The 72089-nt window shown below is 41.8% G+C and overlaps 1 protein-coding gene, 1 non-coding gene and 3 pseudogenes across 2 annotated transcripts; 1 reads left to right on the top strand and 4 right to left on the bottom strand.

Moving 5' to 3' along the window:
- Window positions 1-800: 800 nt before the first annotated feature.
- On the bottom strand, window positions 801-1944 carry LOC122662417 (annotated as a pseudogene).
- Window positions 1945-34284: 32340 nt separating this feature from the next.
- Window positions 34285-35489, top strand: LOC122661198 (annotated as a pseudogene).
- Window positions 35490-36496: 1007 nt separating this feature from the next.
- Window positions 36497-37844, bottom strand: LOC122661027 (annotated as a pseudogene).
- A 1044-nt stretch (window positions 37845-38888) lies between these two features.
- LOC122663275 lies at window positions 38889-53179 on the bottom strand. The gene is made up of 12 exons (XM_043858959.1): window positions 52932-53179; window positions 49403-49547; window positions 45657-45849; window positions 44523-44650; window positions 43990-44182; window positions 43558-43808; window positions 43276-43479; window positions 43060-43152; window positions 42833-42940; window positions 39312-39614; window positions 39138-39209; window positions 38889-39058 (listed from the first exon to the last, which is right to left on the bottom strand). Exons 1-11 carry the CDS (start codon window positions 53177-53179, stop codon window positions 39174-39176), a joined length of 1902 nt encoding a protein of 633 aa, XP_043714894.1. The 3' UTR covers window positions 38889-39058; window positions 39138-39173.
- On the bottom strand, window positions 41773-41877 carry LOC122663456. The gene has a single exon (XR_006333128.1). It is a non-coding gene; the product is annotated as a small nucleolar RNA R64/Z200 family (small nucleolar RNA).
- Window positions 53180-72089: the final 18910 nt, after the last annotated feature.

The following is a 72089-nucleotide window of genomic DNA, read 5'->3' on the forward strand; positions in this document are numbered from 1 at the left end:
CGGTTTTATTGTTGCCGTCAGTGAACAGGGGAAAATTTCTTCCAAATTTAGCTTCACCAAATCAAAGAAAATGGAAATTTTAGTTTTGCAGTCAAGAAGACTATTTGATGAGAATACTGGGGAACTCTGTTTTTAGTGCTTTGGGGTAGAAATTTAGGGTTTTTGAGGCAAAATATCCATTGCCTTGCACACTTTTAGATGGTTATCTTTAACTTAACATCATGCCTTCATAATGAATTGGATACTAAAACTTGAAAGAATCCAATTGCTATTATGTAAATAAGGATAAGTATTTATTGTCTATATTGGCGACTGTAATTGGCTCGAAATACTAAGAATGCTACAATTCGTTCTAATACAAATCAACCCAAGAAATCAGAACTTTAGTGAGAGATAAGAGTCTCAAAACAGTGCAATTAGCTACTGTTACTGCAGAGTTATAGGTATCAGTAGGTACAAATAGATAGGGAAACCAACATCCCACTGAGACATTGAGTTCACTAAGATCTGCTCCAGCTCTAGTCAGTCAGTTTTACAAGCCCCCTCACCCTCCCTTCTTTTTATTCTCGAGAGGGGAAGGGTCGAGTGGGTCATTAGCCACACCTCCTCCCATTGTGAATCAATGTTAGAAGATACTTGTGTGCTTCCTTGCATGTTGTGAACATACTTTGAGGCCTCCACAGGCACATGTGTTTAAATGAAAATGAATCCATAACTGAATCAAACATTGAAGCATCAAACAAGAACCCAGACGCAGAACATGGATAATTACAAAAGCCTCTTTACATTCTATACTTAGAATAAAAAGACAAATAACTACTTTGAACAAAAATTACTAGACAAAGTGTGCATTTCAAATAGATTAGCTTATGACTGTTTCACCTTTCACAGAAAAGGTCATAACTATGTTGGCCTTGGCCGTATACTTAGCTGGCTGGCAACTTTTTGCAGTACACTAGTCTTCTTGAACCCTCTTTGTTTTCGTGAAATCTTCTCTTGGGACATCAGATGCAGAAGTTCAGCTGTGACTTCTTTCATATTGGGTCTGTCTTTCCCAATCAGTTTTAAGCATCTTTCTGCAATCATGGCAGCCATATGGATTTCATCAACATTTCTTTCATCCACTATTCTAGGATCTAAAATCTGGATCAAGTGATTCCCTTTGATTGACCTCACAAAATGACTAGCTAGACTTTCAACTTCTTCAGTTCTAGTGGTGAAGATTGCTTTTTTACTTGTCATGAGCTCTGCAAGAACTACTCCAAAGCTATAGACATCGCTCTTCTCAGTAAGTTGACCTGATTGGTAGTACTCTGGATCCAAGTAACCCAAAGTTCCTCGAACCAGTGTAGTTAAGTGAGTTTGGGCAGATGGGAGTAGCCTTGAAACCCCAAAATCAGACATTTTGGCAGTGAAATTCCCATCCAAGAGTATGTTACTTGATTTTATGTCTCAATGAATGATGGGCCTGTTAGGAAAAGGATGCATATAGGCAAGTACTCCTGCAACTTCAGCAGCAATCTTCAAGCGTTGTTCCCAAGTCAAGAATGAAGCAAATGCAATATCATGGAGATGTTGCGAGAGGGGTCCATTGGGGACAAATTCATAAACCAATAGAGGAACCTGTGTTTCTAGGCAACAACCCAGCAGCACCACCATATTTTTATGATGGGTTTGAGACAAAATGGCAATTTCATCTGTGAATTCATCAATTCTATTTTCATCGAAATCGGTGGCCTTCTTGATAGCTACCACCGTACCATCTGGTAGCATTCCCTTGTAAACAGTGCTTGAGCCTCCTCTGCCAATGATTCGATTATCATTGAATCTGTCAGAGGCCTTTTCCATCTCTTCCTTGGCAAAGATTTTGATATCCACAGCATGAGCAATTTGTTTCTTCAATAGCAAATGCCCATTTAGCTTAAAGAACCTTTCTCTGCGTTTTATGTTCTTGTTTCTCATTAGTGCTTGATACAACCGCATAAAGAGGACTACAAGGCTTAAGATAAAAGTTCCTGCACGATTCATATAACGTATTTATCTTGTCAGAAAAAATTGATTTTGGGAAAGAGATAGATAAGAGTTAATATTTTATTCTTTCATTTCCATTCTTATTATTAGGAAGGGTTTGAGGGGCATACCTTGAAATATAAAGGCAAAACTTTCCAGGTGAAGTTTTTTGTCAGAATCTAGAATACCAGAAGCAGGCAATGCTATTCATGAGAACAAGAAAAAAAAAATGATTCCATTACTTGATTTCTTACTTCCATTGAAGTTAAAAAAAAGAAACAAACCCTTCAATTGTGCTCTGGGATTGACTACATTATTTACATAATAGGCAACAAGTGAAGCTAGCCATGGATTCCTAATAATAAGAAGTGCTAAATTAACCAGATACGTACCCTGGTAATTGTCTTGTTCAACACCATTAATGATGGTGGAATTTCTTCTTCTTCTCTTCTCTCTACACCTTACAAGCTTTAAAAAACTGTAATTCAAATTAAATGGGTCGAACAAGGGATCCTCTACCAAGAAGACAATTCCTGCATAAGGTTAGAAGCAGGGCGTACTCTGAACTTCAGTAACTGGACTGAGAAAGAAGGGAATTTGATAGGCAACAAGTGAAGCCATTAGGATCCTAATAATAAGAAGTGCTAAACCAGATACCTACCTTGGTAATCGCTTATTACTGCAAAACCAAATAAATTTGTGGAATTTCTTCTTCTGACCTTCTCTCTACGCCTTGCACGCTCTAGAGAAGAGTAATTGACATTAATAAATGGGTCGAACAGGGGACTCTCTGGCATGTCGCCATCTTCTGCAAAAGGTTGGAAGATGAGCTTATGGAAGGAGTACTTCTCTGAGAAGGATATGGAAGGAGATGGAAGGTGGCTGTTGCAGGTGTTAGCAAACCATTCGCTGCCGGACAACAGGTACTGAATGGTAATTTCTGGGCATTTCTCAGGCCAAGGAACCGACATTTCAGTTGCAGTTGCAGTGGCAGCAGATGTGTTCCGGCATTGAAAACATAATAAAACCAATACGTAAAGCCAAATTAACATGTGCCCGGAAACCATTCTTCCTTCTTCCATTTCTTTCTCCACCGAGTTGTTTTTGCTCCTTGAAATTTCTTTTTCTTTTATGAACTCAGAGTGTGACTGAGAAAGGCTAAAGCCCTAATCAGGGCAAAGCTTTATAGTCAACATGAAGGTTGCTTAGTGCATTACCATCCATGGCAAGAGAACAAAAAATGTTCATTGACTTTCTTTCCGGCTATATCCAGTGAACCTATACAATAGGGAAAGCTGAACGATGATGGGGGTGTTGGATATATGGAGGTGGAACCCACTGGACATGGACGATGTGAGATTAGGGGACGCTGGGGTGTATCCATCAAACCCAATTTAAAGTTTATAAATTAAATGATTTGCATTATCATTTATGAGTGATTGAATATCTTTACGTGTGCCTTGCCCGAGTGGGGGTAAAGCGATCATATCCCGCTTATTGTGTCTGTACCGTATGGTCCTATCGAGCAGCTCGACAGTAAAGGGTCCTATACCTTGAAAGTGTTTGTAATTAGAGATAGACTCGTGCAGTCGTGCAATATATTCATAGGGTTGCCAGTGCCACTAGGGGAGCAATCAGGCTGGATTGCGTTGGATTTTTAAAACCCTGGGTCCCCTTAATTCAACCCAAGCCCAATCAGCCCGAGGTCGAGTGCTAGGATATTCAAGCCCAAACCTAACCCTATCGAGCTAAATCTAACCTTGCCCGGCCCTGATTGGCCCTAATTTGTCCTGGCAATCCTTACTTTCAATATTCCGTAGCTAAGCAAGGTCAGACTAGCCTTGTTTTTTTGTCACATGTTGTGTACTCTTTCTGAAGTGACGAAGTTGGTTGATGGTGTTTCTTGATTCCTCCAAGTTTGATTTCATCGAGACTTAATTTGAGTTGGTGAAGGGCTGCTTGAATCAAGGATGACATGAAAGATGTCGAGGTAGGGGTTGCCTATGGACAAGAAGGTGGGAGAGCAGTTTTCCATCAATCCCATCAGCTCTAGTTTTGGTTCTGTTTCCGGCGGAAGAAGGGGTGGAGAGCTGGATTTCAAGAGGGCTAAGGAGAAACCATCGACAGTGGGTTTTAGAGCTCGACAACCTTTCTCAGACCAAGGTGCGTTGGCCTAGAGACAATGAAACCAACTAGGATGCTACTTGGAAGCGCGGTTCCTGTGCCCAAACACTAAGGGAGATGAAATGACCACCCCACCCCCATGAATGACAAAAATCCCACCCAAGTTGATGCTCTCATGCATGTTGTGATTGGCCCCCAGACTACGTTACCAGACAAAGAACCCTCTCCTGTAATTTAACTATGTATTTAACAGTAAAAAAATTCAGGGAAATTACCAAGATCTACTGGATAAGAAAATAAATTACAAAACAAGTAAAGTTAAACTTTGTTTTACACCTATTTTTCTTGTAAATCTACTTATTTTGTAATTATTGTTTTAATCTAATAGACCTAAGAAATTATCCTAAAATTTAAACTCCTAATTTAATATCCAGGCAACTTGCCCACCAAGAAAACTACTTGCTCTTATACTAGATAACACCTCCAAGGATGCCCACAGGCCTGCCCGGATAACAATTCCAAATCAACATTAATCAACTAACTTTGACAAAATATTTTACATAAAAAAATATTAAGTTCTAATTAAAAATTGGAACTCCATAAATGCAACTTAAGGGGAAATTGCCTGGAAGCTGTGTGTTTTCCTAAAATTTTACTTACATGATTTATATATGATTGATATCTGCCCTACTAAGATTCATTTTCTACTAGTTTTATTGATGTTTTAAAGAAAATTCAACACAAGCCATTGGTCTAATTCAATCTTTTGGTTGACAATTAAGTATCTTGATGACCATTACGATTGTATCTAGCTTTCAAAACCAGCTCAAACTGCTAATAGATTAATTGATGCTATGATTTTGTCAAATTTGATTGCTAATCTCAAGTATATGGCCTACCTTAATTGCATGTGCTCCTACCGGGATGGGCTTCGGGGAAAGAAAGAGTTCATTCGGATTTTGAGTCCTTTAAACTATCTCGACATGGTGCAAAATCAGGCTGATTTTAAATCAGTGCACACAAGACTTGTATTTTCTGGTTGGTTTTCTGGCTGAATTGGTAGCTTCGAGGGAGGAGAACATACGGGAACAAGAGAGAGACTGGCTTGACTAGTGAGCGAGAAAAGAAAGTGAAAGACTAGCTGACAGACCCACTAGACTAGACTGACAAGGTGTTCGCGGGTGAGTTCCCAACACCAATTGGTCTAACCATATAATTATGTATTTATGTGCGAGATTTGACATGATTTGAGGACCCCTTGGTCTAACCATATAACCAAACCCAAATCTTTATGGTCATCATATTTCTTTGGCCAAGCAGTAAGTTCAGGGTCTTTGTTCCTCTAGTGAACTTCTCAAGAGAAGTTTTAAGGTCATCTATTTTGGGGATCAAGTCTTATTCTCGTACTTGAGCTTCTCATTCTCATTAGAGAGTTTGAGGTTTTCTATTTCAAAATTATTTTTTGAAAATCTCATGTAACTCTTCTAATTGATTTAGTAGTTTTTTATATGTTCATTACATTCTTCAAAGAATTACTTGATACCCATATAAAATATAGGGAAATGTTCTTTGCACTGGGGGCACAGGATGCGTCCTGCGCCCATACATATGAAGGTGGCCGAAATGATCTCTCTACCCCCCTTGAATGGCTGAAATGACCGTCATACTCTGAGCATAGTATCGCAAATGAAGAGATCTTCCATGGAGGCGTATTCGAGGCTTCCTGAGGTTGATAGAGCAGAAAAAGTGATGAGCTTGGCAATCACGGAAGGGTGGCCTCTGAGGCCTGCTTTGGTAATCAGAGCTTGAGTTTTTCTTAGATCTCTCATGATGAAGATTTGTTGAAGTATGGAAACGGCGGATGCAACAGTACCTCTCCACATCTTCCATGTCTGATATATATTTCAAGCGATTTCAAAGAGTTGAGAGCAGAGAAGACTATGACGATTACCCAGAGATTTCAGATTTCCATGTTTAAAGTGAATTAGAAACGAGCACATGAAATTTTGCTAAACCCAATCATGGCATCCATAGCCTGGACCTTAATCAAGAAAATCCTTTTGCTTTTTCAGCCTTTCCCCAATTGCCACCCGTTTGTTTTAAGTTTTCAAAACCAGAAGGGCCCTTCTCTGTAACTAGCACGACTATAAGGGCTCTGCTGTAATAAACTAATAATTTCTTATTTGTATTGGGATGGCTCATGGTTGGTTGAACTGTTCAGTTGGACTGGTTTGATGGGGTAAAATTTGTTATGTGTGTCTCGAATTTTTGTATCTGTTTCGAAGATTGACTCACTTTGACATTTTATGGTGGCAAACCGAATGGATTTTTTTTTCTTGTTTATTTTTTGAGGCTTGTGATGGTATGTCTTGACCTATTTATATGTTTTTCGTGGCTTGTTATGTGAGCAAGTGAAAACAAGTGAGATTTGGGGATTTAGAGTTAGGGTTTCTATGTGAGAGTTATTGTGCCATTTTGATGTTCTTGAGAGATTTCCACTGTAATCTTCTTCCATTACATAGTGAATCATCTTCAGCTTTGTCGATGGATATAGTTTGGGATGTAAACGGATATTCGAATTCGATTCGCATTCGTATTTGTTTAGGGGTTTTAGTATCTATTTAGATGGATCCGAGTTTGATTTCGAATAATCAAAAAAAAATTTATCTAATCCGAACAGATTTCCAACTAATAATAAAAAAATTAAGTAACTAATGATCTTGAGGGTTTTTGAAGAATCAACATGTTCTCGAGAAGGAGAAAATGAGAATCATGTAAGACAACTGATAGACATGGATTGAGAGTGAATCGTATCCATTTGGGGGGGGGGGGAGGAAGGTTCAGATTCACAAGTCAGAGATGTAAACGGATAGTCGAAAATCGGAATTCAATTCGCATCCGTAACTGTATCTGGCCAAGTTGATCACATCCGATTTGCATCCGATCCATTTACATCTCTAAACATTGCACATCATATTGGTGTGTACCATGTTAAAACTGTGTCATCTTTCCTTGGTTTTGTTTTTGTTCGTGTTTCTTTGGTTCTGGTTTTAACAATATTAGAGCTCAATTAGACTGAGAGTGGGAATGCCAATTTGGTTGGTTCGGTTCTAAATGTTCCAATTCCATGAGATTGCAAACCAGAATCAACCTATTTTCTAATTGGTCTCATGTCTTATTATCAACACCAATTATCAATCAATCGATTGATCGGTCCGATTCGTAAAAAATCCCGACTAAATGGTCCTTAATCAACCCCAATGCCCAAGGCACAAATGTTCATATGGAGATGCGCATCATTAAAATTCGAGATTGGATCGGCCGGTTGGTCGACTCGAATCCAAATCAATCGAGGCCGATCCCAATTCTAGCTGATGTGGTTTGGCCAATCTCTGTATGGAAACTAAGGTAAAATGGCAGCTTTATCCCGATTCTGGCTGATCCGGCTTGGCCAATCTTGTCCTTTGAAGTCGGAGAATCCTACTTAGAAACACAAATACAACATCTTTAATGCATGTAGATAATACCTAAACACACTGAACCCTAGACCTAGCGCATGTTTCAAGTAAGAGGAATCAGCAGAATCGGCCTCTACCCATTTGATTCGACGGGATTTGGTAAAAAATCAACCTAAACCCTAGATATCCAGTACAAACCGGCTTGAATCTTCCAATCCAAACAGAATCAACCTACCAAGTGGTTAAACTAGGTCCTCCCTAGATAAACTCTCTAGTTGAGCCCGTGAAGGAATTCCATTGCCCAATGATCCCTACCAAGTGCCACGAGCCCACAGATCCAGCTCCTCTCTTGGGAGCCTAGCGCCCAACGAGGGCCAAGGGGGTATCCAATGGCTGGGCTATGCCGCACACATATTGGCACGCGCTAGTCAGTCGTCAGGATGTGTGCGGCACAGCCTAGCCGTTGAATGCCCCTTGGCATTCCTTGGGCGCTAGGCTCCCTGGAGAGGAGTTCAGATTGGGGTCGGTATTGATCTTGGTCGATACCTATTTGATACCGATCCATATTGGCCTGTATCAGTTTCATGGTTCTAAGTATCGGTATCGGATCGCCCGATACAAATGATCCGTACCGGTTTTGCACCTTATCGATCCCAATATCGTATCGATGACATGGTACGAACAAGAGGTAAAATGGTAAAAAAAAACTTCTTTTTAAAAGGAAGATCAGGGGCAAATTCGTCCAATACCATACCGATTTCCAAGTTGATTGATACTATGCACTAAAACCATGATCAGTTTGGATAAGACAGATTTATCCCTGTTTTCTGCAAAAAAACTGAATTTTTTTTTTTTCACATTTTTACCTTTGGTCCATACCGATTCCTAAAACCATGCCCACAACATCTAACATTGGTTTTATGTTTACCAAAAAATAAGAAAAAAACATTGGTTTTATAAAAATATCCATGAGGATATAGAAGTAAAGAACCAGGGAAATCGATCGCCCATGAATGAAGGGGTTTTGGATCCTTCCCTGTGTTTCTTAGGTTTTAATATTTCGAGTTTGAAACACACCAAGAAACTCTTTTGATTAAGCCAACGGTAATTTCTCAGGTAAAGATATTGGGGTTTCACTTGAAAGTCTTTGGTAAGTGTTGCGGCGGAATCCGAGCTGTTGTTCACCTGGTCGAGTTGACCAGCACAGGTGGACAACACCAGACAAGAGAGTGTTGGCCTGAACCGATTAATACAAGAGAGTCCCCTTTACCTGGGTTGGGCATGTCAATTTATAACCTTGATTTACTGGATCGGTATGTGTACTACTTGTTTACAGACGGTAATTTTGACTTCATGTAGCCGTAGGTGTAGTTTTCTCAGTTTGACGCGTGTCAAGTTGATAGTCACGAAGAAAGCGTGACCTTCACCTGACCGGGGTCCATGGTTAAGTTAGTTAACCGTTCTAGGCTCTTAGAGCACGAGGCCGACCAGAGTCGATAATCCTTACCTAAGTTGTCAAGGCTGTTGGTTCGCATTTTTCTGCATAGCCTTGTTTGACTTAGTCAGTTCGATCATGGTCCGATTTTCTATTTGTGGCCCAGGATTGGTTGAGTCGAACTATGACTCATCAATAAGCATCGATTTTGTTATTGCTGATAATTGATTTTATTGATGAAATAGATTGTTCAACAGAACCTCCTAAGGAAAAATTTCTTGCAAGTTTTGCTCAAGGTTCTCAGAATCAAAGGAAATAATAAATTTTGATATTGCAGCCAGTCGAAACTATGTGATAAGAGATTAGAGAACCTCTGCTTTTATTGCTTTTGGAGTAAAGTTTAGGGCTTTTGGGGCAAAATTTCCATTGCCTTACACACTTTAAAAAGAATATCTTTCACTAATTAACACCTTCCATTCATAAATCATAAATCATAAATGGATTGGATATTAAGTAAATAAGAATGGGATTAATGTATTCTATTGTCTATATTGGTGTCTGAATCATCTGTTCCTAAATATATAAATCAAATCAAAGAACCCAACCCACCAATTAAATCAGAAATTTACTAAGAGATAAGGGTATGAAAACGGTGCAATCCATCCAACTCGGGAGCGAACCTCGACTGTGGCTTTCCGATGGGCACTGACGGCTTTGATGAAGTCTTCTTCTTCTTCTTCTTTTTCATCTCCTCCATTGTTGTATTTTGAGTTGATCCTTCCACTTTAGGATCTTCTGCTTTAAGTAGAAGCAGTGAATAACCCACTGGAACACCAAAATTATCAACGTAGAAGCCATCGAATGAACTGAAAATCGACATCACGGAGCTCTGGGCGAAGCAAAGAAGATTTTCGAATTCTCTTTCTCAAAGGGCAAAAAGAAACTGAAAGAAAGAAAGAAAGAAAGAAAGAGAAATCTGGATTTTGGTTTAGAGATTGAATTGAGAGCAGTTTATAATGGATTTTATAGGGATTGAGAATTCCGATTGAGAAGGGGTGGTTGAATCCAAGTATCGCTTCAGTTAGGCAGAAGGGTTGAAGGAGTCGTCAGTCAAATCATTTTCTGTCTGCGGATTCAAACTCCAATTCGATTTCGTCTTAATCCCTCATTAACAACGTTGGCCATAGCATAAACGTGATTAAAATGGCGTTGTCGGTTTTTTTTTCAAATCAATTTTGTTGCGTGTGAAAATCTCCAACGTTTGGTTCGTCCACGGATGAGTCTGCAAAGATCAAGTGATGAGCACAAGAGAGCCAGTGTGGCTTCGACTTAGGATTCTTTAATGCTCAAGTTAGATCACCAGTACAACAACGTAACAGCTAGTAAAAAGCGAGATGAGCAATAGAGCTCCATACCTTAATATTTATAGAGGGAGATGAGGCGGTTGGAGGAGTCCTAGCATGGTAAGAGTCCTTGTTTGATAAGGCTCTTCCCTGCAGATCAGAGTGGAGTGGAGAATTTCCTTCGAGGTCGGACTCTTGTTAAGGTAAGAGTCCTAATGGGAGTGTGATTCGGTATCGCGATGAGATCGTGATTCGATTCTTATCTCGTGATTCTCGGGTGGTGCTTACGTGGCGCCATGATCTCCGGTGGGGCGCTATAGTAGCCTTCGTAGAGAGCTCGGCGTCGGAGCTCTGCCACAAAGGTCGGTCTAAGAGCTCGGCCTCGGCCCGTATGACCTGAGGGTCATCATTAGTTGTGTGGGCTTTGCCGCGCTGTGGTGCTCCAATCGAGGCCGACCTGTGTAGGTCCGGACCATGGGGTCGGCGGGCGTGCAGCTCAGCCGTGATGGGGATTTTTGGGTGAGTACTGATCTGTCGTGCCGTGTGGCCAGAGATCGGCAGAAGAGCTTGGCCTGCTAGGTCGGCCTCGTCAGACTCGTACAAGTTCAGCTCAACGTCCAATTGACTGGGAAGTGTCTGACGAGCTCGGCCAAGCAGTAGGGTTTACCCAGATCGGGTCAGCCTAGTCTTCCGCTTAGCTCGGTTCGGTTCTTGGTATGACCTCAGCTCGGCCATGTGGCCGCTTCTGATTGGTGGGGTGTTTTATGCCTCATCACAGGCCCCCCACTCATCAGGGGTCGGCTCGGCACTGATGAGTGAAGTTTCCTGGTTTGCTTGTCTGATAGATTTTTGCGGCCGAGCCGAGCTCATTTTGTCGTGGATTTAACATTGTACGGTCTGACGATTGGGCGTCAGTGCCACGTCAGTAGAGTCATTATGACAGGCTCGAGAATTCGAAACGTCTTTTGATCTGGACCGTTGAATTATGCTGAACTCTCATTGGTCGTTGGATCAGTTCAGCCCAAGAGTTATAAATAGGCGACTCCCAACTGTTCATTCTTCACTGCTCCAAGTTATTGACTTCTCGGCAAGCTCGGATTTCTCAGCTCTGCAGGGCTCGGTGCTTTCCGGTTTGTGATCAGCTCGGCTTTTGCTTCGTTCGTGTTCAGCTCGTCTTTAGCTCTTCTTCAACCAGTAAGTCCTCTCCGCCCCGTATGTCAGTTGGTAGTAGTCACATGGGCGAGCTGCTCATCGGGGCGGCAGAGGACGTGAGTTCGAGCTGAGAGCTCCCCACTCGTTCTCCCACCATAGACTTGTTGGGCTCGACTTCTGACGAGCCCGATGTAGTGGAGCATTGTCAGGCCGAAGTGGCCGAGCCTCCGTTGCCCCTGGAGTCCAGCCTCATGGCCCAACCAATTGCCGGGGACGGAGCCGAGAACTCTGGATCGTCCTCGTCCGATGATGAGGAGTCAAGTGAGGGCGATTCTTCAGAAGTGGGGGTTGGTTCGGTCAGCTCGTCCGTTGACGCCCTTGAGCTCGAAGAAGGGAGTGTTGACACCATCCTGAGCACGATCACGGATGCCTACCTCGACTATCTCAGGACGACCTATGCCATCCCCGAGAACATCCAGATCCGAGCTCCCAACCCCGGGGAGATGGCCTGCTTCATCAGGCCCGGCGAGGTGGCTTTGTACGAGCTGCCTTTCAAGTACGCATTTTGACTCCCCGTCCTCGGCCTGGTGGACCAGATCTTGGACCACTTCCACTTGAACTACGTCAACAGGGTACTGCCCCTGACCGAGAATGAGCTGACCTCGCTCGACTTGATCCCCCAGTATCCGCCCCTCGATGTCCTCCAGCTTCAGGACGAGGGGTTCCTTCAAAGGTGGCATATGACCCCTGGTAGGAGCCCGAGTCGGGCCTGTTTCTATCGCCTGAGCTGACCCCTTTACTTAGTCTTCTTTTCTTTTTTGGTTAGTTTCTGACGTTTTGTTTTGTTTTTTTTTTTTTTTGGTCGGCCATATTCCCCCAATGGATACAGCTCGGCTAAGGGCTGAGACCATTGCGGACCGGAGGAAGAAAAACGTCAAGAAGAAGTCCCGGGGCAAGTCCTCCAAGGCCTCCAAGGGAAAGGCCATGTTATCGAGCCCGCCAGACGCCGTGGTCGGCCTTGAGGCCGAGAAGAGTACGGACCCAATGGGGTCTCCGAGGAAAGGGAAGGGTCGGAAAGGCGAGAGGAGCCCGCCGAGAGATACCAAGCGTCAGAAGCTCTCGGTCAATCTGACGAGTGGTGGCCTTTGGCCCGTGGCCTCACCCCCCAACATCTCCCGATATGTCTTTGGGAGGGCCTCGGCTAGCAACGTTCTGGTGAGGCCGACCTGGCGCCTCTTCCCAGGGGACTCGGCATTGACGTCGGCCGCGCATGCCAAGGAATGGCTGAATGCAGGTCGGCTCCTGGCTGACAGGGAGAAGCTCGAGGCGCTGTCCGACCCCGAGCTCCTCTCCACCTTGTTTTAGGACTTCAATACGGTAAGTTTCCTGTTTGGCTCTTGTGATTAGGTCTGACCTGTGTAACCTGACCTGACTTTTGTTCTAATGCTTTCTTGCAGGGCTTCGCCAAGGCAGTGGAGACCATGTTTCGTTTTGAGCGGCTCTTGACCGAGAACCACTCCTTGGGCGTCCAGTGCAAAAAAGCCTACCAGGATGCTCAGGATGCCGTTCAAAGGCGTCGGGAGACTCAAGAGAAGCTTACTGCCACCGAGGCCGAGGTGACCAGGCAGAAGGAGAAGGTCCAGGCTCTGCAAGCTCAGCTCGACGAAGTGAGGGAGGAGGCCAAGGAGGACCTGGCCCTGGCTCGGGACGAGGCGATCAGCGACTACCTCCAATCGAAGGAGTACATTGACGTGCGCCATGAGATCAGGAAGCCTCCTTATGCTGAGGGTTTTGAGGCAGGCTGGGTTGATCTCTTGGCCGAGATCAAGGCGGCCTATCCCAATCTCAATCTCTCACGTTTTGATGAAGATGCGACTAATTTTGCCGACGAGTTGGGAGATGAGGAGGGAGCCGAGGTCACATAGGCTCTGCCAATTGAGGACCCTACGCAGGCCGACCCCCTCGCCCTTGACGCTGAGCCCCAAGACCTCCTTGCCGAGCATACCACCATGGATGTCGCCGAGGTCACCTCCAAGTCCACTGCCGAGGAGATTGAGATGTAATTATTGTTATTTTTTTTTTTTAATCGGACCGAACTGCCCACCTTGTAACAATGCTGAGCAGTCGGCTTATACTGAATGAAAATCTCTTTTTCTCAGAATTTGTCCAAGTGTTTTAGCTCGGCAATCTTAGCTTTCTTTTCCTTGTGTATGTTGTTCCATTTGATGTTGTGGCCGATCCCATGACCCGTTCCGTTAGCCGAGCTTAAGGACTTGGTTGTTTTTTATCCATGCTTTACTAGGTCGTCGGTTCGGCCATGCCATGTCCGAGGTCAGGATGACTTTCGCCTTGGTTAATCAATTCGTTGTTCCCAGCGGTCAGATCAGACCGGCTACCACATAAGCTGCTGCGTGGTCGAGCAGCCTCCCTGGCTGAGCGTAATGCCTTAGCTTAGTTTTAGACTTTGTTCAGCTCGGCCAAGGGGAGAGTTTGCTCTTGTTGGTTTAGACGTCGGCCAATCTTTGTGGGCTGGTCTTATGACTTGATTGTCGACCTATGAGGATCGGTCTTTGAGGTCTGCCAGGTCTATGAGGACCGATCTTATGACTTGGTTGTCGACCTATGAGGGTCAATCTTTGAGGTTGGCCAGGTCTATGAGGACCGGTCTTAGGACTTGGTTGTCGACCTATGAGGGTCGGTCTTAGAGGTCGGCCAGGTCTATGAGGACCGGTCTTACTACTTGGTTGTCGACCTATGAGGGTCAGTCTTCGAGGTCGGCCAGGTCTATGAGGACCGATCTTACAACTTGGTTGCCGACTTATGAGGGTCGGTATTCGAGGTCGGCCAGGTTTATGAGGACCGGTCTTATAACTTTGATTTTGGAGCTTGCAAATACGTTAAGTGATGGAGAAAGACTTTATTTTATTGAATCAAACGTCGGGGCTGAAGCCGAATACAAATATGCTCGTCATAAACCTTGCCGAGCAAGATACTTAAGGAAATTATTGAAAAAATTTCTTCAAATTTTCCGAGTTCCAAGGTCTCGATACCTTCTTGCCCCCCGGAGTCTGCAAACGATACGTCCCTGGGCGAATTTGCTTGGAAACTATGTACGGGCCTTCCCAATTTGGTGCTAACTTTCCTTGCTGCCTTGGCTGGGATGCCCTGAGCTTTCTGAGGACGAGGTCCCCTTGACGAAAGTGCCGCTTTTTTACTCTTGAGTCATAGTACTTTGCAATCCTCTGTTGGTATGTTGTGTTCTGGAGTAGAGCATTTTCTCGAACTTCGTCGAGAAAGTCAAGGTTGGCTCTCAGCCCATCTTCATAGGTCTTCTCATCGAAGTTGAGCACTCGATATGACGATTCCATAACTTCGATCGGGGCGAGGGCTTCGGTCCCATAAGCGAGGCGAAAAAGGCTCTCCCCGGTTGGTGTTTTTACCGTCGTCCTTGGACGATAGCTTATATCGTACTCACTCAGCTCAACCGCCCAGGTGATCAGTCGTCCCAAAACGTCGGGCTTGTGCAATATCTTCTTGAGTAGCTGATCGGTCAGTACTGCGATCGGATGAGCTTGGAAGTACGGCCTTAACTTTCTTGCTGCCGTGACAAGAGCGAATGCTACTTTCTCGAACCCGGAGTATCTCGTCTCGGTGTCAACAAGAACGTGGTTGATGTAGTATATGGGTTTTTGAGTTCGACTTTCTTCCCTAACCAACACCGCGCTGACCGCCACCGAAGTAGCAGCTAAGTAAACTTGAAGCTCCTCTTTTGGCTCTGGTCAGCTGAGAAGAGGCGGGTTCTCCAAGTATTTCTTCAGCTCTTCAAAAGCTTGCTGGCATTCGTTCAACCAGACAAAGTCCTTCGGGTTCCGGATGTTCTTGAGAGCCTTAAAGAACGGCAGACACTTGTCGCCCAACCTCGACATGAATCGTGCCAACGTCGTCACTCGCCCGTTCAGCCTTTGTACTTTTCGGATCGTCCTTGGAGGGCTCATCTCTTGGATGGCCCTGATTTTTGTCGGATTGGCTTCGATGCCTTTGATAGAGACCATGAAGCCGAGGAACTTTTCCGAGGTCACACCGAATGCACACGTGGCGGGGTTCAGCTTCATTTGGTTCTTTCTCAATACACCAAAGGCTTCTTCCAGGTCGGCCAAGTGGTGTTTGGCCTTCAACCTCTTCACTAACATGTCGTCCACGTAGACTTCCATGTTTCTTCCGATCTGCTCATGGAATATATAGTTCACGAGTCGCTGGTATGTCGCTCTGGCATTTTTCAATCCGAACGGCATGACCTTGTAGCAAAAATTTTCTTGGTCAGTTCGGAATGCCGTGTATGGCTCATCCTCCTCATGCATCATGATTTGGTTGTAGCCGAAATATGCGTCCATGAAGCTCAGCATCTCGTGGCCTGCCGTGGCGTCGATCAAGAGGTCGATCCGAGGTAGCGGGTACTCATCTTTTGGATAAGCCTTATTGAGGTCGGTGTACTCGACACACATTCTCCACTTCCCGTTCGGCTTGGGGACCATGATGATGTTAGCTAACAGGTCGGGAATTTTTCTTCCCGGATGAACCCTGATCGGCGGAGCTTCTCCACCTCTTCTTTGATCGCAGTTTACCGATCAAGGGCGTAGTTCCTTCTCTTCTTCTGGATTGGTTTTCGGCTCAGATCTACGTGGAATCGGTGCTCAGCTATATGCCTTGGTATGCCCGACATGTCGGCAGCTGACCAGGCGAAGACATCGACGTTCGCCTTTAAGAAAATTCTGAGCTGATTCCTTTTATCTTCATTCAGTAATGATCCGAGCTGGACCACCTTTGCTGGGTCTTCCTCGTTGAGGGGGAATGAGGTCAGGTCTTCCACGGGTCGTCCTCTCCTTTCGATGAGCTCATCCCGCTGATCCTCGGGGAGGTGTTCGACGCACATTGCCATTCCTCGGACATTGCCTTTGTTTTGCTTGACAAAAGTAGCATAGCACTCCCGTGCCTTCTTTTGGTCACCTCGGACTTCGCTGATACCGTTCTCGGTGGGGAACTTCATCTTTAAGTGCGTCGGTGAGATGATGGCTTGGAGAGTGGTCAATGATGGGCGGTCTAGTATGGCGTTGAAAGCCACTACCGACCGTACTACCATGAATTTGACCTGGATCGCTCATGACGATGCTTTAGTGGTGCAGGTAGAAATTGCGAAGAGACCCGTCCATCGAGTATTGGTCGATATCGGCGCATCCGTGGACCTTATGTCGCTAGACGCGTACTGACAATTTGGCTTCGGCGACGAAGCGCTCAAGCCGGAGGGCACCTCACTTCACGGGTTCTCTGGAGCTGCCGTGACCATCAAGGGCTCAATCGACCTGCTGGTCACGATCAGACAAGCTCCATGCCAGGCCTCCTTGCTATCGAGCCTACTAGTTCGATTTCTTGCCCTGTTCCCGAGCTTCGATGATGCTCCTGTTCATCCTATCGAGCACCTCTGCTAAGGCGCGGAGGAGGAGTCTTCTGACGAGACGGGTGTGAGGACGCGGCCCAGCTAGGCTCGGCCCTACGTCGGCCACCATTCTGCTGCAAGTTTCTCTCTACGAGGACCGGGGCTGGAGGGGGCGCGACCAGTAGTTGGCCCATCAGCCGGCCCCGGGCCATCTGGTTCATGAAGGTAAGCAGCATCTCGTTGGTGTGGAGCATTTGCAGCTGCAAGTCCATAACTTGCTGATTATTTATCGGGGCTTCGGGGTCCAAATTCTCCGATAAAGGCAGCGAAGCTGGTAGGCCCAGCCCGCTCAAGTTTGGCTCGACCTATACCCGGTCAGCCGCTGCTGTGTCTAGCACACTTTCGCCATTCCCACCCTCTGGTGGGGGAATGGAATTGATCGCGGCGCCTGTGATGAGCTGCGCACCCTCTGCCCGAGGGGGTCTCCCGGTTGCACCCTGCCGCGAGGCCTCAGGGGGCGGTGATCGCCTCGCCTGCACAACGGGCTGTAGCTCATCCCCCTGGGAAGTCGAGCCATGCTGCCCTGATCTCGTGTGCACCATTATTGTTGTTCTTGAAGTTGGTAGAAACGACGATGACTTGTTGATGTCGTTCCCACAGACGGCGCCAAATCTGTTGCGTGTGGAAATCTTCGACGCTTGGTTCGCCCACGGATGAGCCTGCAAGGACCAAGTGATGAGCACAAGAGAGCCGGTGTGGCTCCGACCTAGGACTCTCCGATGCTCAAGTTAGATCACCAGTACAACAGCGTAACAGCTAGTAAAAAGCGAGATGAGCAATAGAGCTCCATACCTTAGTATTTATAGAGGGAGATGAGGCAGTTAGAGGAGTGCTAGTATGGTAAGAGTCCTTGTTTGGTAAGGCTCTTCCCCGCGGAGCAGAGTGGAGTGGAAAATTTCCTTCGGGGTCGGACTCTTGTTAAGGTAAGAGTCCTTATGGGAGTGTGATTCCGTATCGCGATGAGATCGTGACTCGATTCTTATCCCGTGATTCCCGGGTGGTGCTTACGTGGCTCCATGATCTCCGGTGGGGCGCTATGGTAGCCTTCGTGGAGAGCTCGGCCTAAGAGCTCAGCCTCGGCCCGTATGACCTGAGGGTCATCATTAGTTGTATGGGCTTTGCCGCGCTATGGTGCTCCAATCGAGGCCGACATGTGTAGGCCCGGACCATGGGGTCGGCGGGCGTGCAGCTCAGTCGTGATGGGGATTTTTGGGTGAGTACTGATCTGTCATGCCGTGCGGCCAAAGATCAGCCTGCTAGGTCGGCCTCGTTGGACCCGTACAAGTTCGGCTCAGCGTTCTGTTGATTGGGAAGTGTCTGACGAGCTCGGCCAAGCAGTAAGGTTTACCCAGATCGGGTCAGCCTGGTCTTCCGCTTAGTTTGGTTCGATTCTTGGTATGACCTCGGCTCGGCCATGTGGCCGCTTCTGATTGGTGGGGTGTTTTATGCCTCATCAAATTTAAACGTGTATTACTGTTTGTTTCTCAAACATACAATAAAAATGAAGGGCAAAGGTTCTCTGTGCTAGGGTCGAAGCAAAATGGATGCGGATAGACTATAGTTATCTAAAAAATATATCTGATCCGTATCCGTGTTCGTATCCGTTTAATAGTATCTGACGTTGTCCGAAAACTTATCGAATGCGGATGCGGATATAGCACTATTCGAGTCGAATCTGATCCATTTACATCCCTTGGCATAGGTTGCGCCTAGACACATGGGGGTGGGCAAAATGACCACCCTGCCCTCTAAATGGCAGACCCATGTGTCTGGGTGCAAGCTGCTCTGCGGCAAAGAGAACATCAGTCCATATCAATTTTCTTGTTCGTTTTGATGTAGTTCTATTTTTTTTATTTTTTTATTTAAAATTGTTTGTCGTTTTGACTCGCTTATCTGACCATATCTCTTTCTCCTGAACTTCGATCGACCTAGTTTTTCTACTAACGTAAAGATGACTTAAGGGCTATATTTCTCATGATATCACCTTCAACTCAAAGTTAATGCACGAACCTTGAAATTAAGCTATAAACTGATATATCTATTGAAAGAGATTTTAAAACGATGACTCCCAACTCCAATTGAACATGTATCATTCCATGAGTGTGTTGGTTGCGTTGACAACAATGAACACCATAGCCAAGCCACATTGCTCAACAAGACTTTAGACATTATGGTGTATGAATTGAGAATTGATATTGAATAATATATTTTGGATGATTAGATGACATGTCTTGGAACTTATAATGGGTTGTAAAAATATACTTGGATTAATTTTGGATGTTGTAGTTGGTTTGAACGAACATTAGAAGAAGATATTCAAGTAAAAATTTCTCAATTTATATGAGAATAATATTATGTTTTATTTTATTTTTTTAAATATATACATTCAACCCATAAGGTTCGTTTTTCGTTTTTTTACCATTCTTTGTTTTTTGACCATTTTATTTAATCATATATTTATAATTTTTTACTATTTAAAACCTTTACCGTCCATTTTCGTTTTTCTTTTGCCATTCCTATTTTACTAACTTTGACCTAGACCAAATAGTTTATTTTTATGGGTCCAACGAAATTCTCGGCAAGACAATCAACTCCTTAGTAAAATAATTTATTAATTGATTCAGTTCGGTTCTTGAACCGATTAACCTGTTGGTTTTGAATCGATTAGAAATGGATTAAAACACCAATTAATCATGGCATTCTATATATGGTTTATAATGTTTTATAGTATAATTATATTGTAATGTATTTTTTTTTTCTTAGGTCAAAGTTTCAGTCTAGATATCGTGGTTCAAGCCGAACGAAAATAGGTTCATTCCCTATTATTTAACTCAGATTGGCAACAAAACCGAAATTGATAAAACATTGTAATCGGAATCGTCCACTAATTAGTTTTGATTTGAAATATTGAAATCACTTAATCAAATTCAAACCGATATACATCCGTAGAACTACCAAAAACAAAATCCATCTATAAATGAAACACAAGGTCACAAGCTGAGTGGTTGTAGGTTGGATAGGAAACATCTCATTAACGTTCCCAAATTCCAACTCTATTTTGGTTGTTGGGGACAAGAATGGGATGTAATTGACGGATTTGGATCCTCTGTGGCCGGGGTTGAGTGGTCATTGTGCTGCATTCAACTCATAGGCCGTCATGTGGATTTGATGTTAATCCAATGGTTGATAGATGACAATCATGCATTTTTTAATCTTGAACGATAATTTTAGAATTTTAAATTAAATTCATCTACCAACCATCGGATTTGCAACAAATCTAGGTGGTGGCCTGTGAGTTGAAGGCAACACGATGGCCGCTCAACCCCAGGCCACAGAGGATCAAATCCGAAAACCTAACTTTGCTTATAGTCAAACAGGCTGATCTTTATCCTCTCAGGTTCCCTGCCTGGTACAGTTCCCTAGTGCCTCTAATAAAGGGGGGTGAACCCTCCCCGGACGATGTATAAGGTGATCATTTTCGCCCACCTATGAGAGGAACTGTACTGGGCAACGAACCTAAGAGAATAATTTTCCCCGACAGAGTCATTAGAGAACACAAAATCGAGTTGGACTTGTCAAAAAAAAAACTATTTTTCATTGTCAAAGTCGAACCGTCTGTGGAACGAAAACAAGTTGACTCACTCCTTCGGCCATTCCTTCTGTCTGCCTACCTGGAAGCCATATATACTTCTTCCGGTTGGATTCATGTTCATAATAGGACACAAATACTTTAACTACCTCTCATCTCAATTCTCATCCCCTATAAAACCCATAAACTGCTCCCCATTCTGATCATGGAAGAAAAACTCGATCGAAATCTGTCAAAACCACCGAGTTAACTCGATTTCGTAGGTTTTCGAGATGAGTTGAAGGGGGATTTTATAAAATCCTTGGATTCGACTGGGTTTCGATGGTTTCAACACATATGCCCATCAAAACTAGGGAAAACTTGGCTCGAAACTAGGACAGACAGGTATTTATGCCAGAAACCAAGACAAACACTTATTTATGTCTAATATCATTTAAGTAAATATTTTTGTATTTGTATTTCATTTGCTTAAGATTTTATTCATCAATAAGCAAATACCTCCTATTTGAATCCAATAAAAATGGTTAAAAAATCAAATTCCAAAAGAAAATAAAGTCAACCCCCAATTCAGAGAAGGTAATGCTCCGGCAGACGCCCTAGCTAAATGGGCAGCAACCAATAAAACCTCTGAGAAGTGGGATGATTTACCAATCTTCATTGCTCGCTCGGTTAGTTGGGAAGCTTCAAGCAGACCATACTACCGATTCTGTTAATGCTTTGCGTTTTATGTTTCTGGTTGAGTTTTTAATTCTCAACAGCTGATCTGTATCTTGTACATTCATTCCATTTTTAATATATACTTGCTGACTTTGTAGCAAAAAAAAAACCCCTCCAGTTCAAGAACAAAAGCTGGATTATCCACGGTAGGTGCAATTTTCAACTTTCTAATACTGGATTTTTTCTTACATCTAAAAATTTCATAAATCTTAATATGATAAACATTGTTAAAAACCAAAAGTGGGTAAAATATTCATTTGTTTTGATGTCCAAAAAAATATTTTCATTCAGAGCGATTTTGACAGCATTTACGCACACCAAATTGAATTTGACCAATACATAACTCCTTCAATATATATAAATCAGATTTAAGCAATCTTGGACTTGTTGGAAAGCTATCAAAACAAAGCTTTCGAACAAATCCAAGATTGCTTAAATCTCACTTATATTGAAAGAGTTATGTTCCGATCAAACCTTATTCGATACCATGTCCAAGAATAATATACAATATCAAACTTGGATCAAAACCACAAGTAATATTTTTAGTGTTCACTATATGAAACTAATGCATGGATTGAATTTAAAATGTCAAAAATAGGCAACACAATAAGAATCAGTGCAAAAAAACAACTTTTGGGTCTCGAAACCAAGGTTTGAGTTAGTCTGGAGAAAGTCCCTGGTTTCGATCGAGATATGGTCGAAACCGAGACAAACTCGTGTTCTGGCTGATCGAAACCCGAGTTTTAGAACCTCGATTCTGATCAATCTCGAAACCAAAACCCAAAAGTTTCTTCTGCCCTTTGAGAAATATAATTCGAAGATATTCTTTGCTTAACCTAGAGCTCTGTGTTATCGATTTTCAATTCATGTTCATTCGATGCCTTACTATGCCGAATACATTGGTGTCTCAGTGGGTTATTCACTGCTTCAACTTAAAGAAGATGCTAAGGTAGTAGGATCACCTCAAAATATTGTTTTCAGAACGGTGGAGGAGATGAAGAAGAAGAAGACTCCATCAAAGCCACCAGTGTCCGTCGGAAGGCCACAACAGCTGTTAGATAGATTGTAATAAGAGGTTTCAATTTTCAAACCCATTAAGAAGAGAGATTGAACGGCCATGGCTATTGGAATAGTCAACCAGTATTGGTCAAAACTCGACCTGAACCCTAGATATCCAGTACGAACCAGATTGAATCTTCTGATCCAACCAGAATCAATCTACCACGTGGTTACACCGGGTCCTCCCTGGTTTTGTTGAAGCGTAAAACAAAACTAGGAAGGCGTCCATGAAGGGGTTTCGGATCCTTCCCTGTGTTCCTTAGGTTTCACCATGAAACACCGCAAGAAACTCTCTTGATTAAAGGCAACGGTAATTTATCTGGTAAAGATATTGATGAAATAGATTGTTCCGCAAATCCTCGTGAACAGGGGAAAATTTTCTTGTAAGTGTAGGCGCAGGGTTGTCAGAATCGAAAGAAAGAGGAAATTTTGGATTTTGGTGCAAAATTTTCATTGCCTTGCGCTTAACACACACCTTCATCAATCGTAATGGATTGGATATTGAAACTTGAAAGAGCAATTCATAATAAAAGTAAATAAGAATTCTATTGTCTTTATTGGTGTCTGTATACAATAACTGTAATTATAAGCTGAACTACAAAGAATGGTATGATCCGTTCCGAAAACAAATCAAAGAATTCAATCCAAGAAAAATCAGAATTTATTAGTGAGAAATAAGAGTCTCGAAACCATGCAATCCATCCAACTCAAGAGCAAACCTCAGCAACCACTGTTGCTGCTTCGGACTTCCGACGGGCACTGCCGGTGTTGATGAAGTCTTCTTCTTCTTCTTCATCTCCTCTGCTGTTCTGAAAACCGTATTTTGAGTAGGTGATCCTACCTTAGCATCCTCTTTAAGTTGAAACAGTGAAGAACCCACTACTGGAATACCAAAGTATTCAGCGTAGAAGGCATCGAACGACCTTGAACTGAAAATCGACATCACGATTTTGAAAGCTGAAACGAAGAAAGTGGTAGAGATCGATGGAGCTCTGGGCGAAGCAAAGAAGATCTTTGAATTAGCAGTAGATAGATATAAAAAAAGAAACTTCTGGTGTTTTGGTTTTGAGATTGATCAGAACAAGAGTAGTTTATGGGTTTTATAGAGATGAGAATTGGGATGGGACGTGCAAGGCAAGTATTTGTGAAGGAAGGAAGGAAGGAAGGAAAGGCCGAAGGAGTGAGTCAACTCGTTTTCCTTACGCGGACGGTTTGTCTTTCACAATGAAAGACAGTTTCTTGGGGACGTTAATTTTGGGGGAGCGCAGGCGCCACGCACGTGGTCGACCTGGCATCTTAGGGAATGATTATCTCCTCCAATTCGTGGGCACCTCTAATTCCTCTAATTCCTCTAATAGGGGGGAATGGATCCCACCTTAGGTAGTGATTTTAGGTAGTGGTAGGGTGATAATTTCTGCCCCCATGTGAGGAATTGGAGGAATTGGACGGGGCAGTGAATTGGAGGGGATAACGATTTCATCTCAGTTGTGGGATTTCTGGAAAATTATCACCTCAATTTGTCTGCCCGACAATTTACTCAATTTCCTCTAATAGAGGGAAATGGACTCCACCCGAGCAGTGCGTTCAGGTAGGGGTAAGATGGTCATTTCAACCTATTTTTTCTTGGTCAAAATCAAACAATCCACTGAAAACGACCAATTTGGATCCTCTATTGCCAAGCTGCCCCGGCAGGACTGTGCTGCCAAGAAACGATGAGGAGTGCAATATCTGCCTTACTCCAATTCGGACAAGGCGTTGGGGCAGGGGTAAGACGGACATTACATGCCTCATCGTGTCTTGACAGCACTGTCCTGCCGGGGACCTCGGTGACGGACGACTCCTTCTCTCCTTCCGCCCCACCTCAGCACAGCGGCGATACTTCTAGTTCCAGTTGGATTCAATGTTCCAACTCTGTTAATAAATCATAATAGAACACTAATACTTTGCCACCCACCATCCAATCTCAATTCTCAAACCCTATAAAAATCCATTATAAACTAACTGCTCAAATCAATCTCAAAACCAAAACTTAGAATTCGAAGATCTTCTTAATTTGTTTCGCCCAGAGCTCCATCCATCGATCTCTACCACTTTCTTCGTTTCAAATTTCAATCATGATATCGTTTTTTTTATTCGATGCCTTCTACGTTGATAACTTTGGTGTCCCAGTGGGTTATTCACTGCTTCAACTTAAAGAAGATGCTAAGGCGGTAGGATCAACTCAAAATACAACAATGGAGGAGATGATGATGAAGAAGAAGAAGAAGAAGACTTCATCAAAGCCACAGCCGAGGTTTGCCCCCGAGTTGGATGGATTGCACTGTCTTGAGACTCTTATCTCTCACTAAAATTCTGATTTCTTGGGTTGGGTTCTTTGATTTGATTTAGATTTAGGAATTAGATGATACCATTCTTCGTAGTTCGGCAAACAACAGTTTTGGTTGTATAGAGACACCAATATAGACAATAGAATATATTCCCATTCTTATTTCCTTAATATGAATTGTTCTTCCCATTATGATTTAGGAAGGAAGATGTTAAGTGAAAGATATTCATTTTAAATCGCACAAGACAGTGGAAATTTTGCCCAAAAATCCCTAAATTTCAACCCCAAAGCACTAAAACCAGAGTTTCCCGGACTCTCATTATATAATCTTGTTGACTGTAAAATCAAAATTTCCTCTCTCAATTCCTTCGATTCTGAAAACACTGAAGCAAAATTTGTAAGAAAAGTTTCCCCTGTTCACTTGTAGAATCTGCGCGACCATCTATTTCATCGATAAAATCAATTATCTGCAACAACAAAACCAATGGGTATTAAAGGCTTTCAAGTGAAAATCCATGATCACAATATCTTTAGTCCAAGAATGATAAACCTGATTATGAACCGACTGAATAGAAATGTGTCTATGCCCTCGCCTCCGAGGCCCAATTACCTAAATGGGTGGTGATTAAGTCCAACCGAAAATGATCAAAAGTTACCGATTGACTAATTTTGCTCCTCTTAGGTTTTCTGTACGGTCAGGTTTGTAGGTTCCTCTCATAGGGAGGGCGAAAATGACGACCTCACCTCACCTGGGCAATGTGTTCGAGTAGGGGATGAGGTCGTCATTTCAGGCCGCCTATGAGAGGAACCTATGAATTTGACCGGCCAGGGAGAGGAGTTAGGCACCCCCTAGTTAGTCTTACATGGGCTCGTCTGAAGAAGTTATCCAGGAGATCAGATTGATTTTGAACTTTTGTGGACCATTATACCGTCTAATCATCTGGCTCATATGTCAAGTTTCAAGGCGGATTTAGTTGATTAACTAGCAATACAAATCAATGAAAAATTCAGATTGGTTTCGTTCATATTTGTGGGCAGACTGCCGCTAGGGTTGTCAATTGGTCCTGTCCTAACGGTTCTGGTCCTAAGGGGTCAAGATCAAAATCAAACCAATAAGCTAATCAATTACATAAATTTAATAATATTATAGTAGGATACTAAATTCAATCACATGAGATGTGCTTCATTTTTTTCCTCTTAAATCACATAACTAGTCTATATTACTTCTTCTTGTGTATTGATTAATAAGTAGGAATACCATCACTCTCATTAGTTAGGATTATTTTAAGGTATGTTTTTAAATTAGCATTCTCGAATGAATCTTTAAATTAATAATCAAATCTTTGGTAAAATAGTATATGAGACAAGTGGTACCAGCCAAAATTGAAAGACTAAAAAAATAAGGGTTTGGCTCTCATGATCTTGAGTCTTAAGAATTATATAATATATACGAATAAGATGTGAATTTGTCCGGTTCCACCGATTCCTAATTGGTAGGTCTACAACTGGACCAATAACTTATCGATAGATCCATATTGGTCTGTTGCTGTTCCTAACAGGCCAGTTTCAATTCGGTTCCCAATTTTGATCCAAAATTGACACCCTTAGTTGCTGCTGAAACTTAAATGACGGTTCCTTGGGTAGAGACATACCTAGAAATTACCATTAGGAGGGCTAATTTTGGAAGTCATTTACTAGAAATGGAAAGTTATTAACAAAAGTGGGAGCTAATTTGTTGATCAAACAGTATGTTTGTAACTCTTATAATCCTGATCTTTTTGTGTGTGGAAATGATAGGTCTCTCAAGATTTCACCCAAAGTTTGTGTCGTTTCCTTGGAAGGTATTTGTGTCTTTTGTGAGAGGTGTCTTACCTAGAAGTAAGTTATCTCGTCATGCTTAGGTGGATGATCTTTGTAATTTTTTTCAGTAAAATAAGAGGTAGAGATTGATTGGCATGTTTCTTTCATATTATTTTACCAAGCAACCTTGGGTTGCAGGACCTTTAAGCGAACGAAATGCCTGTAAACCCCTTCTATGATTCAATTAGTTAAATCACTCGCTCACTCTTCTCTTTCAAAAGCTAATGTTGTGTTTGGTATGTATTTTAGATCGGTTTTACATTCTCGGATAATAAAAATAGTTACTTTTATCATCTGAGAATACAAAATTGATCTAGAATATATTCCAAGAATGCATACCAAACACTGCCTAAGTGTAAGATGATTTTGTTTATAATTATAAATTATTACCACATCTTATTTTTTTTGATTGACTCAAAATAGGTCGGCGTTTTCTACTTCCAAGCATAATCCTTCTTCTTTGATCCGAGTTATTCATCTTTAGATAAATGACTTTAATTGATCTCTATAATTGATAACCCTTTCCCATTGTTTGAGGAGTCTTGTATGACTTTAATTAAATATCAAGGACTTCATGTTAGGTATTGACTAATTATTATATGATGATGAGATGAATCCACCAACAGGGAATTCTGGTTGGTCATCTAATTGTTCTGTAACTCCAACTTCCCTGTAGCTTTTATGAATTATGGTACTAGAGGGAGCTCATAGGAGTCGGAAGTGGATCCGACTCCTCTACTTCTGCTTGTCTGGTACTATCGTGCGTCTCCATACACAAGTACGGTGAAAAATATCATTTTACCCTCGCTCAGGCAAAGCGCCCGGGCAAGGGTAAGGCGGTTCATTCCCCCTTGCTTGTGTGTGAGGCGTACACGGCAGTAGAGACAGGCGAAAGTAAAGGAGTAGAATTGATTGAAAGTTGGGGTGTCTATATCAAGGATTATAAGACGCCAAAGAAGATGGAAGGAAGAGTAAGTTTGGTCTTAACTGCGATATTTTAATTTCTTGGTTTAGAGATGGGTGGCGGACAAACTTAATGGGAGGGCCCAATTGACTAAATGCAATAGGATTTTGAGAATTGATGAAAATAATATTTCCGATAAATTTTTTTTTGTTTAATTAATGATATTTTCCTTTCATTATTAAAAAAAAAAAAAAAAAAAAAAGAAGGAAAAATGGATGTTATGACCATGGTTTGACGTACTGAGATCATATCGTTCATATTGACCATACGTAATGGTTTTGTTAGTTGTTGATCTCGATATCCTGTTGATACTGTATCAATGACATGGTATGGATAATGGGTAAAACAGTCAAAATTTCATGTTTTTAAAAGGAAAATCAACAGAAATTAGTTTGATATGAGGATCCATGCCAATACTATATCAAAATTGTATTGGTTTTGTAGGTGGCTGATACCCGATCCAATATTGTGCACTAAAACCATGGTTATGACTTCTCTTCTCATCATTTTGGTGACAACAAGAAGGATTCATTGATGAGGAAACGAAATAGGGTGAACATTTTGAACCCAAATCATATATCTATGTACGTATAAGGGTGTTAATTGGTTTGGTTTTGATGTAACCGGTTTGATTCGATCGATGCAAGGATTTTTAGGTGAAACCAAAACCGATTCAGTTATTGCAACAAAAATCATTTAATAAACGGTTTCAATTTATCGGCTCTAAGTAGTTTCGATCACGATCTTAGATACTTGGTTCCTAAACGGTTTACCGCTTCTGTTTTACATTGAATTTAATGCTTGATCGATGTACTCTTGTTTTTTTTTGGGGTAATTGCTTGTGAGATGTGCTCAACAAACTAGATTGAATAAGATATGATTCATTTACCAATAAATAAATAAAAAAAAGATTTGATTCTAATTCATAGAGAAGACAAAATATTCATAGAAACATTGAATACTATTATACTAAAATATTTAAATGAATCCAACCCAATTATTTTATTATAAATCCCACATATATACTCTACCAATCCATGTTTGATTTTAATTGTTTTCAAATTAAGCAGCAACCTATTGTCTAAAACACAAACGGTTAATTACTGTCATTACTTATTACTAATATTTATTTTGATTTAAATGATCCCAATTTTAAAATCAAAACCAAACCATTTATTAAACGGTTTCATGATTTTGGTATAAATGACTCGATTATGTTTTAATTTAATTTTAACACCCTTGCCTATTTGTATACATCATGACATATGTCCTCTTATTTTCACAAAAAATATTCCTCTATAGCAATACATGTCATCATCTAACCATACATGAAGTATAAGAATTAGTGGTCTCTCCTTTACCAAAAAAAGGGCAAAAAAAGAGACTTAGTGGTCTCTCCAGTTTGGAAGGTTCTCATCCCACTACTGACTATTAAGGATCACATACCAAACGTGCCTTATACGCTGGCAGACGGTGATCGATGTTGGTGCCATCCACAAGTTTACACTTAACAGATAAGCATTAGAAGCGGCACTCGATTAAATAAACAAAAAAAAAAAAAAAAACATTTACGGATAGGAATCGGATAGGAAAGGAAACAGCTCATGAACGTTCCCGAAATCCCAATAAGAGAGAGAGAGAGAGAGAGAGGTCAAATTCTCTGTCAAAGTAAAACCTTCCGCAGAGTGAAAACGAATTGACTCAATTTTTTCGGCTCTTCCGCTGACCTGAAGGACACAAAGGCTTTAAGAACTACCCTCATCTCAATTCTCAATCTCTATAAAATCCATTATAAACTGCTCTCAAATCAATCTCCAAACCAAAACCCAGAATTCTCTTTCTTTATTTCTTTCAGCTTCTTTTGCCCTTTTGAGAAAGTTAATTCAAAGATCTTCAATCATGATGTCGATTTTTAGTTCATTCGATGCCGTTTGTGCTGAATTCTTTGGTGTCCAAGTGGGTTCTTCAGTACTACTTCAATATAAAGAGGATGGTAAGGTAGTAGAATCAGCTCAAAATACGATTTTGAGAACAACAGAGGAGATGATGAAGAAGAAGAAGGATCTATCAAAGCCGGTAGCGCCCGTTGTAAAGTCACAGCAGCAACAGTGGCAGCCGAGATTCGCTCCCGAATTGGATGGATTGCACTGTTTTGAGACTGTTATCTCTCACTAAATTTCTGATTTCTTGGGTTGGATTCTTCGATTTGATTTGATTTATTTTAGGAACAGATGATACAATTCTTTGTAGTTCGGCTAATTACAGTTATTGTATAAAGACACCAATATAGACAGAATAGAATAAATTGATCCCATTCTTATTTACATCATATGAATTGCTCTTTCAAATTTCAATTTCCAATCCATTATGATTTATGAAGGGAGGTGTTAATAAGTGAAAGCTATGCAGAAGGCAATGGAAAATTTGCCCCAAAATCACTAAAAGCAGAGTTTCCCAGATCTTTCATCATAGACTCTCGTTGACTGCAATACCAAAATTTCCAATTTCCTTTGATTTTGAGAACTCTTTAGCTAGACTTTGCAAGAAAATTTTCCCTTTTCACTTGACACTTAAAAAAGGTGTTTTCAAAATAATTTGAATCTAATTTATTAGAATGTTAATATCAATTAAAATGAGATTTTTTAAAAAATAATTTGAAAAGGATTTATCTTTATGTTATTATCAAAGCTGTGATTATTTTACATATTTTTCAAATACACATGAAATGATAGAATTATCCTCACTAAAAAATCACCGTTGCATTCTTGGGATTTTTGGCCTTTCCATGGGGGTGCGAGTGTGTGACAATCATTCTTCACACCCTTGTGTTTGGGTGCAGGGCAGCGCACCACATGCGATCAGGTAGAGTTCTCTTTCCCTTTAATTTTATACCACAAGTTACACTTTGTTGTAACCAAGATTGGTGTGGTGTCTGGCTCTTAGGTGCCAAGTGCCAATGGTCGACCACCCACTCGACGAATTGGAAGACATGGAAACAAAGACCATTGTAGAAGGTGACCTCATAGAGATCCACCTTGGGTGTCCAAGTAAAGCATGCCCTCTCCTGCCTACTAGGCGCCCTAAAGCCATTCTCATCCGGGATCTCGTACTTCATTCTTTTCTGGACCAAGATCAATTCATCAAGGACACTCAAAAAAGCATCTACAACTATGGACACCCCTGCACTTGCGATCGATCCCTCTACACTATCATCTCCATCATAAGTGGTTTCTTTGTCTTGGTTTGGTATTTTTTTACTTAGGTATATGAGTGGTTTAGGTTTTTGTATGAATCATGTTTACAATAAATCAAGCCCTTAAACCTATCTGATACTAGGCTGACCTAATCTAGCCCTCATACACTAGATTTGAACCCCATTAGGCATGTAACAGATCACCACGCTTCCTCAGTTGTTGTCCTCGATGGCTCTCACTCTAGGCTAGGTAACCCTTTCCAAGGGGACTTCAGGGTTTTTTGTCTGACAGCATGTAGTCCTTTCTTGATGGCTTTCACTCTACTTCAGGTAACCCTCTTCTAGGTATCCATTTTCGTGATTCAAACCCATGACGTGTTCAGTTTTGATAACAAATATTAGGTACTTGACTAACACACCAAAAGCTCCATAGCTGATGAAACATGTTAAGTCAAACTCTTTAACCTATCCCATACTAAGTTGGTCCAATCTAACGCTCATACACTATAGGCAAGAATAAAGGTAATGCTCATATACTAGATGGAACCCAATTAAGTACATAACAATAGACCCTACTGCCAAGACACGGCAAGGCGGTTAATGACTGCCTTAGCCCTACTCGAGCAAGGTGCTCGGGCAAGGGTAAGGTGGTAATTTATCACCTTGCTATGTCTTAGCAGTAGGGTCTTGTCGGGTAGCTCGGCAATAGAGGATTAAGGTCCCACTAGACTACCAACTCACCAAGTTCCTCGGCCTGCGACCCTTTGTGAAGTGACACGTGTACTGAGAAATGATGACTAGGCGATGGAGGCAGAGCGAGCATCATGTGCAGGGCTACAGGGTGGCGGCCAGATGTGCAGGGAAGAAGAAGGAGCGAGGGTGATAGGCTGTGGGGACGTAGGGTTGCAGTAAGGGCAAGACTAGGAGGGTGGGACGTAGAGCTGGGCTGGCAGTGGGCGATGCCAGGTGCGGGTTGCAAGGGAAGAAGAAGGGATATTAAAAAATTAAAAAAAAAAATTGAAGTTTGAATAAAGAATCAAAATCAGGGAGAGAGAGTTTGCACTTAACAGATTAACAGATAAACATTTGAGGCGGTGCTAGATTAAATATTTTTTACAAGTTTAGTGGTTGTAATCGGATAGGAAACAGCACATAAACCTTCCCAAAATCCCAATGGTTTGGTTGTGCTGCCTTGGCAAAGGCAGAGAGAGAGAGAGAGAGAGAGAGAGAGAGAGAGAGAGAGAGAGAGTTGGATTCGTCAATGAGACTTTTCAGTCATGGTCAAAGTCTCACCTTCCGCAGGCTGAACATGAATTGACTCACTCTTTCGACGAAAGGATATGAAAATACTCTTTCGACGAAAGGATATTCCATTGTTCATAGAGGACACGAATTCCTCCATCTCATTTCTCATCCTCTATAAAACCCATAAACTACTCGATTCAATCTCAAAACCAAAACCCAGAATTCTTTTTCTTTTAATAGCTTCTTTGAGAAAGTTAATTCGAAGATCTTCTTCGCTCGATCTCTCTCGAGTTTCCACCAGTTTTTTTCTTCTTCTTTTGTTTCCACTTTCAATCATGATGTCGATTTTCAGTTCATTCGATGCTGTCTGCGCTGAATTCTTTGGTGTCTCAGTGGGTTCTTCAGTATTGCCTCAACTTAAAGATGAGGCCAAGGTAGTAGTATCAGCTCAAAATACTGTTTTGAGAACAGCGGAGGAGGAGATGAAGAAGAAGAATTCATCAAAGCCAGAACTGCCCATTGGAAGGTCACAGAAGCAACAGTGGCTGCCGAGGTTCGCTCCCGAGTTAGATGGATTGCACTGTTTTGAGACTGTTATCTAAATTTCTGCTTTCTTGGGCTGGGTTCTTTGATTTGATTTGTTTTAGAACGGATGATACCATTCTTTGTAGTTCGTTTTTGTATACAGACACCAATTTAGACAATGGAATTCTTATTTACATAATACGAATTGTTCTTTCAAATTTCAATATCTAATCCATTATGATTTATGAAGGAAGGTGTTAAGTGAAAGATGTTCATTTTAAAGTGCGGAAAGCAATGGAAATTTTGCCCCCCAAAGTACTATAAGAAGAGGTCCCCAGATCTCTCATCGTATAGTTTCGTTAATTGCAAAACAAATTTCGTCTTCCCTTTGGTTCTGGAACACTAACGTTATATCTGCAAGAAATTTTCTCCTCTGTTAACTGATAGGATCTGAGGACCCATCTATTTCATCAATAAAATCAAGGAATAATTTCCTAGAAGGATCCGATGTAGGCTTTTAATTTCCAGTAAAAGTAAAGTGGAATTTAAACTGGGAAGATGGACTTACCTCCTTGAGGGCCAAGCATGCCTGTGAGGGATCAACACAATCAGGCATCTTCTGGTTTCCTGTTTTTCTTTATACTTCCACTGTAACCACCACCCATCAAGGTGGCAACGAGAGGTTTTCTTAACGATGTGGCTGTAAAACCTAACATGATGCAGAGAAGAATGGAAATCGCAAACACAATCATACAATATGCACAAAGATTTCGACAAGGTTGCCTACGTCCACGGTGAGATGAGATCTGTTTCACTATCAATGGAGCATAGGGTTACAGTGATTCCTCGCACCTCTCTCAGATTTGCAATACAGAGAAAGACACCAAAACCTCAACAGTGGCAATGTAGACCACGTCAGCACTTACATCCGAAACCCCTTCATGGGCGGCTTCCCTGGTTTCTTCTTCTATATCCCAATGAGATTTTGGTAAATCCAATCTCTAAGTTGTCTGTGCTTGGTAGGATCATTGGACAGCAAAATTCTTACACGGTCTCGTATGGATCGGTTATTTAGGCAAGCTTTGATCGGGAAAACTCAGACGGAGTTAAAATTTTGTGGACATATAGACTCTATAGTTCCTGCTCAAATGCCAAGTTTCAGAGCGTCGTTAGTTGATCAAAATGAAAAACAAATTATTGAAAAATTCAGATCGGCTTTATCTTGTTCAGTACCTGTTGTCCAGCACAGAATGGTTTGCTAACACCTGCAACAGCCACCTTCCATACCCTCTCTGAGGATTCCTTCAATGTTCTCCCAGCATCCAACTAGACTGGAGTTCGGAGTACGCCCTGCTTCCAACCTTAAGCAGGAGATGGCTCCATGAGAATCCCCTGTTCAACCTATTTAATGACAAATAATTTTAGTTAAGAGTCTCTAAGGTGGTGTAGAGAGAAGGGCAGAAGTAGTTCCACCAGCTTATTTATAAGTGATAAACAAGCTATCTATCTGGTTTAGTACTTCTTATTGTGAAGAATTCATGGCTTCACTTGTCGTAAGCCCAGAGCACAAGTAGAGGGTCATTTATTTATTTAAATGTTGTTTCTTTTGTCTACTTCAATGAAAATATGAAATCAATTATTGGAATCATGGTTTTTATTTTGATTTCATATTCCTTCGTATTCTCATGAATAAGAATAACAATGCTGCTGCTGCTGTTTTGCTACAATATTACCAAGAACTTTCAGCTTAACCTGGAAAGTTGCTTTTCATCAAATTTTCCTCTTTCAGACAATAGCCCGACCGGAATTTCTGTTGTACTTCTAGGTTAATTACGCATTAAAACTCAGTACTAATAATCAGAAGCAGAGAACGGAAATGAAAATAAAGAATATTAACTGTTATCTATCTCTTTGCCCCAATAGTTTTTCTGACAACTAAGTTGTATGAATCATGAGGACCTTTTATCTTAAGCCTTATTGTCCTGTCTGTCTGGTTGTATCAAACACTAATGAGAAACAAGAACATAAAACGCAGAGAAACATTCTTTAAGCTAAATGGACATTTGCTACTGAAGAAACAAATTGCTCATGCTGTTGATATCAAAATCTTTGCCATGGAAGAGATGGAAAGAGCAACTGACAGATTCAATGACGGTCGTATCATTGGCAGGGGAGGCTCAAGCACTGTTTACAAGGGAATGCTATCAGATGGTACACTGGTACAGTGGTAGCTATTAAAAAGGCCACCAATTTTGATGAAAATAAAATCGATGAATTCATGGATGAATTTCCATTTTATCTCAAATCAATCTTACAAACATGGTGGAGCTACTGGGCTGTTGCCTAGAAACACAGGTTCCTCTATTGGTTTATGAATTTGTCCCCAGTGGAACTCTCTCCAACATCTCCATGATATTGCTCCTGTTTCATTCTTGACTTGGGAACACCGCTTGAAGATTGCTGCTGAAGTTGCAGGAGCACTTGCCTTTATGCATTCTTTTCCTAACAGGCCAATCATTCATAGAGATATAAAATCAAGCAACATACCATTGGAAGGGAATTTCACTGCCAAAGTGTCTGATTTTGGGGTTTCAAGGCTACTCCCATTTGCCCAAACTCACTTAACTACACTGGTTCAAGGAACCTGTGGTTACTTGGATCCAGAGTATTACCAATCAGGTCAACTCACTGAGAAGAGCGATGTCTATGAGAAGAGCAATGTCTATAGCTTTGGAGTAGTTCTTGCAGAGCTCATGACAAGTGAGAAAGCAATCTTCACCACTAGAACGGAAGAAGTTGAAGGTCTAGCTAATCATTTTGTCGGGTCAATGAAAGGGAATAACTTGATCCAGATTTTAGATCCTAGATTAGTGTAAAAAATAAATGTTGATGAAGTCCATATGGTTGCCATGATTGCAGAAAGATGCTTAGGATTGATTGGGAAAGACAGACCCAATATGAAAGAAGTGGCAGCAGAGCTTCTGCATCTGATGTTCAAAAAAAAAAAAAAAAAAGATTCCAAGAAACAGAGAGGATTCATGAAGATCCATCTATTGCCAAAAAAACTGGCAATTGGCCAAGTGCATGGCGTTGACCTTCTATGAATAGGTGAAATAGTCACAAGCTATTCCATCTGAAATGCTTAATTCACCATCAATTCTTGTTCTGAATTTGTGCCTATTCTATTTGTTTATAACTTAATCCTATAATTCTACACAAGTTACTCCCATGCATTTCAGCATGCTCCAAGTGTAGAATGTAAGAAGGCCTTTGTAATTATCCTTGTTCTGTACACAGGTTCTTGTTTGATGCATCAGTATTTAATTCTTAATGATCAGCTATGGATTCATCTTCATTTAGAGATACATCTACCTGGAGAGGCCTCGAAAAGCACTCTTTCCACTTGTGCATCCTTTCTGCTAGTAGGGATCTTCTTTAGAAAGGGGGAAAAAGCAGTAGAAGGAAGAAAGGGAAAAGGAAAGAGAACATGAGCATATTAAAAAAAATCTGTAATATTGAGAAAAAGATTAAAGAAGACCACTATTTATCGTTTCAAATCTATAAATCAAATGCTTCGAAGTTAAGGACACTTACCATTTTTCTCATCATTTTACACGTTTTTATTTTTGTTGGAGGAGAGAAAAGGTGGGGGGGGGGGGGGGTGTTCAAGATTTTGTCCCAAATTTGGGGTCTCTACAACTTTCTGCTGTCTGGAATACTCTTTTTCAGTGTTGCTTCTTCCACTAACTCAAAAGCTTAAGTTATTAGGTGAAGATGGCCCAACAAACCCTTAAACTTAATTAATGTGGGTCTATATACTTCCATAACTCCCAACATCTTAACACTCCCCCTCATACTCACATGTAGCTTTGAGGTATGCGTATATATCTAACAGAGTATAACAACAAACTTGGTTCTAATACCATGTTGAAGTGTCTTAAGGGTATATTAAGATCTCAAAGTTAATCAATGTAAAGCTATTATACCTCTGTAACTTCAAAAATCTCAACAAAGTGCACACATAAAACTATACATTTACCCACCACTGGAAGTCTAGAAGTATACATTCAACCTTGATCTTGTGTGTTCATTTTCCTAACATAATGCACCTACTATTTATCCAGAAAGAAGAGAACATAAACAATGATGCAACATATTGAAAAGATTACGGCAATGACATCAACGGTGAGGGCTGTTAAGGCTTGATCACTCAGCTCCATATTCCTCCCACCGAGGCGGTCAACCATATCGGGTATCAATTCCCAATTCCGGAGTTCTTGCTCACGAGGATCCTCCAACTTCATCTTCATCTTCTCTGCTTGTCGACTTGCAGCTTCCTGAGATAATGTCCAGTCATAGAACTTTCGGCTCTCTTCATTACTCAGTGTATCATACACCTCTCTTAGTTTCATGAACTTGTCGGATGCTGCTTTTAATGGCAGTGATGTTGTGTCTTGATGGTACTCTTTTGAAAGCCTCCGATAAGCTGCTTTGATCTCTTCCAAGTCAGCCTCAACAGATACTCCAAGGAACCTGAACATTCATTCTCCAATCTAGGTAAGGTTGTAAGCTTATGGAAATATAGGATCCCTCATGCACTTCTTTATAAAATTTTGTGAAAGTGAAATTGAATGAACCAGTATAAAGTGGTCTCAAGCCATCAACGGTTGGATGTATGTGGCTATGATCTGAACCAATGACTCTTGCATTCTGTGGTGCAAATTGGCACAACAGCTGATTGAACAGGAAGAGTTCAAGCTCAACCACACACTATAAGATCCATTCATCTAGTCTTTTAGAATGGAAAACTGTACTTTGAGTCTATGACCCACAGAAGGATGGAATTTCTGTCAAAAGATATCAAATTATGATTTGAACTTAAGACCCATCACAACAATATACTAATTTAGAGGTCCAGATTATAGGGTCAATGGATTAAGAAGGAATAATCTAGCATGGCATCAGGTAACAGCTTTAGGATAGAGTTTGAAGCTAAAACACAAGAACAGAGAGACTCACTGGTAATGAGAATCAGAGGAGTCTTCAAGCAAATCAGAGTAGTTTTTGCCTAAGAGGTTTTGTTGTTCTTCCTCAATTGTTCTCTGTGATGAATTAGTAGTCCCTCCAATCCAACCCTCGTCCGGATTGTCCCGGTGAATTCTGGTGTCGACTCCCGGTGGAGCCCTTCTCCGCTGGCCAGAGGAGGTTTCTGATGCTAAAACACGAAAGCTTCTTCTTCTTCTTCTGCCACTTCTTATCTGGGCTTCCTCCGAACTCTGCCTCCTTTTATGCCTCCGAGTAGGAGCGACAAGGTCGGAGGAGCCACGGTAGAAGCCATGGGAGGTGAGATCTAATTTCTTAAGGTTGATGAGTGAAAAATTATGTAATGGGGATCTTGTGCTTTGTAGAGCTTTATGAAAGAAACAAATTGATTCCCACCTCTAGTTTCGGTGGCACAGAGAGACGGTGGAGCCAAGGTGGTGGTCCTTCATGGGCTCTAGGATTCTGCCATCATAATCCACGGGTGACCTCCGAATCTGGTTCGGATCGGCCAGATTGGCCAACTCAAGTTAATACCAGACAAGGTTTAGTTCCTTCAAAACTAGGCAGAATATCCATAGCTGCCATGGTTTCTAAAATCAGAATCGGATTTTTTCCTAATTCCGGTTGTACCGAATCAGTTGATTTGATTTTTGGGATCAGATCGCTGGATTTCAGATCTAAGGGGCCAATTCAATGGTTTTTTGGAACTGGTTCCAATCAGAATAACAAGACCATTGTATATAGAGCAGTGTAAGCAACCAAAATAACATAAGAAACATCCCAACCAGTAAATATTAGATTTTCACTAATCCAAGGCTTGTTATTGTCACTGGTGCCTGTCCCATCTCCAGCTCAACCCACTTCACGCTGCAAAAAATGAAACAGAACTTGTGGAATTAGGGATTTACATATTGAAATCCAAGATCCCCCTTGAATAATTATCTTAATATAATAAAGAAACCAACCAAATTTTGGGATTATCAGAGTGGAAGGTCCAAGGGAAATGGATAAGTTACCCTTTATATGGAGCACAACCTTGAAAAAGAAACAACTATAAACAATGATGACATGGAGAAAAAACGAAAAGATCCATACTATTACAGAGCACAAATATACCATTACAATATAGGATATTCATCACTCTGGGAGTAACTATTCCATTCAATTGAAATGGTAATCACTGTCCCTAAACCCAAAACATATTCCTTCAGGTACAAAATTTTCCATCCAAACAATTTGACTAGAATTTTGATATTTAGAGACGGATATTCCATCTCAAAAAGTGGATCTGGACAGATCTTCAAGAACAGTTTTTTTTTTTTTTGTCCAAATATAAAATGATTTTTATAGACAAAAAAGTTGTACACTATTGTTTACATATTGTTATAATTCTATGTGCTACATCTTTAAGATGTCTCAAAGTCAGTTATAAAACTATCTAAAATTGCATCATCTAAAATTTTCCACAAATCCCCAACTATCTTCATTCATCAACATGCAGCAGCAACCAACAGCAACCTGAACCTGTTCAAAATAAATACCATAAACATTAGCACAATATGCTTAATGCTTGAAAGATAAAGAAATAACTAAATGAATTCACCTCAAGCATCAAATCCACATGATCACAAGACGAATACTACATATGCGATGAACGATCTTCATGATTTGAAACCTAAAGGAAAAAAATTAGAGTCAAATTGTCTCTATAAAAATATTGTATTAACATACAATAAATTATACGATGATTAAAGAAATTAATGTGTACGGCTGATACCTCTTTGTTCTGCGTGCCTACTTCTTTGCTCATCACAAGTTGCATTAGCGTATTAAATTGGGACTGCATTGAAGAGATTTTCGCATTCAAGGCTTCCACCTCACTCCGCAACTCAGCATTCTCCCAGTAATAGGCAGCATACTTTCTCGATGTCTTATAATCCCTTAGGCATATTCCAGCTCCTGACAAGTGCCCCCAGCCATGAGTATCATCTCCCATTACTTCCGTGAAGATCTCCTCGTGCACTGCCTTGTCTCCCCGTGTTTCCTCGGGCCTCTCATTAAGACGGCTTAACATCTGTGCCTGCAAGTCATTTAAGGATAGTGAGTGAGAGAAATGGCATATGTATGTTTGATGTCAATCACATCAGATCATAATTGATAAAATTGAGAATGTAGGTCAAAGTTTTGTTCATACATACAAAATTGAATTTATCAGACCTGTGAGGCAGTACCATACTGTACTAGTAGGTTTCTAGACTACAATTACATAATGTCTTGGCATCATAGAAAATGAAATGGAAAAAGAAAGAATAATCCTTCCAAGTGCTTGCCCCTTCCTAATGAAGGGCACACGGATGGTGGTGGTAGATCACAAAGAAGAGGCCCAACTATTCACACTTTCAAAAAAGAGAGTGTGAGAAAGAATAAAAGCTTGCGGTGAAAAAATCAGCAAGAATGTTGGTAGATTTCTCTAAAAATTCTAATGTTGCAAATTCAGATAGAGAGATTCCGCCGCATTTCATGCTTTACTCTTTAATAACTTGTGTGGATTAATGACTTGATTTTGTGAGAGACATCACTCTACTCACATTTCCATCTTCTTCAGATCCCATCCTGTGACCAAGTGGACCGGCACTAAAGTTTTCCCTTGTTGATTCTAGTTCACCGCATTTCATGCCACACCAGTCCCTCTTTTTTTTCCAACTCCAAATGGAAAAGGTTTAAGGGAGAGATCCCCTACCAGGGCAGGTATTAAACAGAATTCCAACAGAGGGGCAGGTAATTACTTAACCAGCTGGTCTTTAGCAGGGTCAGTTTTCAAGCATCTTGCCTGCAGGTCAGGGGGAGAACACTACCATCCCAGATCACTCTTCATTTAACTAATACATCCTAAATAAGTCATTTTGACAAACCATGAGGTGTGGAACCTAATGCCATGAGACTCTATGGTCGCAGAAGCTTATAGTATGATGAAATAAGTATTCAGTTTCACTAGTTTGTCAAGAAAGTAAAAGGCGTGTTACATGCATTGGATGATTGGAAGAAAGATCAGTCCCAGGTGCTAGTCTGATGGTGTTAGAACCACATGTCTGCAAGAGAACATACTATAATAAAATGAAAAAATTTAGAAGTATCCAGTAAAAGGACTCTATGAATTGGGATGTCAAAGCTGGCTCCTTTCTGTCTGTTCCTCCAGTTTACTCAATACATATTAGACAAGGAAGGACATAGAATTCAATTGAAGAACCAAAAACCAAGAGGTGCACTGTAGTTATTTTCACAACTATATATGTGAAGAGCAGAACACGAGCTACCCAAATATTTCAGGTTTCCCTCTGAAGAACAGGTGGATATCAACCATTATAATTTGCAAAAGAAATTTAAACTAGTCTTTTTTTGGGGGGGAAGGGGAGGGGTGAAGGGTCAATAACTAGTCAGTCTTTTCATAACCATTAATTGGACAGATGTCTCAGTTTACCACTCTCTAAGAGATCATTCTACTTGAGATCCCCTCATAAACTAACTTATTTTTTTATTCTGTAAGGATCTGTATGGCAACCATTCTGTTTAAAAAAATTGGTTCCGAGTCCGAATCGATTTTTTCTGTTTCTGGATTTTTGGAATAATTCTGTACAAACAAATGCTGTATGGTAAAAAATTGTTTCTGCAATTACAGAGCTACAGAAACATGTATGGATTCATGTTTTCCTCCTCCATGAAGATGCTCCACTGGATTCATGGCAAGAAAAAAAATGCTGGAAGGATTTGCGAGAAACTAAAACAAAACCGAGTCTAATAGAATGATACGTGATGATAATAGAAAGCAATACAACGCCATCGAAGATTTCATCTCTCAAAAATACTAAATCCTAACCAGAGGCAGACAATTGCAGCCTCTACAATGGAAGAGCTCTTAATCTTGCAGTCGTCATGTCTCTCAAGCAGGTAAGACACAGATTTCTCCTTCCGTTGACTTGCAGAGTAGTTCTTCAGCCATGGGGTTATGCAAGTGTTTCCCAAAGAAGATAAAAAGAAGAAATCCCTAGAAATTAAAGAAACTCAAAGAATTAAAAGAACACAGTTACACAGAGAAAATCAGAGAAGAAAGGATTATTGAGAGTCGGACAGATACAAATCAGAGTTTTATTATTAAGAAAATAAAAAAACAAAACTAAGATCAATCCCATAGCATGAGATTCTTATTTCGAGATTGGATATGAAATTCAAGGATAAATAATCTCTGCTCAGAAGAATGAATTGTCTTCTCATAGATTTTTTAGAAAAAACTAAAAGAATCTCTGAAGTCTGACGTGTGAAGAATTCATAATTCATCACTGCAAGAGAATTAAAAGTAGAATGAAAATATTTGAATGAATCTAATAAAAACCAAAAATTAAAAACCCAAATTAGTAGCTCTCATTCTCGGAAGCGTTTCAGCCTATTGAACTTAAAATCAGAATTGCGTATATTGCCCAAACAGGGAGAAAAGGCGATTTCCATCGCAGAAAGAGAACATTGGAGAGAGCAGAGCGACTAGAGAGAGAGAGAGAGAGAATGCAGGAAGACATGCTGCATGTGAGACAGAGCACAGGGGACAGAACGAGCGGTAGGGGCCTTACCTGAGTCGTCGGTCTTTGCTCAACAGCTGGAGTTCTGGAAGAAGAACGCAATTAGAACTAGGGTATCAAAAGATAGAGAGCGAAAAAGAAGAAGAAAGATAGGGAAGGAGGAGCGACCTTGGGGGCGATGTTGATCTGATAGACGAAGCCGATCTTCTTGCTGAGCTCTTTACCAACGTCGGTGGCGAGTTGGAGCTTCAACTTGAGAGTTGCAGAGGTCAAGTTGAGAAGATGGGCTCGGTTTTAGATTTCGTTACGTTTTGATGGTAAATTCCATCAATGCCCCTGATTCGCTTAAGTCCACATTTTTTCACCGGAAAATTGGTAGAATCAATTCTAAAATGTGAAAAACACCATTTTAGTGTTTCTCAAAAGCTTGTCAGAATCTATTATATCACCCGGTCCGTTTCAAAAAATCACAGAAACAGACCGGACAACCCATACATAATCTGTTTCAATTCTGCCCCCAGAATCCATTTTTTGGAAGGGTACCATAAGATCCTAAGAGCCCATTCTACAATTTTGTTTTGGCCCACTTTACAATGATCAAATATTCAAGAGCACAGTTTATACTGTTTTGACAAGTTTCCCCAGTAAAGAAAACCCTAAACTGATTAACCATACACCGAATTAATGGCGATATTGACCAAAGATTGAACTGATGGTTTAAAAACCATACCATTTTTTCCCCTGAAGCGATGTCTATAGGAGATCCATCCATCCTAGTATGTGTATCAATGAAAAGCTCCAACCGAGAGGGAGGCACTCCATCTGGGTGCTCCTTACGCTGAATAGAAAATATACATATTAAACATTAGAAATTGAATATTTGAGTGGTCGCAAAAATACAGGAACAAGATTTATAAAAAAGATGATATGTTTGTGAATAAACATCCCCTATATTACCTTCCTCTCTCGTAATTGTGCGAAACTTCTCTTCCCCGCTGTGTGGCACGTATGCTGCTTAGACCTATTAGTCTTATTACGCTCACACATGGCCTTGCATATTGGAAACAAACACATGCAAGTCTCAGTCATAGTTTAATTTTCTTAAATCACATACTAAAAATAAGCCCAAGTAAAAACTTCAAACATAAAATTATGGCCCAGTATAGGCCCTACCTTAAAATGCTCACTGTCCCACATGCGGAGAAGATCTAACCACTGCTCCACCGGAACACGTTCATCACGATGCTGGACCCGGTCTTCATATGTGGAGTACCGATCATATATATTGTCCTTCAAGTGACACTTAAAGTCCCTCCATCGATCATTTATCTTACGAATTGCCCACATCTTAAATTCATCATTGAGGTTAAATTTCTCCTGCAAAAAAAAAAAAGGGTTACTAGACATTCTAATCTGGCTGCATAAGATACACATGTTACTTGGACGTCATATTACTTTAAGTTTGTTCCATGCGGCCTCTTTGTACTGCTTAGGAACTTTCCTCCAATCTGTATAGTTGCATGGCAGCAATAATGTATTCCGTGCAATTGTCCCAATCCAAGTCATCAACTGGGATGTTTCCTCACCGCATGGTTGGCCATACTCATCCATCAAGATTTCCACTTTCTGGCCAGGGGGCATTGAAGCAATTTTGTGGCCCTTTGCTGGTCCTCGCCCTCGCCTCCTAATCGTACTTGGAGCAAAATCTACATACCAAAAATGATCACTCAGCAGTCTCAAAGCATGGTTGAAAACCTAAGCTTAACTAATATTTAAAAAATTAGTTTCTCTTTAAGTTGCATCTTAAGCATAACTTCTAAATACATGAGAGTTACCTAGCACAACTCCTAAATAAAACTTATGCTCAATAATGAAAAAATGTCTAACCTGAATCCATTCCATTAATACTAGCATTGGAGTCAGGGTTGTCTTGTGTCAACTGTGGACCAGAGGATGTAGTTAGGACAGGACCAGATTGTTGGACACATGATGGCTGCTCAACAGCCACTGACCGGCTTTGCATCTCCCCTCTTGGGTGTACCTGGTTACGTCCAGTACGTATGCTAGTCCTTGCTGGCACCTGTGTGTCGGGGAACAATCAACAATGTATAACAACATTTCTCTTAATACAACAATATCCATCTCCATATCACTAAAACCAGGCAATTGATAGATTAGATGGATAGAATCTAACAAACAAGTATACATTCTTCACTAAGAAGACAATCTTGGCAGTATGATCCATTTAACAGTATATCATTGCACACCACAACTACAACCCTCCGTTAATTGATGACCCGTAATATATAGAACAGGTTTCGGGTGCACATGAGTTAAAATCACAAATACACAGATAAAAAAGCAAAAATAAGGAGCAGTAAGGAGGGGCTGTTGGGGGAGGGGGGATGGAGCATCTCTACCGTAGCTTGATTTACCGAGATTTGCACTTCTTGGCCTGGGGGCATTGATGCAATTTTGAGGCCCCTTGTTGTTCCTCGTCCTCGTCCTCGTCCTCGCCCCCGCCTCCTGATCGTACTTGGAGCAAAATCTACATGCCAAAAATGATCATTCAGCAGAATACCTAAGCTTAACTAATATTTACAAAATCAGTTTCTCTATACGTTGCATTTCAAGCATAACTTCTAAATACACATGACTTTACTAGCACAACCCCTAAATAAAACCTATGTTCAATAATGAAAAATTGTCTAACCTGAATCCATTGCATCCATACTAGCATTGGAGTCGGGGTTGTCTTGTGTCAACTGTGGACCAGAGGATGTAGTTCGGACTGGATCAGATTGTTGGACGCATGATGGCAGCTCAACAGCCACTGACTGGCTTTGCATCTCCCCTCTAGGGTGTAACCGGTTACGTCCAACACGTATGCTAGTCCTTGCTGGCACCTGTGTGTCGGGGAACAATCAACAATGTGTAACAACAATTCTATTAATACAACGGTATCCATCTCCATATCACTAAAACCAGGCAATTGATAGATTAGATTGATAAAATCACACAAACAAGTATACATTCTTCACTACGAAGACAATCTTAGCAGTATGATCCATTTAACAGTATATCATTGCACATCACAACTACAACCCTTCGTTAATTGATAATCCATAATATATAGAACAGGTTGCGGGTTGCATGCACACAAGTCAAAATACAAATACACTGATAAAAAAGCAACATTAAGGGGCAGTAAGGAGGGGCTTTTGGGGGAGGGGGATGGAGCATCTCTACCATAGCTTGACTTACCGAGATTTGCACTTCCTGGCCTGAGGGCATTGATGCAATTTTGTGGCCCCTTGCAGGTCCTCGCCCCCGCCCTCGACCTCGCCCCCGCCCTCGGCTCCTAATCGTACTTGGAGCAAAATCTACATGCCAAAAATGACCACTCAAAAGTCTCAAATTCTAAGCTTAACTAATATTTGAAAAATTAGTTTCTCTATACGTTGCATTTTAAGCATAACTTCTAAATATACACGTGACTTTATTAGCACAACTCCTAAATACAACCTATGCTCAATAACAAAAAACTGTCTAACCTGAACCCATTCCATCCATACTAGCATTGGAGTCGGGGTTGTCTTGTCTCAACTGTGGACCAGAGGATGTAGTTGGGGCTGGATCAGATTGTTGGACGCATGATGGGTGCTCAACAGCCACTGACTGGCTTTGCATCTCCCCTCTTGGGTGTACCCGGTTACGTCCAGCACGTATGCTAGTTCTTGATGGCACCTGTGTGTCGGGGAATAATGTGTTACAACAATTCTTTTAATATCAGTTTTCTTGTCCATATCACAAAAACCAGGCAATTGATATATTAGATGGATAAAATCACACAAACGAGTATGCATTCTCCACTAAGAAGACAACCTTGGCAGTATGATTTATTTAATAGTATATCATTTCTCTTAATGAGCACAACAACTACTACCCTTCATTAATTGATAAACCCATAATAAAATAATAAATAGAAGGCTATGCTTGGCGTGTTGGTCAAGTGCTCACTTGCTGAACGCTTGATCATGGGTTCTAGTCCTGGAAACAGCCTCTTTGGAAACAGGGGTAAGGCTGCGTACATTTGACCCTCCCTAGACCCTGCTAAACGCGGAAGCCTTGTGCTCTGGGTATGGCCTTTTTTTTACTAAGGAGGGCACCTAATTTGTAACTTGATTCTATTGTTTAATCCCTTCAAGATGCAACATCATCAGTTACACAGAATAAATATGGATCACTGAAATTGCACGACAGGAATGGTATTTAAGACGACAGAAAGAAAAAGGTGTGTCAATCAAACTAAGGATCAGATCCAAAAGTTAACAACAAAAAGAAAGAAGACTTTCCTGTTAAAATACTAACATGTGGGTGGTGAAGTAAACAAATCAAGTCTAGGACCATGACTACATGAAGGTTACATAAGCCCTGCTACTAACAGAAAATGAAGAATCTATAATTAAAGAAATAGGAATTCATAACCAAGAACACATGAAATTAACAATTCAAAATTAAACCCCCCCTTTTTTTTTGTGCCCACATAATGGGATACAATGTCAGTGGTAAATCCCTCAAAATTATGCTAGATATCCAAAATTGAAATAAAACGAAAAAAGACAAAGAACAATTATCTAATCACACACCCGTGCATTAGATAAAAACAAATGGAGAATATAATTGTTCAAGCAGGAAGAGGGAAGGAACATTAATCAAAAGAAAGGGTGACGATCTGTGTTGGCATTGAGAATATTTGAGGGTTCAAGGCTGAAAGTTTGGTACCTTTTCTTTTTAAATTTTGACCAGCATGAGAAAGTAACAAATTATCGATTTGGTAAACTTGAGTGGGTGTAATAGGGTATCGTTGAGGGGCTTAGAGTGGTTTAGGCTAAACCATGGTAGAGAGTATGGATATGGTGGTGGATAATGATATTTCAGGAAATACAATGAAGTGAGCTACCAATTTACAAAAGAATGTAAAAGAGATTTATCGGAATTAGCACCAAGAGAATCCACAGAATTGACACACCTTCAAGAGAAAGAGGAACTGGAATATAGTCCATACCAAGCTCAAAGATTAAATTCTTATTCGTCAACAATGAAAGGTGAAAAAAGAGGGGAATTGATTACAATTTGTTTGTAGGAAGGCACAATTTACAACGTACAAACCACTGGTTTAATCTTGCTATGAAATAGAATTAAACTTCTTGATAGAGACTTCAAGCATACCCAAAACTAAAAAAACAGTGACTCATAGTCAATGATGGGCTGATGGCCCCACTTTAAGTTGGGATAAGGCTTGGATGTTGTTGTTGTATAGTCAATGATGGTGTATCTAACTTTTTCCCCACATTTTAGAAGTGTATCAAAGATGCAACTGCATTGCAGTTCTTCATCTTTTTCTTATGCCACTAGAATTTTCTTAATTAAATTGACGCATCTGATGACTTCATGTTCCTCAAAAAATGTTTGGATAGTTTGGGTCATCCGAGTCGACAGGATTCAGCTCTTATCTCTAATCCTCTTTAGGCTCTTCAGCTCCTTGTCTACCACAGCTGGTATGTGTTACAATGTTGATCATCACTATCACATGCTCTAATTGGTCTTCAAAGTTGTCAGGGTGAACCCCTCCAACTGTCGGCTGCTGTATAGAAACAAGAGAAACAAGTCTTCCTTCAAAACACAACTTTCTAATAGTCCAATGAGAAGTTTATCTCTTTGCCCATCAGTAAGTGTCTAAGTCAATAGTTACTTCCATTTGTAGTTGAAATCCTCTAAAACCAAGGTTCAAACACAATTTGGAGCCCGTTAGGGATGGAAAAATCAAACGGCCGGCAAATGCTTAACTCGAAACGAGCATTAGAGATGAAAACTGGAAATCCATCCCAAATGCTAAACTCAAAATTAGCTCTAGGGACAATACCAATAAACCGTTCCTAATGCTTAATATGAAACGCACATTAAGGACATAAATAGGACACCAGCACAATTAGACATCTATAGAGATAGTAATTGTTTCCATTGCTAAAAAGTGTTCCAATTACCCTTTTTTATTGTAGTGCATGAAAATTTGTGATTATCAGTAAATCAGGTAAATGAGGGATTAATGAAGGGAATGTCAAGGAAACAGGCGAAACGTGTCATGCAAAGGCACATGGAAAACCTAGAAACACTTAATAAATGAGTAAGAAACACAATTTACAATTTATAGGCACCCTCAAACTATTCTGGCATTCCATCATTTCTCACCTGTATCTATTGGCCCTTCCAACCCATTTCTATATGTTTACCATTTCCATATATTGTGAAGAAGGTTATGAACCATTCCCAGTTCCACGACAACAACTCACAGAATATAAGAACCTGACCAGGTTATAGACCAAATGATGATATCAAACTCAGCAATAATAGTAGTGAGAAACTCATGAATGTCTGCACATAGTCACGCATATGGTCCATGTTAGAGAAACAGGTAAGCGGACCAAAAACAAGCAAAAGGAGCTGCACCATTGCCCCAAGAAGACAATTAAGACAGCCACATAAGCTCAAGTGGATTATGTGCTGTGGACCGACGATCAAAAGGGTATAATCAATGTAAAGAGCAAGCAGTTTCTTTTCTTCTCAACATGGATTGAGGACTTCAAACTGAAATATAACATCTAGATTCAAAACATATAACAAAAGCATGGTAGATCTAAGCTAGTATCAAACTCTATCCATTCTATCTGGGGGGTCCATAGTAAATAATATAATCCAATGTTTCTTTGGTTGATACACATTTGTTGTGCCAATGTTTGGGATTCATTTGAATCCTTTTTAACATATCACGGATCCCTATGCTATTCTAAAACCTGAAGGTATATTACAAGTATCATTTGCATCTTGATAACAAATAGCAGAGGATGATGAGTTATGGTAATCAAGCAACTGCATATCTTTTTTTTCTTTCTTTTTGGCAATAGTTTTCATGCACGGCCTGCATTGAGTACAGTTGGATGGGCATAAATGCCCATCTGAAAGGACCAAAACAACCCCCTGTACGACAGGCTCAATGGGGGGAATCTCCTGTGCACAAGTCCTGTCCCCTCTCTTTTTTTGTTTTTGATAAGTCAGAGCATTTCTTGTATTTTTAAAAGTCAAATAAATGCATCAGCCATCTTCAATGAGGGGATATAGCAGAGATTCATCACATACTACATTATTCTTAAAAAAATATGAATAGCCAAAACCGTGATGAAATAAAATAAAATCAATAGCTAAGATAATATATTTCAACATACAAGATTCGACAACCGACCTTGACTTGGTCACTACGGCATCTGCTTTTCTGCTTTTTAACCTCTTTGCCTTTAATGTCAACAGCTTCATCTTCACAGCTTTCAGAATCATCAACCTTCTCGGGGGCATCCATGGGGTCACCAATGACATCATCTTCCACAGTACTGGAAAATAAGTGTTAGGAAACTGCAAGTTTAAAGATATTTATCCAAACTCAATATATTCAAACCCCATGCAGAATTGGGAAGACAGTTCACACGCATCTGCAAGGTCAAAGTATCTTTTTATGCAAAGGTCACGCTTGTTGTTGTTGTTGTTGTTGTTTTTGTAAGATCTCATAAAATAGCTTTTTAATTATAGAACACCTTTTTTTTGGGTAGGAGTATGAAACACTTGAGAGTATTTTACTGTAGTATCTTGCCACTGGCTTACAAGCATAATTTCAGACTGCTGTGACGAGGACAAAGAAGTATGATACTAAACCTTACTAATGATCTGATCTATCGATATGTTTGGATGGGTTTTTTAAAATCAGATTTCAAAAAAAAATTCAGGTGCAATTCATACTTTAATTTTGACATATACAAAAACAAAAACTGTTTCACACAATACAGTTAGCCAGAATTTAACTCCCAGAAATAATAAAACTCCTAAGTACGGCATCAATCTCTAGTTCAATTTATGTCGTTAAGGAAGGGAGGGAGTATACTAAAAGAGTTGAGTAATAAATGATGTCAAATATTTTTCAGAATTGAAATCCAAACCAGACCAGAACTAAATTTGAAAAAAATGTTCTTCTAAGAAACTCATATGCACGGTGACTTGGTGGCCTGATAAAATGGTTACTTTTAGTTATAAAAGAACAAAACGGATCAAAAGACATGCTTTGCAGACAGCGATTTTCAAATAGGGGAGCAATCTCATGTCTCAACCAACTCCCACTATGAAAGCAATTAAGGAAACTATAGCGGTTCAGGATAAAGTGACAGGCAATAATACTTTTCCAGTGTCTTCAATTCAGGGGAACACAGATAACAGCATCATTACAGTATCTTCAATTCAAGGGAACACAGACAAACACTAATGAAATGAAGCTATATCAGTCATTAAACTCTTTTAGATCCTATCTCAAATGGTGAGAATGGGAGATCACCCTGAAGCTATAAATCCCATCTTGGTAGACAAGAATGGAGATTATGATGAAATACATCTCTTGTGTCACATAGGGGATTTAGAGCTTGGTATATGCACCATTATAAATCCATGGTAGGTGAGCAGACAGTCTGGAAAGTCATAAAACTGAACTTCTTTGCTGGACGGAGGAGCACATCGCGCCTCTATTCAGCCATTGGTGATCCAGATGTTGCCAGACTGAGACAATGGATGATACGTTGGCACAGTCACTTACAAAGTTATGTAGGTGCTGGACCTTTGATCCCACGGGTTTCTTTGTAATAGGCCTAAAATATGAGTAGAAAGTAAGAAAACAGGATTTACATCATTAGTTTAGTTAGAGTCCTGTCTTGAGCCAGTTCCTTTCATTATTTTAGTTTCCCAGTCAGTTTATGTTACCTTATTAGTTAAGGATTGGGTTCGGCCTTTCCTTTTTAATGTTTGAGTTAGTTTTTGAGTCTTCTATATAACTTTGTAAGGGGCTACAGCCTTATACACGAATTTGATTATGAGATTGAGCTAATAAACATAGTCTTGTGCTTGCTTTGGGAGAGAGTATAGTGAAATGCCATTGATAGAGGCCATGGGTGAGAGACCCGAATCTGAGAGAGACTACTATATCTTCTTCCCTTCTTCGATTTCTTGTTTTTTACTTTTTGTTCTGAAATTTCCTGCAAATCTGAGAACCGATCGAAGTATTTACTATTGTTGGCCTGAAGTATGTGATCCTCTTGTGGACTGTTTATCAGTTGTGAGTTGTGACTGGTCTACATTATTAAGCCTTGAGAGGTTAAAAAACTAATGCATCTTGTTGTCTTGGTAAGTTGGATTATAGAATAATAGAGTAATAGACAACACAACAAAAGAAACTCAGTCACGGAGAAGGTGGCTGATGCCCCTTCCTTACCCTTATTAGAATGTACGTAGTCTCGCCAACTCCCTTTGCCAAAAGGAAATGAGACGGACTACGAGGGAGTCTAACATATATCTTACAGGAATTCAAACTAGGTGAATGTAATCACAGAATTTTTGGGGGGAATGAGGCTGAGTTGTTGTTGACAGCATTAAGTTCAGTTACCATGGGGTTTCTACAAAACAATGACTGCACCAAAGAGTTCATTCCAGGGTGGTGCCATGCCATTACCCTTTTGTTTTGTTCGGCTGATAAAGGATTTGGGAAGCGTGTAAAATAACATATGTCTACAGAGTACAGCATAGTAAGAAGTGTAATAAAGCTGCTTTTTTGTAAGACATGGAAGACATCAGATGTTGGCATGAAGCTTGCTGGATTATAGGTAGAGACTTTGTGATGCAGGAGCAAGGACCAGCCCAAACCCGTTGGGGGCCCAGATGGAGATGAACCGGGTCCAAATTTAGTTTTGGTCCAGTAGGATTTTATAGTTTTTTTTTATTTAGATTTACTGTTTGGATTTATCTTTATCTTGCAATCTTTTACATTGTACTTAGGCTAAAGTTCCTTTCCATTTTAGTTTGATTTAGAGTTTTGTTTCAGTTTTAGAGTCTAGTTTGGAAACTTTATTTGAATAAATGAATCCTCCTCCTCCTCCTCCTTTTGTGTCCTGGCAGTAACAACAGCCCACAAGGCTGGTGTCGATCCTTCTCACCGCTTCTTCCTTGAACCTAGGTTTTTGGGTCAAGGAAAACCTCTTCTAGGCGACCAAGTCTCTGGAGTCTCAGTCCCTTATCCCATCCCTACCGTGAGACATTCATCTGAAATTCACTCCCAAACCTGCAACTTCCGCCATGGTTATTTTCAGTGATTAAACCTCCTTTAACAAGTCTGGTTGCATTATCATAACGATGACTATAACAGTCAGATTTCAAATTGCTTTTGATGGGCTATTAACATGAGTTTCTTAGGCCTCAACTCAGCTTATAATCCATTATCTATAGATCTAAGCACTCAATAGAACGTATTCACGCAATTTGTACATAATATTATGTTGATTCATTCTGTATTTTACTCTGAACCAGTCTCAATACCTAAAAGTCGAAAGAAGCACCTAAACCATGCAGCGGTAAAGATCAATCTTTTTTCCCCAATTGAACCCAATAAACCTAGAACAATGGTCAAGAGAAGATTAAGAAAGCAAACAACAGGAAAGACTAATAATAATTGATGGGTTGATTAAGAAGCTTGGCTTGCACATACAATCATGTTCATTCTGTACATTACTCTGCATCAGTCTTGATAACTAAAAATCGAGATAAGAACCTAAACCATTCAGTGTAAAATAATTTTTATCCACATGCAATAGAACCCAATAAACCTGGATCAGTGCAATGATCAAATGAAAAGCAATAAAGCAATATTACTTGATGGGCGGGTTAAGAAGCTTAGATTAGTATATTACCCGATCATGGTCATCTTAAGGGAAGATTTGAGAGGAAGTTTGGAGAGTAGAAGGGAATCATCGGAGAGCTTTGAACCAACTTTTGGATAGCGGAGCTTCTGGTTCTTGGGGAGTACGCTTGTGGCCTGGCAGATGCGCCGCTTCAACTCTCCGACGGTGTCATTAGTACACACTCGTAATGTATACTCCTTTCCGCACCAACGCACAGTTAGCGTCAGCTCATCCTTCGACACCGACGACGAAGTCATCGACGACTGAGAACCGCGGCGACGCAACCTCATTCTGTTCACTTGTTCAGTCGCATTCTGAAATACTGTGTTATACTTGTTGAACCGGCTAGGGTTATATGCGTAAATCGTATGAAGCACAACAATGAAATCGTTTCATACATGCGGGTAAAAAGGTAATTTCACTTGCAGAAGAGGAGGAGATAAAGAGAAAGGTAAGAGAACGCCACCCAGTAGTGCAGCGCACGTCGCCCCTGCGCCCTATGTCACACATGGGCACGTGAACTGACCACCTCATCCCTCTAACCCCATAAATGATCAGGGGTGCAATGGTCAATTCGTGTGCCCCTGTGTCAGGGTGCAAGGGTGGTGTGTCTTGCACAATTGAGGTGACGTTCTAGTGTTTACCAAGTGTCAAAATCAAACTATTTGGGTGCGGGTATGGTTTTAGTTCAAAATCCGTCGGTTTGAATCGAAATTGAACCGAATAATCCACTTAAATCCAAAACTCCATATCACTATATGACATTTTGTATTTCACTATATCCCTTTTACTATTTTTATGGTTTTACTTTTACTTCCAGTCTACTCTGTACTGCAACTCAGTCTCTCAATTCTCAACTCCCACTGGGATCTGTGACAGATCCCACACTAATATCACAATTCAAAGCTAAATATCAAGACCAAGGGGCATAGATAAACAACCAACAACATCAAACATAATAAAATATCAATAGCAACAATCACAGTGCATCTAATATCAATAATCACAGGTTGAGAGAGGAAATAGTGTCTCTTATCTTAGTACCATCAGCTTCAGACATCATTGTCACGGAAGACAAATTATTGTTGCAAGGGCATAAGATACTATTATAAGATGGGCATTTGTATGACTTTCAGCAACAAATGTTATTGGGAATTTAAAACCAAACATTAGAACAGTTTAGAAACCAAATAGGAATCGAGTAGTATAATCGAATTTAAACCGGATTTAGACCCAAAGTGGAATCGTATTGGAGAACCGAATTGGAACCGTAATCAAACCAAACCAAGTAGGTTCGGATTCGGTATCTAATTCCATAATCCACTAAGTTCTTGTTCGGTTTCAGGTCACACCATCAATCCATGGAATCGAACCGAAATGAACCGAATGACCGAAACCAACCGATTGCCACCCTTTAGTTACCAAGAAGTTTTAAAATTCGGAATTGACAATCGAATTGATTGGATCAGTCAATTCCAATTCCGATACTAATCTGTTGATTTGATTGATTTGATTTTTATTTTTTAAACCCCTAGTTATCAAGGTTTTAAACAACCAATAGAATGGCATTAGCTTCTCTAAGGCATTATATAACAACGCTCTTAAAAAGCGTTTTTAGTGTTTTTCCATCTTTTTTTAATAGAAATGGGAAGAAAACTATATGATATGTTTGGTTTGAATTTTTTTTTCTTTTAAATGAATCAGACACTTGGCACACTTTTGAGTCTCTTAGTTATACCAATTTTTGGAGAAACACTATGGCAACTTAAGTTAACGAGGGGAATATTGAATTTCCAAGAAAAACATAAAATATGTGATGTTTTGCTCTAAAACTTCACAATCTTTCTTCACTCGCGAGAATACCTTAACCATTCTCGCGCAACCTCTAGAATTCTCCATGTTTGGCTCGAACTCTGGTGCTCTCTTTGCAATAAACCTTTGCAACCCTCCGACTTTGGTTTGAACTCTGGTGCTCTCTTCACCGTCGACAACTCTCCTTTTTTTTTTTTTTTTTTAAACCATTTCCCTCTGCTGATTTCCCTTGCATTCCATGGCGTTTTTATTCATGCTCTTGAACTATCTATTGTTCAACAAGAGTTCTATTCACAACATATTAGACCTAATTGTTTTTTGCGTGAGAAATTTAAAGTATTTTCTAAAATTTTGTGTACTTCCTTTGATTTTTTTATTTATTTTTTTGTAATTTACAGATACAGAGCCTTGTTGATTTCATATTTCAAACTTGAGATGATCTCTATGATGTAACCTTCTTGTGATCGTTCCACCTTCTTCTTTACCCGGCAATTTGGATATGTGCACTTGTAATAACTATTGGGATACTCACTTCCTTTTACCTGTTTCTGACCATACTTCCTCCAGTTATAACCATCTTCATCTATGGAACCACCAACAACCACTGAATTTTGCTTGCTTACTTTGTCCAAATTTAAATCTATAATTGTCTTATATTCTTGTGGCTCTTATCATAATGAAAATTTTAATGGTTTGCAGTAAGACATCCATCATTGTTTGGGTTTGGAAAGTTTGATCTCATTAGTTACTTGACATATCTGAGCTATTTGAGTAAATGGATTGAAAAGATTTAGAATAACCTATCCTGTGCCATGATCTAATCTCATTCCAAATAGAATTCAGTAAAAATAATGTGTTTTTTTTTTTATGATATCATAAATCTTGACTAGATTGAAGAAAATACTAATTTTTTTGGAGCTTTGAAATTTGACATGAAACATTCATGGCAAGGATCAACAGTATACTTAGATGCAGAATTTTAGACTTGTTTACTTTGACCTCCCCTGATCTTTAGAAAAATATAAAATCAATTGAAAATAAAAAAAAATGATAAAACATAAAACTGTGCCGGACCTAAAAACACTCAAAAAACACATAAGCGTTGTCATATAGAGTCTCAAATAGGCATAGCTATAGGTAATAAATTAAGGAAATGTCACAAGGGATGCAACTCGGGCAGGCTGGGCCTAGTTTTTATGCCAGCCTTAGCTCGGCCCAGCTTGACCCGCAGCTAATAAACCTTAACCATCAAGCCCCAGGCCATCTCTCCCCAACCAAATATGCCTGAGACAATTAACGGTCACTAGTGATGGACATAAAAGTTTGAACCCTACTCTTTATTTGTACTTTAGACATGTATTTTACATGGAATAAAATTGTACATATAGCCAAATGCTTCAAAACTAATCGATCATGGCTCAACCTTGGACTAGGATTTCTTCAACCATAGCCTGGCCCATGGGCTGGAAATCCCAGCCCCAAGCTTGGAAGAAAACGGTTCCGGCTAGGGCTTTTGGAGCTCAACTTGCAACAATAGTAAAGGTATACCTCTTTTAGCTTTCTTCTATCACATGGTATATTAATGGAGTTAATATATTGAGGAGAAAAAACCCAAAAAGTCCTCTATTCAAGTCCTCTATTCATGTGTCATGTTAAGTTCAAATTATGTTTTCTTTTCCTCTTTGTCAAGACGAAGAAGGAACCCAGCAATCAAGCAACTATGAGTTAGCTGATCGTAGACCACTCTCTCCCGGTGGTCGAGCTATTCATAGACCACCTGATTACTGATGCCAAATAAAAAAAAGGCTGACTGGTTGCGTGGTGTGTACGCTAAGACATAAGAAAAGCAAAACAACCACTCTGCTTTTATGAAATGAAAAATCTTATTCCTGTTGGATGTCCCTATGCGTGCTCTTACTGACCCACATGTGTAAGGTCATGTAATCTGGCAACAATCCCTCTACCATAAAAAAAAAATTATAGGCTACCATGAGAGTGCATAAACATTGCAGCGTATGAGTGACATTATGTGATGTAATTGAATTTGATTGTCAAATTTTATAGGTAACCAACCAAAATCATTCCTTAGACATCTACTGGCCAAATAACATCATGTAGTAGAAGCCATAGAACTAGGGTGGATATTCTTTTGGTGTTGGACTGAGTTAGGAACATAGTTAGCTACAATGGGAATAGAAAAAAAAAAAAAGATCAGTACAACGTGTTTAAATGGTGCAAAATTTGAACAAAACGTCAAATATTTTGAGAATGGCAACAAAAAATGATAATATATAAATATAAATTGTGAAACTAACTTTTATCATATTAATTGAAATATTAATATTTAGTATATGGGCCATAAATTTTTTTAATATTAAATTAAATTATCTAAAAAATAAAATAAATTTTTAAAAAATTCATTTTTTCACTTAAAAAACGGCAAATACATTTTAAACCTTTTTATTGTTTTACAAATTACAATTGAAATCAATTTGGAAAATGAAAAAACAAAACAAAAGAAGCAAAAATTGATTCTGCGAAAAATAAGAGTTCAAAACGCGGTTTAACTAACTAATGTTAGAAATAACCACCTCTGGTTCAATGGTCCGACCATATCTATGATGTCCATCGCTCCTTTATGCAAAAGTGAATAAATGAAAGCTTTTTATGCATGTGCAATGACACATCATTTTATCCAAAAACCAAAAAAAAAAAAAGCAATGACACATCACACATTTAACGGTCATAGCGATCATTAGAATCCAACACGTGTGAGCCGCCCCTATCAAGTCCGCTAAATCACCGGTCCCCACAATTCTACGAGTTTCTCCAGCTGGCAACCTATGACTGGTGGAAAAGCTCTCTCTCTTCTCTCCCTCACTACTCTTGTTACACTCACTCTGAGTCTCTCTCTCCAACTCTCAAGAACTATAAATAAACGTAAAGACTCATTAATCGGTTAATCCCATCCATCGCTCTATCCGTTCCCAGCTCCTCGAATCGATCAAATACCCACACACGCGAAGCTTCTATGCTGTGAATCTGTAATTAATTAACTTCTTTAGTGGTTTAGCTTCCTTGTTCCGTGTCTGAAGTGAAACTCTGAGCTTCTCTGTGAGCTGAACTTGGTTTCTTATTCTGTTATAGCCATTGCTGCTGTGACTGATTCTTTTACTTCTTTCTGGGTACTGGGTTCAATGGAGAGCACTTTGTTTCGCTTCTTTTAGTTCTTGAAAATGTGGGTTTTGTTTGAGTGGAGGTTGTGGTGGAAGAATTGGAGAAAGAACCATCAGAACCAGTTCTCTGTGATTTTTGCTTAGTTTTTAAGACTCAGAAGAGCCTCCCCACCAGCAACATGTATGAGTACAGCAATCTTGGCAACGGGAGGGCTTCTTTGCCGGTGTCTTCTCCGACACAGACCTCCACAGCGTCTCCTCCGTGGTCAAGATTCCGGTCATTGCCGCAACAAGAACACTAGATTTGGTACTCGTAGCTCGAAGATGCAGAAGTCATTTCGGGGGTGGTCGGGTTACATTTTTCTTTCCACGGTTCTTCGCAGACGACCCATGCTGCTTTATACTCCGTTGGGGTACATTTCAATGGTGTTATTGTATATGGGCTCTTTGAATCTTGAAGGTTCAAGTATTTGGGGGGTTGTGGTTGATCAGTCTCCGCCGCTTCCTGGTTCAACTTATCGTAGTCATCAGGTTTTTGAGAAGCTCGATCTGGCCGTTTATGCAGCTTGATGGCAACATTAGCTCCAATGCGGTAAGCATTTTACTTCTTCTTAATTCTTTTCTTCCTGTGTAACGTGATGCTGTAATGTGTCTTAGGCTTTCAAGAATCAAGATTATTTGGGCAAAGTTATTGTGACCATGTTAAAAGATCATATTTTGGTTAGTAGGAATGGGCTTTGGTTTGATCTAATTCGGATCTTTGATGGAGATTTGGTATTTTTCTTTGTTTTTCCTTCTTTTTCAGCATTTCAGAAAATATAAAAAATAGTGTAAATACATAGAAATTCACAAAATAAATTATAGGATGCATATTTCATCATGCTTGATTTTATGGAATCATTATCCACTGTCATGCATGTTTGATCATTTTTATATGTGTTCCCCACCTCATATAGGGATATAAATGTCATTTTTCTAATTATAATGAAAAATCCTGAAAAATAAGAAAAAAATATTTTCATGCATGACATGCTGTTTTAGAATGCTTTAGGATGTTTTCATATGCATACGTGACCATCATGCTTGATAAATATGAATGAAAAGTCATTTTCGCACTTCAGGGGTGTTTTGGTAATTTACCAAATGTGGGCCTAGGCTATCATTCTGGAAATATCATTTGGTGTGTTCGGTCATTTTAGGATGTTTAACATCTTTCGATGCCTACAATGATCCTAAGTGTCTTTTTAACAGTTACCATTTTGCCCTTAGGGGCATTTTGGTCATTTTGCGATCAAACCTTGTTTAGGATCCCGGAAAGGGTCCTGCTACTTTTACCGCATGTTTTGACATTAATAAACATGTTTTAAGCATAAGTCAGCATTTTCATGAACTATCACGCATTTTCTATATGTTTGCCATAACAAGGGCATTTTGGTAATTTTTATAACCCCAGATTTCCTTAGCATTGCATTTGGTTTTGATGATCCAAATGCATGATGTTAATGTTATTTAATCATGTTTTGCTTATTTACAGCATTTAAATATGATTTCATGTCTTTGTACATATTTTGGCCCTTTAGTGGCATTTTCGTAATTTTGGCCTATAAGTTGTTTTGCTTATCAATGATTGTCCTTCTCCATGATATAATTGGACTTGATTTTCTTTTTTACAGTCAACCATGTTTTTGACCATAGAGTTAAGCTTTCTAACTTAGGTAAAATCCATTAATTAGCTTAACTAAAATGCATAATGTACATAATCACCTAACTTAGGAGTAGTAATTAGTATTAAAACATTAATCTTAATTAGCCTAATTAGGTTCATAAATTTCAATCAAGTTAATAAAAAATCTTCAAAAAAATTAGTTTAATTAGGTGCATAATATGCATAACACAACAGTACACAACAGAGTTTGCTTTAGGAAGACTGGTCGTCGGCCGGACGGTTGCTGGGTGCCTAATACCTTCCCAGCCCGTAACTTGACACTTACCCAGAGATCTGGGACAGACCATCCATTGAATCATTGGAGTTAATTTAGCGTCATTTCTGCAAAAGAGGGGTACCATTCATGGGTCTTAGACCCTAAATCTAGGTGGCGACTCCCATTTTCCCATTTTTCTTTCTTCCCCCAGGGTGCACGCTAGCGACCTTTCGTCCACTGTACCTACAGGTTGGCAATCACATAGCCAAAATACATCTGTCATGAGAGCTTTCAGACGAATCAAAGGGAGGGTTTGAGCTCTTTCTTTTGGTTCTTGCATTGGATCTTCTGATCTCACAATCACCACCATACTTTGAAAAGAAGCATTTGCCTTTCGACAAAGAGGGGCTCGCTGTGCACACATGGCACCTGCAGCACCGTACGATGAGTACAATAGCACTGCAGTTACAGCAGCGAATAAAAATCCGCCTTTGAGAGTGTGGGATGGATTAGTCTTTTAGTTTTTCTAGAAGTAGATATTGTCTTCTTACTCCATTCCATCCGGTTCAGTTTGTGTGGTTATTTTCGGTTCTGATACCCTTCTTAATCCTTAATTGGAATCATTTTTTTGCAACCGATCACATAAAACATACAATTGAAACATCCGTGCCCTCATTCCATCTTCCAAAAGCACAAAGACTGCAAGGGCATTAACAAGTCACGGATTCAAAGCACATAACAAAAGGAAAATAGGGTTTTTTTTTATTTTTTCCATTTTTCCGCACCTCAGAGGCTACAACGTTGGTATTTTGTGTTCACAGTGTTTACTGGTCCCCAAAACCCCAAAACCGAGTATTTTGCAACTTGGAATGGCCAAAATGGCTACAAAAATGAAGGAGTTATGGAAGTTTGGTTAGTGACACAGCTCGAAATGGAATCTGGGTGATGGTGTAAGCATGTGCATGCAGTACCGGATTGACACTTGATTGGGTAGAGTGCAAGTGAATCGTATTTCGTAGTAGGATCCGTTGGATCGAGATCTCGGGATTACACATAAAATTACGATCGTGAGATGTATCAGAATGTCAGCGCATGTCACGCTTGATCAATACTGCCCGATCTGGATCTCGTGATGAAGTTGATTTTAACGATTGACGCGGTCAGAACACGTTTCACATTTTGAATGGTTACGTCAATACGACAACCTTTAGGCAGTTCGATTTGCAGGGAGAGAGCAAGAAACCATCTCAGCCATCGATCTTCTTTGATTGGATCACGCAACACGCAGAGGGCAGTAGATGACGGAGAAATAGGATCTTCAAACGGACCTCATGCATGAGCGTCGTACTGGATTAGGTCATGATTCAGTGAAGCACGACGTACCCTTTCTTCGTCCACCCAACCATCCACAGGTTACGTGATGGAATCTTTTTAGTCATGTATCATGCCCCTTAAGCGTGCTTTCACTTCTGCTGTCAAATGGGAATATTCCTTGTTGGATACCCATTGCATGGTTCATAAAGTCTGACCCTGTCAATTGGTTACTTTGGTGTATGAGTGAGCACTATTTTCTCGATCATCCCAGCCTACCACAGAGTTTGAAATGGTATCTAGACCATAACCTCACTCATCCAATCGAGTTTTTGGATGTGGTTTGCTGTGCCGCGCTCATGACGAGAATAATTATCACTCAACATACCCAAAATCATCCAAATGTAATTACTCAAGTTGCCCCTCTCCTTTTAATTTGAGACTGTTTGAAGATCCTGTAAGGGAAACGAGAAAAAAAGAAAAAAGAAAAAAATTAAACCAAATATTCTCTGTGCTGGGGGCGCAGGGTATGCCCAGACACATGGAGTTGGGCGAAAAAATCACCCTACCCCCATGAATGGTAGACCCATGTGTCTAGTGTAGGCTGCACTGCGGCACAGGAAACATTAGCCCAAAACATTATTATGCTTAAGCCAAATATGAAGACAGCCCATGCCATTAAATTCCTCCACAATTATGTTAAAAAGTTGACCTAACTAACTCCTTAGCATTGTCTGCTGGCTTGTGAGCTGTCTCCCATTATTTAAATTAGAAGCTAACATCATATTTATCTATAGGGGAAAAAGTTCTCTGTCCCGGAGTGTGGCCTATGTCAGCACTCTCATGAGTCTATCTCTCTCCTCCCCATGTGAAAAGACACCTCTACCCCTTTAATTTAAGGAGGAGAGAGATAGACACATGGAAGTACTGGCATAGGCCACACTCCCGTACAGAAAACTACGGGAGTACTAAACTCATCTCATCCTCCTATTTTAGACATGCAGTCCGGCATCAGGAAGGTGCAGATTTGTAATTTTATTGCTGCAAGCTTGTAGCATTCATCAGGTAGCTAGGTAGCTCCATTAATTTGTTTGTTAAAAACCATTGTTATTAGGATTTTCCTTCTTTTGTTTTGGAATATATTAATTTAATGATTCATTGTATGATATACAAGGTTTTAAAACATGGGAGTCGTGGATGGAATGGATCATTTGCAAATTCGATCCGGCTTGAATCGGATCAAAACCGGTCTGAATCGATGATCAAGAAATCTTGAATTGGTCCACAGATCAAAAAATAGAGAAATTTTTATGGTTTTTTATGTGAATCGCCTGTGTCAAATCAGGTTCGGTCACTGACAATTTCAAACCGAATTCGCCGATCCAATTCTGGATTCTTAAAACCTTTATTATATATGATACAATGACAGACTAATGTGATAAAAATTTATTTGTAATGTTTTCTGCAATATCTTGATTTCACTTAATCAACTAGTCAATGCTATAATGTAATTTTGATTTGTTTTATAAGACTATTTTTGTGAGAGTGATAAAACTGATTAGCATTCCAAGTATCTTCTTGACTGAATAATTCTACTATTTAGGCCATATTAGGTATGATTTCTATTTCAAATATGGATTGATTTCATGAAATAATCAATAAATTATTTCATGAAAATGGCAATGCTTGGGATAGGGCACACCAAGATATGAAATTGTGGTTAAGAATGCTTTTTTGGAAGCCAAACCACCAATGTTCATGGAACCATGGGATGCCATGAACGGAGTAACTCCCAAACAGAGGCAAATGAGAACCTCTCTGACTGAGTGGTCATTTAAGATAACTCACTACTGTGATGGGAGTATGGGACCTCCTCCTTATGGAAGGGAAGGCTACCCAAGCACCTTGAAGAAGAACGGAAGGGACAGGGCCAGAATTCCACAAACCACCAGTCACAATCAACGACGCAAACGCCATACGGTCAATGTCCTTCTATTGTATCTCATTCATGGTTTTAGTGCGCGTTATTGGTAACTTACAAAATTGATACGGTATCTGGCTTGGATCAGTTGTATCGGACAACTTTGCTCCTGATTCTCCGTTAAAAATGAGTTTTGACATTTTTACCCGTTCTCCGTATTGTTCTACCGATACGGTATCGGTGACTATCAAAACTGATATGTATCATCCGATATGAGTGATACAATACCGATACCTCAAACCACGATCTCATTTGGTCACTATAAGAATGAAAGAGCACTCCCAAGAGTGCCACTTATTGGTATCAAGCCAAAGACATGCGGATACACCATCATCAATACCGGATGTGATCACAACCCTCACAAGGTGATTGGGTTTCATCATCTGCTTCCACATTCAAGAGGAATCGCAGCACTCGTAATGGTCCATTTTTGAATATTTCTTGAAAATCATTTGAGTTGATCACATTTACATTTGAAAATTTCTAAATAATTGTTTTCTTGGTTTGTTTTTTACAAATTAATCGTTACTTACAGACACGTGAATGCTAACTGATCATGTACTACTTGCACCAACGATAGGGGCAATAAGAGCATGTGCAGGAGCATTTAAGTGAATGGGATTTCTTAGTTCATAGAGGGCTGAACGATAAATTTGCACGGTCCTGTGTCTAGGCATAAGAGCCGCACGACAGATTAGCATTCTTTTTCCCATTACTTCAATATTGAATGTATCTAATTACTCAATTTGCCCCTCCCCTTTCAATGCGGATAAAAACTGAGGCAGTTGGGACTTGGGAGATTCTACAAGGAAAAATCACATCAGAGCTCATGCCTCATGCCTAACACATTCTAGTTTTCTCAACCAACGGTTCCTCCTGACCTTACTCTTCATGATAATTAAGTTTAAGTTTCCATGCTTCTATTCTTGCTTTCCCTTACCAAGCATTAAGAAATATTGGTTCGCCATTAGTAGTAATTTGAAGAAGGGCAGTGACGGGAGGAGGAAACTGAGTATCACAGTCTATGCCTTGTCGATGCCGGATTGCATGTCTAAAGTAGGAACAAGTACACCTACAATATCAGGGAGGGAGCAGCCCACTTCTCCTACTTTAGACATGCAGTTTGGTATCAGGAAGGTGCAGATTTCTAAATTTATTGGTTCAAGTTTGTAGGCATTCATCAAGTAGGTACCCCCATTTGTACGTTTCTCAAAAACCTTTCTTACGATTTTCCTTCTTTTGTTTTGGAATTGATACATCCAATATTCACCGGGCCAATCAATGACCGCCACGTGTCACAGACGACCCGCTCCATAGCTAAGGGGAACGAACTGGGGTCCCAGCACCACTCGGGGGAGCGGCCACCACTCGGGCGCGGCCCCGCATCAGGGCGCGGCCTCCTCACCCAGGCGCGGCCTCACCCAGGCAAGGCCTCCTCACCAGGGCGCGGCCTCACCCAGGCGCGGCCTCCTCACCCAGGCGCGGCCTCACCCAGGCGCGGCCTCCTCACCAAGGCGCGGCCTCCTCACCCAGGCGCGGCCTCCTCACCCAGGCGCGGCCTCCTCACCAGGGAGCGGCCTCACCCAGGCCGCGGCCTCCTCACCAGGGCGCGGCCACCACTTGGGCGCGGCCTCACCTAGGCGCAGCCACACATCCAGGCGCAGCCTCACCCAGGCGCGGCCTGCACCCAGGCACAACATCGTGGGCACGTGAGGTGGGGGCCACCCATCTACGATCCGATCGTATCGCTAAGACTCATGTCACTACCAGGACTCTAGACCGCCGCTTAGAGGTCACGTCATCCAGACGGATTCAAGCACCAAGGACGCTATCACCACACGCAGGTATCTATCCACCAAGGATCCTGATGCCACCAGGACACTCCCTCCCACGGGGAGATGGCCAATCAGGATAGAGCCCGTTACCCAGGGCCTTTATCCACTCAACGGCACAATCGTCAATCAAACGGGGACTCTCCACACTGCCATATGCTACTATAAAAGGCAAAGGTACACAACCCCATAGGGGGCATCTAATCTCATATTTAATAATCACTATTCATCTGTTTGCGCCAGGAGATCTAACTTTGGCATCGGAGAGCCCTAGGCCGGGACCACACCGGTTCTCTCTGTTGACCCCTTGGTCCACTTGCAGGTGACGGCACTCGCAGGACCGCTCGACGATTTCTTGACGCAACAGATTGGCGCCGTCTCTGGGAAAGACGCTAGCCATTACAGCTACTAGCTCGCTTCCATACTCATTCAATGGCACGAAGGAAGACTACCACCACCAACAACGGAGCAAGGAATGGATCACCACCCCCAGAGTGCTCTCGCCGCAGAGCCAACAACCAGGACCATCTCCCTCTGGAGGAGGAGATCCCCCTTAATGACTAGTTCATGATCGTCGAGCCCAACAATGACGAGGCCGACGATGTGGTGGTGGAGGTGACACCTGACCCCAATGCTCCAGCCACTGTGGGTCAGATCAACGACCTGCAACGACAGATCCTCGATGAATAATGACTCTTTCGAGAATACCTGACGCAGCGTGCGACATCTCACCGTCGGAGGACTTCACCATCAGCAAGGGTGGAGTCCATACCTCAACAAGAGCCAAACCCTAGGAGATCATCTCCCAGGGGCGCGAGATCAAAGAGACTTGCGCGACAGGCAACCCCCACTCCGCAGCGGGGGGAGCCTTCCCAGCATCCCAGGAGAACAAGAGACCTCTCGCCATGGTCAGAACGTGGGAGGACGCCAACACCCAGGGCGAGGGTGTCTAGCCCGCAGAGATCGGTGCGGAGGTCTGTGTTCGACGGACGACTGGAAGAAGGTCACATACCACGACGAAGCCGGACCTACAGAGAAGAAAGCCCCTCACCTTCACGACAGGGTTCATCACGGCGTGACCATTCACCATCCCGCCAACACTCAAGGCGGGAGGGGACATCCAGGAAAGAGCGTGAACGGGTCGCAGCCGAACGTCCGGCTAGGCGTGGGGGCGAGACACGGGACGAGGAGCTCGATCAAAGACTCCGCGACCTGGATGAGAAGCTGGAAGGGTTGAAGAAGCATACCAAAGGCGAGACACATTCCATACCTGGACAACACCCATTCTCGACAGAGATCATGTCAGCCACACTACCTTCCAGGTTTCGACTACCCACCTTTGAACTCTACAGTGGTACCACTGACCCTAATGACCACATCAACTACTTTAATGGCATGATGACGCTGTATGGGGGGTCGGACGTGGTATCCTGTCGGGCATTCCCTGCGTCCCTCAAGGGAGCAGCCACATCATGGTTCTCTAGGCTACGACCGAGATCTATAGGCTTGTTCGTAGAGCTATGCGAACAGTTCGTCACCCGCTTCCAAAGTAGCGTCAAGCAGAAGAAGACCACCGTCAATCTACTGAACGTGGTACAGAACCCTGGGGAATCTCTCAGGGAATACGTTACCAGGTTCACCAAGGAGTCCCTGGAAGTTCGAGACTTGGATGACCAGACACAGCATGCAGCCCTAGCAGGAGGTATTAGGGACCTGGACTTGATCAAGGACCTGGCACGTCATGAGACCAGGACCATGAAAGAGCTCCTGGAGCGGTGCAACAAGTTTGCAAATATGGCCGAAGTACTACAAGCAAGAACAAAAATAATCGAGGCCAAGCCACAGGACAATAAGAGGTCAGCACCTCATGACCGTAAAGAGGGTAAGAGGTCGAGGACAGAGCGTCGACAAGAGAAGAGCGACCGCCCATCTAGGAGGACAGACCGCCGCCCAGAGAGAAGTGAGAGGGCAAGCACCCCTGAGTTCACACCACTGAACACCACCAGGTCCCAGATACTCATGCAGATCCAGGACCGTGACCTACTCCATTGGCCACGACCCATGCTAGCAGCGCCAGAGAAGCGAAACCGTAACAAATATTGTCTCTTCCACAAAGAGAATGGGCACGACACAGAGGAGTGCTATCAATTGAAGAGAGAGATAGAACAACTGGTAAGAGCAGGAAGCTTGAACAAGTATGTGAAGGGGAGACGTGACAACCGCTCAGGCCAAGGAGATAGAGGTCGCGACGGAGACAGAGTGGAACCGAGACGAGAAGAAATAAGAACAGATCGAGAGAGAGACCGCCCAGAAGAGCGGAGAGATGCCACAGAACCTAGTGGCACCAAGGGACCCCCTATCCTCACCATACTTGGAGGACCAGGGCAAGAGTCCACCAGAAAAAGCTAAAGCTCATGCCAGGTTCGTGGGAGTGGCAGAGAAGCCCAGCAAGATAGCCAAGACTGAGGCGGTGATCTCCTTCTCGGAGGAAGACCTGGAAGGACTAAACTTCCTGCATGAAGATGCCCTGGTAATACAGGTGGAGGTAGCCAATCGACCTGTACACAGGGTACTGATAGACACAGGGGCATCTGTTGACGTACTCTCCTTGGACGCCTATCGACAGTTCAGGTTCGGGGAAGACCAGCTCAAACCAGGGCCCACTTATCTCCATGGATTCTCAGGTGCCACCGCCTCCATCAGAGGTACCTTAGAGCTACCCGTCACCTTCGGGGTACACCCTCAACAAGTAACCATCATGGTGAATTTCATGGTAGTCAAATCTGTGGTGTCCTTCAACGGCCTCTTAGGGCGACCATCACTGACAGCCCTTAGAGGAGTCATATCACCACTTCACCTGAAGATGAAGTTCCCCACCGAGAATGGGGTAGGCGAAGTCCGAGGAGATCAGAAGAAAGCAAGGGAGTGCTACGCCACCTTCATGAAAAAGAATAATGGCAACACCGTGGAATGGCACTCTGCCTAGAGAGCATGATCGTGACGGAGAGATGAACGAGAGAGAGAAGGGGAAGGCCGTGGAAGACCTCATCCCATGGCCCCTCGGCCAGGATGACCCCTCCAAGGTCGTTCAGGTCGGCTCGCTGCTAAGCAAGGAACAGAAAGAAGGGCTTGGACACCTCCTCCAAGCGAACATGGCTGTCTTCGCATGGTCGACCTCCGACATGCCAGGAATACCACGTTCCATAGAGGAACACCGACTACATGTCGACCCAACCAGGAAGCCCGTTCAACAGAAGCGGCGTAACTTCGCCCTCGACCGACAAGCAGCAATCAAGGAGGAGGTCGAGAAGTTAAGCCGATCAGGGTTCATCAGAAAGGAGAAGTTCCCAACCTGGCTCGCCAACGTGGTCATGGTACCAAAGCCAAGTGGGAAGTGGAGGATGTGTGTCGACTACACCGACCTGAACAAGACATGCCCAAAAGATGAGTACCCACTGCCCCAGATCGACCTACTGATCGACGCCACCGCCGGCCATGGGATGCTGAGTTTCATGGACGCTTACTCCGGATACAACCAGATCCTCATGTATGAGGATGATGAGTCTTACACCGCATTCCAGACGGACAAAGAGAACTACTGCTACAACGTCATGCTGTTCGGGTTAAAGAATTCAGGGGCCACCTATCAGAGAATGGTCAACAAGATGTTCGAGGAGCAGATCGGGCGCAACATGGAGGTATATGTGGATGACATGCTCGTGAAAAGCGTCCACACCAACCAACACCTGACCGACCTAGAAGAAGCATTCACAAGATCGAGAAGGAACCGGATGAAGCTAAACCCCGCAAAGTGCGCCTTGGTGTAACGTCGGGAAAATTCCTGGGTTCATGGTCTCGGTCCAGTGGAATAGAAGCCAACCCATCCAAGATCAAGGCCATCCAAGAGATGGCACCTCCTCGAACGGTCGGGGAAGTGCGAGAGGTTGAATGGAAGGGTTGCCGCCCTTTCCAGGTTCGTGTCACGATCAGGTGATAAGTGCTTACCATTCTTTAAAACATTGAAGAACCTCCGAAGCCCTAAGGACTTCACATGGACGGAAGAGTGCCAAAAGGCGTTCGGAGAATTGAAGGAGTACCTAGAGAGCCCACCGCAGGGCGAGGAACCTAACGAAGAGTTGCAGCTCTACCTGGCCGCCACCTGTCGCGGTCGGTGATCTCTTGAAGGAAGAAGACAAAGTCCGAGAGGCCCATCTACTACGTCAACCATGTCCGATCGTGCAGAGACCAGGTACACTAGGATCGAGAAGGTAGCCTATGTATTGGTAATGGCAGCCAGGAAGCTACGACCATACTTCCAAGCCCATACCATCACAGTCCTCACAGACCTACCCTTGAAGAAGATATTGCACAAGCCGGACGTCTCCGGACGATTGATAGCATGGGCGGTGGAGTTAAGTGAGCATGACATCAGGTTCCAACCAAGGACAGCCATCAAAGGCCAGGCTCTTGCAGATTTTATTGCAGAGTGTACCCAGTCTGAGATCGAGTCACAAACAGGGGAGCCCGAAGAGAAGGATCACGGATCGTGGGACATGTTCGTGGATGGGTCGAGCAATGCGGCAGGAAGCGGCGCGGGGCTCATATTAACCAGCCCCGAGGGATTTCGTATCCAATATGCTCTCCGGTTCACCTTCCAAGCATCCAATAATGAAGCAGAGTACGAGGCATTACTAGCCGGACTCCGGGTCGCCAAAGCCATCCAAGTTACACACCTATCCACCCGGAGCGACTCCCAGCTCGTGGTGAATCAGGTGAATGGAGAGTATGAGGCAAAAGATGAGAGGATGGCATCATACCTAGCACGCGCTCAAGCATTGATCGAGGGTTTCGAGAAGTTTGAGATGGTTCGAGTTCCTAGGGAGGAGAACGCCGCCGCTGACGCCCTATCCAGGCTAGCCAATGAGGAACTCCAAAATTTGGCTAGCGCAGTCTATGTTGAGATCTTGCATGAGCCAACGTATAAGGAAAAGCAGGTTAACGAGATTGAGGAGGGACCTAGCTGGATGGACCCTCTACTCAACTACCTCCAGAACGACGTCTTGCCAGAAGACAAGGCCGAGGTAAGGAAGGTCAGGATGAGAGCTGCAAAGTACACCGTCCTAGACGGGGTACTGTACAAGCGGGGGGCAGCAACACCACTACTCCGGTGCCTAGGACCAAAGGGGGCAGAGTACGCCCTAGCCGAAGCCCATGAGGGGATATGTGGAAGCCATATGGGGGGACGAGCCCTAGCCTACAAAATCCTCCGCCAGGGATTATATTGGCCACGAATGCAAGAGGAGGCCATCCAATATGCCAAGAAGTGCGAGCAATGTCAGTTGTTCGCCCCAGTACCCCATCTACCCGCCACCAAGCTGACATCAATCCTCAACCCCATACCTTTTGCCATGTGGGGACTAGACATCTTAGGCAACTTCACCGCAGCACCAGGAAACAGAAAGTACCTGGTCGTCGCGATCGACTACTTCACCAAGTGGGTTGAAGCTAAACCCTTGGCCAAGATAACAGAGACAGAGATGGAGAAGTTCGTCCGCGACGACGTCATCTACAGGTTCGGGGTGCCACGGATCCTCGTCTCAGACAATGGAAAACAATTCAACAACCCTAAATTCCAAGCATTCTGTCACAGCTACAACATCGACTATCGGCCTGTGTCGGTAGCATACCCACAGAGCCAATGGTCGTGTGGAGGTCACCTGTGTAACGCTCCGGAAGGAGTCAAGAAAAGGCTAGAAGGAGCCAAAGGCAAGTGGGTAGAAGAGCTACCAAGCGTCCTGTGGGCATACCGAACTACAGTACGGACGCCCACAGGAGAGAGCCCATTCCGCCTAGCATATGGCACTGAAGCATTGGCGTCGGTAGAGGTCTGCGCTTTGTCCCATAGGGTTCTGCACTTCAATGAACGCACCTATGTCGACGGACTGCGGGCGAACCTAGACTTTATAGATGAGGTCCGCGAAAGAGCACTACTAAGGAACGTCGCCTACCGCAGCGCTTGCAGTACTATAATGCCAGGGTCAAGGAAAGGCTATTCCACCAGGGAGAGTTAGTACTACGGAGGGCAAGCGCTTCACGACCACAAAAAGGTCACCCAGGGAAGGACCCTACATAGTCTCCAAGCAGATACGCCCAGGGACCTACCGCTTGAAGACTCCAGGGGGCAAGAAGGTAGACCGTACCTGGAACTCACTATACTTGAAGAAGTAACAACAGCGGAGTTTGGCACCACCAACAGTAGCAGTAGATGGCATTACAGTTTCAAAGATGAATTGAAAAAAATTCGGGAATACTCGGCTTCTTCTACTACTCAACTGAGGCTTCAGGCCTGAGGCGTCATGCCACCACTGAGGCTTCATGCCTAAGGCAATATGCCAACACTGAGGCTTCGTGCCTAAGGCGATATGCCAACATCGAGGCTTCGTGCCTAAGGCGATATGCCAACACTGAGGCTTCGTGCCTAAGGCAACATGCCAACATTGAGGCTTCGTGCCTAAGGTGACATGCCAATATTGAGGCTTCGTGCCTAAGGCGATATGCCAACACTGAGGCTTCGTGCCTAAGGCGATATGCCAACATCGAGGCTTCGTGCCTAAGGCGATATGCCAACACTGAGGCTTCGTGCCTAAGGCAACATGCCAACATTGAGGCTTCGTGCCTAAGGCGACATACCAATATTGAGGCTTCGTGCCTAAGGCGATATGCCAACATCGAGGCTTCGTGCCTAAGGCGATATGCCAACACTGAGGCTTCTTGCCTAAGGCAATATGCCAACATTGAGGCTTTATGCCTAAGGCGATATGCCAACACTGAGGCTTCGTGCCTAAGGCGATATGCCAACACTGAGGCTTTATGCCTAAGGCGATATGCCAATGAGGCTTCATGCCTAAGGCGATATGCCAACACTGAGGCTTCGTGCCTAAGGCGACATGCCAATATTGAGGCTTCGTGCCTAAGGCGATATGCCAATACTGAGGCTTCATGCCTAAGGCGATATGCCAACATTGAGGCTTTATGCCTAAGGCAACATGCCAACACTGAGGCTTTATGCCTAAGGCGACATGCCAACACCAAGGCTTCATGCCTAAGGCGACGTGCCACCACTGAGGCTGTAT

This window comes from Telopea speciosissima, chromosome 5, assembly GCF_018873765.1.
Source record: "Telopea speciosissima isolate NSW1024214 ecotype Mountain lineage chromosome 5, Tspe_v1, whole genome shotgun sequence".
NCBI lineage: Eukaryota > Viridiplantae > Streptophyta > Magnoliopsida > Proteales > Proteaceae > Telopea > Telopea speciosissima.

What these genes read in the sequence shown, in the direction of transcription:
- LOC122663275 (XM_043858959.1), bottom strand. Translation starts at nt 53,179, where the DNA reads ATGACTTCGTCGTCGGTGTCGAAGGATGAGCTGACGCTAACTGTGCGT. An exon ending in GCCGTAGTGACCAAGTCAAG is followed by an intron (nt 45,850 to 49,402) that starts GTCGGTTGTCGA and finishes CCCGACACACAG; the next exon opens with GTGCCATCAAGAACTAGCAT. An exon ending in GGGACAGTGAGCATTTTAAG is followed by an intron (nt 43,153 to 43,275) that starts GTAGGGCCTATA and finishes CCAATATGCAAG; the next exon opens with GCCATGTGTGAGCGTAATAA.